The 60,948-nt window shown below is 37.8% G+C and overlaps 3 protein-coding genes across 7 annotated transcripts; 1 reads left to right on the top strand and 2 right to left on the bottom strand.

The window, feature by feature from the left end:
* Positions 1-539: 539 nt before the first annotated feature.
* LOC145055145 (uncharacterized) lies at positions 540-11,919 on the bottom strand. 4 transcript variants are annotated; one of them, XM_079003436.1, is made up of 5 exons: positions 11,686-11,919; positions 11,024-11,091; positions 2,179-2,461; positions 974-1,243; positions 540-827 (listed from the first exon to the last, which is right to left on the bottom strand). In XM_079003436.1, the coding sequence occupies exons 3-5, from the start codon at positions 2,209-2,211 to the stop codon at positions 810-812; spliced, it is 321 nt and encodes a 106-aa protein (XP_078859562.1). In that variant the 5' UTR covers positions 2,212-2,461; positions 11,024-11,091; positions 11,686-11,919; the 3' UTR covers positions 540-809. The 4 variants fall into 4 exon arrangements, 2 of the variants coding, with proteins under 2 accessions (XP_078859562.1, XP_078859563.1); XR_013685088.1 differs by lacking the exon at positions 2,179-2,461; XM_079003437.1 differs by lacking the exons at positions 11,024-11,091; positions 11,686-11,919 and having other exon boundaries at positions 2,179-3,502.
* Positions 11,920-35,719: 23,800 nt separating this feature from the next.
* On the top strand, positions 35,720-39,040 carry SPC98 (spindle pole body component 98). Of its 2 annotated transcripts, none has more exons than XM_079003435.1 (3): positions 35,720-38,177; positions 38,266-38,632; positions 38,736-39,040. In XM_079003435.1, exons 1-2 carry the CDS (start codon positions 35,833-35,835, stop codon positions 38,537-38,539), a joined length of 2,619 nt encoding a protein of 872 aa, XP_078859561.1. In that variant the 5' UTR covers positions 35,720-35,832; the 3' UTR covers positions 38,540-38,632; positions 38,736-39,040. The 2 variants fall into 2 exon arrangements, with proteins under 2 accessions (XP_078859561.1, XP_078859560.1); XM_079003434.1 differs by having other exon boundaries at positions 38,266-38,661.
* A 1,155-nt stretch (positions 39,041-40,195) lies between these two features.
* LOC145055142 (DNA-3-methyladenine glycosylase (MAG)) lies at positions 40,196-41,887 on the bottom strand. The gene is made up of 6 exons (XM_079003433.1): positions 41,489-41,887; positions 41,193-41,264; positions 40,985-41,108; positions 40,829-40,899; positions 40,599-40,656; positions 40,196-40,520 (listed from the first exon to the last, which is right to left on the bottom strand). The coding sequence occupies exons 1-6, from the start codon at positions 41,801-41,803 to the stop codon at positions 40,318-40,320; spliced, it is 843 nt and encodes a 280-aa protein (XP_078859559.1). The 5' UTR covers positions 41,804-41,887; the 3' UTR covers positions 40,196-40,317.
* Between the last annotated feature and the right edge of the window lie 19,061 nt (positions 41,888-60,948).

Here is a 60,948-nt window from a genome sequence, read left to right as displayed (position 1 = left end):
CAGACAAACCTACCGTTTCGTCAACATTGTCGATGGGGGCAGACCAGAAGAACTCGTCGCAACCATCAACATTGTCTTCGTTTACAATGGCTGTGAGTTCAGCAGTCTGATGTTCGGTTACGCCAGTGACCTTATACACCTGATTTGGAGTGGTTCTAACTTTTTGATATACGACTGCCTTCTCTGCAAGGATCGGGGACTTTTGTTGGGACAAACGAGCAAACTCCACTGAATTTTCTGAGATGAGATTCTTGTGGTTTTCGGGTTCACTCTTGACAAATTCTGAGCAATCAACTGTGTCCTCTACAGAAATTTCACTCATATTGTCGTCCTCATTAAGCTCAGATGCATTTTCAACATCAATTTTATTTTCTGAGCTCAAGTTGGCGTTTAATGAGTCAAATTTTTGTATGGTTTCGGTCCTCAGTTTCAGTTTATCATTTTCATCCAAAATGTTTTTAAGCATGTCCTTATGGTCCTTGGACTTAATGAAAGATTCGATTTTGTCCAGTCCATACATATAAGTCGGATTAACTTCCTCAGACGAAATAACACATTTATAATTATACGCTTCAACATCAATTTCATCCTCCTTAAACTCAAGGAAGGGTAAAATCATGCGATGAATCTTTTGTCCTATTTCACAATCCAAATGAAGCTGAGTGATATTAGTGTAAAGACGTTTAGCAATCAAACAAAAAACATTTCGCTGTTTTAAAAGCTTTAAATTGTCTCTTTGCAAATAAATGTTTTCATCTTTTGTTTTGATTAACTCCGACTCCTTCAGTTCGATCCACATCCTCCGTTCCTCACTCTTCGAAGACAACCTGTTTAATTGGTCAGTTAGGTTAGAATTGGTGACTCGAGTTTGAGTTAAACTACTGTCTAGATGAGAGATTCTTGAATTAACATTTTTTAATTCCTTTTCGTATGAGCATTGTGGGACTTTGAATGAAACAAAAACGGATTGTACCTTCTTGATCAGTTCATCAAGCTCATTGAACTGCACGCTGAGCGGTTTAGCTGTAAAGCACAAATTCTGTTGCTCCTTCGTGTCTTCACTCCCACCATCCGTGTTGTATCCCCTCATCTGAGATACGTCGGACACCATCAAACATTTTCCACCACTGCTCTCTTCTTTCGCCACATAAGCCTTTCCATGAGAAGGCTTCCTTACTTCATCATCTTCAGAGTCGGTTGACCAGACCTCCACGCCGCCGAACTCATCATCCGCTACCGAACCCTGCACAATTAAAGCATTCATAGAAGGGTTAGCAGTAGATTTCTTCTTCCTGATCTCATCCAGCTTTTTCTGCAACAAAGCTTCTTCATCTATTTATTATATTAATGACCTTCTTCATCTATTAACATTGATACAAAAACATAAGCATAAACTAGTTATTACAGGTCTTACATCTATTTATTATATTAATGACCTTAAACTCTTTAAATCTCTTAGCAGATATCATTATGCTTGTAACTTTGTAAGTTAGCTTGGGAGCATGGTGAGCACAATAATAGATTTAAAGAGATTTAACGATATTTATACAAAACTAATGTCGAAAGTATTCAATCTTAGTCTTATATTGACTGCATCATCGATACCTAATAACTACGTAAATATAGTATTTTAAATCATACAAACTCCGATCTTGACATTCTATATCGACAAATTCATATTTTCGAGAAAATCAACTTTTGTTTAGATTGTTTTTTGGCTAACGAACAACCAATCTTCATTTCACTTTTTATGACAAACGTTTCCATGTAGGGTTGAACGTGAAACTTTGAAAAATAATCTTTTATTTATATTTGCAGGCTCGTCAGCACGACTACTACAACTTTTGTTACAATTATTTATCCTAAATAATCTTTTATTTTTACACTTTATTTCAACATTTCAACAATAAATTTTATAATAAGTATTTCTATTATAGCTAATAACTATCATATTCATCAGTTTTAATTTTTCAATAAAATGAATAATTATAACTAAAATCACTTAAAACGTATAGCCCTAACTTACAGGTTGTTACATGTTGGAAGATGATGGTTTCTACAAATCAAACGCAACAGAAGCAAAATCAAAACTTTTATCATTATATTGTACCAAGGGTCACAAGTTCATGACTAAATGCAACAAAACTTAAATCACTGAGAGATGGTGGAATGGTATACCGAGCCCAAAAAATGTTGTTGTTCAGCAAACATAAACAAAGTTATCGAAGCCTATAAAGAGAATCTCATCAATCCAAGGGGGGTCCATGACGTGGCGATGCCGTGCATGTCGTCTAAAATGTTTTATCATGTCTACGACGTGGCCAAAGGTCTCCACGTCGTGGTGACTGGTGACTTGGTTGACCGTTGACTTTTGACCAGCTTGGCCTGGGTCAAACTTGCAGGATTTGGGTTGTTGATTGCAGATGACCCGGATTTCAATATCGCAACAGAAAGCATAACGCTAAAAATGAAATTATAATGTAACTACTGGTATGATTTTCAAAGAACAATCTTCTAATATGAAAAAATAAAATTTATAAGAATATAAACCGTTAACTAAATTAAACAAGTTCTTTTTTTTCCAAGTGTAATGGCTTTTATAGAATAAAAACAATATTTATAATGTCAAAAGTATGTCTGAATAGCTTGGAAAGAATATGTTACATTTGTTTGATTTTCAAACAATATAGTGATGTACTAAGAAAAATACTAAAAGTACATTGTCTTAATAAGTGTAAAATTTTAAATTACAATCTCTTCATAGTCTAGATTTTCAAAGTGCAATAAAAACAACTAAAACTACAATGCCTTAAAAGGTTACATTTTGATAAAGCTATAACAGAAAGTATAATGTTATGGATGGTTGGATACTGCAAGCATGACGTCTTAATGGCAAAAAAAAAGTACAATACTATTATAATTGGTTAGATTTTGAATGTATAAGGTCTTAACAAAAAAAAAACTATTATATCTTAATGCATTACTATTATTGGTATCCGAAAATAAATAACTTTAGTTTTTCAATGTAAAATGTCTTTAATAGGAAAAAATGTAAGCACGATGTCTTAATGGTCTGATTTTGAAAGTATAATTCTATAGTTGATTATATTTTCAAACTCAATTGACTTTATAAGAAAAAAAATAATCAATTTGGATTTCTTAATAGAAAATATAAAGAAAAGTTCGATGATTAATTTGGTAAACAAAAAAAAGTATGGAGAGAAAAGTTTAGCATTTCAAAATACAATGTCTAAAGAGATTAGATTTTAAAGAGCGATGTCATAACATGTTAGATATTGAAAGAATAACATTACATTTGAAAGTATCATGCTAAAATTTGGAAGATTTCAAAAGTACAATGTATTGCTATCTATAATTGTATCCACAATGAACAAGTTTAGAATTTAAAAAAAAAATGATAATAGGTTTCATGTTGAATGCATAATGCTCTAACTAAAAATCAAATGTAATTATCGAGTTTGTTTTTAAAGTACAAAGTCTTATTAAGGAAAAAACTAAAATGTCGTGATAAAAAACTTTTAGATATACAATGTCTTAATCTGTTAGATTTTGAACGTATAATATCTTAATAAAGCTATTACTGCGTAGCCAAATTATGAAAAAAAAAGGTACATTGTGTTGTAATTGGTTAGATTCCAAAAAATTCAATGATGCTTAAAAGTGGAATGACAATATCAAGAAAAAAAGAGGTATAATGTTTTAACATATTATATTTAGAAGTTAAAAAGTTATAACAAAAAATAAGTTATAGAATGTCTTGACAGAAAAAAGATACATCTGTCTTAAATGGATAAAACTTGCTATAAATAGTAACCAAATTAAAACATGTTTAGTTCTTCATATTAGAAAGTATTAAAAAGATTAAAAAAAAAAGGAACCAAATTCAAACATGTTTACTTCTTGAAGACACAGAAGTTAACATCTTAACTTATTGACTATTTTGACCTTCTAGAATCTCCTCCATTGATATTTTCCACATACCAAACACAAAATCCCTAAAACTTGACCACTTTATTTATCTAGAAACCAATTTTTGTAAAACACAATACTTCCTGATGAAAGAAAGTTAACATCTTAATTGACTGACAATTTTGACCTTCTAGAATCTGTCCCATTGACAATTTCACAAGAGTAAACACACAATCCCAAATAATATCTTATCCCTTTAATTTATTTATACATTAGTACTGATTGACTACTTTGACCTTCTAGAATCTCTCCCATTGACAGTTTCACACACTAAACACAGAATCTCTAGATTCCAACTCTTGTAATAATAAACTACACTTGGTGAAGAGAAAGAAAATATATTAAATATGTTGGATTTTGAAAATAGTTATAATGTTGTAATTGGTAAAAATTTAATTATAAATTATACAATGTTATAATAGAAAAATAAATTAATTAAATGTATTGACATAAATGAGATAAATTTTGAAGTGCTATATGTATGACTCAATAGATAATTAGATAAAATGTCTTGAAAGATTGGACTTTGAAAGTATGATGTTAAAATTGGACTCAAAGTATTTTATTTTTAAAACAAGTGTGTATTTTCAAAATGCAAAAACTAAAAGTAGATTTGATAGGGAATGTTTAATGAAATACATGAAATTATAATTCCCATAACCGGTTAGATAATAAAACTACAATGTCCAAATATGAAATATCAAAAATCTCTTATACGAATAAAATGAAAGTAAAACCTATAAGCAGTAACTAAAATATAACAAGATTACATTTTCAAAGTGAAATGCCCTAAAAAGGTATTAGAAGTACAATGTCAATATGTTAGGTAGATAATGTATATAATGTCGTAATAAAGAGTAAAAAGCTGGAATTGGTTAGATCTTCAAAATATTATGTCTTAAAAGGAAAAAAAAATGAAGATATAATGCTAGAATTGGTAGATTTTCAAACTAGAATGTGTTTATTGGAAAAAAAAATACTGAAGATACAATGTCTTAAAATATTAGATTTACAAAATGCAATGTGTTAATATGTTAGAACTTAAAATTACATTGCTATAGGAAAATTAGTTAAAAGTAGGAGGCTAAAGTACAACATTAAAAAAAATAGGTTTGATGTGAAAATCATAATGTTGTACATAATGTACAATCTCTTAATAGAAACAAATAAGTAAAAGTATAACACTATATTTGTAACAAAGTAACAAATACAAAACATATTCTAAGAGAAAAAAAGAGGTACAATGTTTTAATATGTTAGATTTGGAAGTTAAAAAGTTATAACGAAAAACAAGTTATACAATATCTTAGATAGAAAAAAAAAATATACATTGTCTTAGAATAAAAAAAAATGTTATAGATAGTTACCACAATCAAACATGTTTAGTTAAAATGTTAAATTTTGAAAAACAAAATTACTGTTAAGTCAAATAAAACCAAACAAGTTTAGATTTTGAGATTCCAAAGTCTTACTGGGAAAAAGAATAATAGAAAAATATCTTAATAGGTTGGATTTTAAAACTACTCATTAGTGTTTAGATTTTCAATGTGTATACATGAGAAAGTAAAGAAAAAAAAGTATATGATACATATTTGATAGGAAACAAGATAGAAAGAAGACAACCCTAATACCATCTTATCCCTTTATTTATACATTGTTACTGATTGACTATTTTGACCTTCTAGAATCTCTTCCTTTTGAGAGTTTCACAATATAAACACACAATCTCTAATACTACAAGACCCCTTCACTTATACATAATACACTAGACTACAAACTAACTCATGTAACAAACTACACTTCCTGAAGAGCAAAAAGTTAACATCTTAACTGGTTGACTATTTTGACCTTCTAGACTTTATCGTATTTAAAGTTTCACACACTAATTACACACCTGACCCCTTTACTTACATACCTGATCCTTTTACTTACTTTACTCTAGCCTAGTCTCTGAAAACTAACTCTTGTAACAGACTATACACTTCCTCAAGAGAAAAAAAAAGTTAACATCTTAAGTGATTGACTATTTTGACATTCTACAATCTCTCCCATTGACATCTTAAGAGAAAAAAAGTTTAACATCTTATTCTGTTGACTTTTCAAAATGACATGTCTTTATAGGAGAAAAAAAAACTAAAAGCAAAATGTCTTGCTAGGTTTCATATTGAAAAAATAATGATAATTATGAAATCAGAATACTATCATTACTTTATATTTACCAAAGATATGTGTCTATTTATTAAAAAAAATATATTAACAGGAAAGAAAGGTCAAAGTATAATGATACAAAGAGTAACCAAAATCAAACTAGTTTCGATAGGTCAGATTTTTAAAGTACTATATTAAAACTGTTTAGATCTTGAAAAGAAAATTTAAAGTATAAATTTACAAGTGGAAACCAAGATCAAGCATTTTAGATTTTCAAATTGGCCTCTGTAAGAAAAAAAATAAGAGAAAAATAGCATATAGTCTTAATAGGTTATATACATCTTAATTGATTGACTATTTTGACATTCTAGAATCTCTCCCACTGACAATAAACACAAAATCCACCACTTTATTTATACATTAGTACTGATTGACTACTTTGACCTTCTAGAATCTCTCCTTTAATTATACTAATTAGCATAGCCTTTATAAACTAACTCTTATAACAAACTACACTTTATGAAGTGAGAAAGTCAACATCTTAACTGATTTGACTGTTTTCAGCATCTTGAATATCTCCCATTCACAATTTCACACATTAAGGGTTAAGAATACACTAGCCTAGTCTCTTGTAACTGACTACAATTCCTGATTGACTATTTTGACCTTTTAGAACCATATAAGAAGTTCATATCAAGAAAAAAAATGTTAGCTACACTGTTTTTAAAGAGTAATATATTCATAAGAAAAAAAAAGTTAACAGTACAACGTTAAAATATGTAAGATTTTCATAATAAAGAGCTACAAATGTTAACCAAAATCAACCAAGTTTAGATTTTCAAAATACAAAATCTTAATACGTTGGATTTTCAAAATACGATAATAATGGTATAAATTAGTAATAGGAATGAAAATATAGAAGTATGATGTTACGAATTTTAAAGTACAATGCCTTAATAAGAAAAAAGAGAAAAATATCTTCATAGGTCAGATTTTAAAAGTACTAATTTAAAATTGTTCAGATTTTCAAAGTAAAGTGTCTATGTGTAAATTGTTTAGATTTTCAAGGTAAAACGTTGCTAGGTAGAATCTTTTACAAGTGCACTGTATTAATAAGAAAAAATGAAGTTAAAATACATTTTGAAAATATAATCTTATAAGAGTCAACCAAATCAAAACAGGTTTATATTTCAAAATACGTTTTAATAGGTTAGAGTTTCAAATTGCAATGTGTTAATAAAAAAGATATAAAAGTATAATGTCTACTTAGATTTTTCAAGTACAAGAAAAAAAAAATGGAAGTACGATTTTACAAGTGATTACAAAAATCATTTTTACATTTTCAAATTACAATGTTTTAATAAGAAAAAATAAGAGAAAAATAGTACAATGTCTCAAATGAAAGTATAGTGCTACAAATGGTAGCAAATATCCAACACATTTAGATTTTCAAAGCACAATAAGAAAAAATAAATAATAAAAGGTAAAAATAGGTTAGATTGTGAAAGTATAGTATAATGTGCTTAGAATTTCTAAGTACAAAGTCTTGATAGGTAAAAATAGTGGGAATTATTATGTAATAGTTGATAACAAAAATAAAAAATATATAGATTTTCAAGATACTAATATTTAAGGAACAATAATTTTGCAAATTCGTACTCGATCAATTACTGAAAAATATGAAGCTATAATTAAGAGTGGTAAAAATTAAAAGTATGATTCTATAAATGTCTTAATAGTAAAATTTCAAAAAAGTACAACGCCTTAATTGGTTAGATGTTAAAAGGGTAATGTTATAACTGGTTAGATATTGAAGTATGTCTTAGTAGGCAAAAAGGTACAAAGTCTAAATGGATAAAGTTGAAAGTGTGATGCTATAATTGGTAAAAGAAAATCAAACAAGTTTAGCTTTTCAAAATACAATGTCTTACTAGGTTAGATTTTTTAAATGAATAGTCATTGTTTTAAACAAAATACAATATCTTAAAAGGAAAAAAAAGGAGAGTGGCATCTATAAAGATATGATTTTTAAAGTATGATGTTATAATTGGTTAAATTATCGATGGGAAATGTCTTAATAGAAAATAAGCAAAAAGTTCAATGTCTTAATAGGAGGAGAAATGAAAATATAATGCTATAGCTAGTAACCAAATCATACAAATTTAGATTTTCCAAATACAATGTCTTAAATAGAAAAAAAAAAAAAAAAAAAAAAAAAAAAAAAAAAAAAGGTTAGCTTTTAAAAGTATGGTATAACAATTGGCTAAATCATCAAAGTGCAATGACTTAATAGGGAAAAAGTTAGAAGTTCAATGTCTTAATAGGAAAAAAATTGAGAGTATAATGTTGTAACTTTGATCCAAAATCAAACAAGTTTAGCTTTTCAAAGTACAATATCTTAAACTTGTAAAAAATGACAACATACCAACTTATAGCAAGGCTTTTTTATTATTAAACAATTTTTCAAGTATTAATATTAAGTCAACAAAATAGTATGTGTGAGATGATAATGATTGATAGAGGTAGAAAAGGATAAATAAAGATTAGTTATGCTACATACTTTACAATCTTTAAAACTTATATAAGATGGAGCAAAAAGTGTTTAGCCAAGTAAAGCTAACACAATCACCTTTACATGTTGATTTTTATATTTAGTAAGTTCACAGATTGAACCCTTCATTGTATTTCCAAATACAAGCTCTAGATGTTCTATTCATGCAACTAAAAACTAACTCTTGTAACAGACTATACACCTAATCCCTTTACTTTTACTCTAACCTAGTCTCTAAAAACTAACTCTTGTAACAGACTATACACTTCCTAGAGAGAGAAAAAAAATTAACATCTTAACTGATTGACTATTTTGACCTTCTATAATCTCTCCCATTGACATTTTCACATTATAAACACTATTTGATCCCTTTATTTATACATTATCTTAGCCTTTAGAAACCAACCCTTGTAAGAGACTACACTTCCGGAAGAGAGAATTAATATCTTACCTGATTGACTATTTTAACCTTCTATAAGCTGTGAAGTCTTAACCATATAAGAAGTTAGCCAAAATCAAATTTTAGATTTTTTGAAATACAAAGTCTTACTATGTTGAATTTTCAAAATGAGATGTCTTAATAGGAGAAAAAAAAAAACTAAAAGTAGAATGTCTTACTAGGTTTTATATTGAAAAAATAATGCTAAATATGAAATCAGAATGCTATAATTACTTTATATTTACCAAATATATTTGTCTATTTATTAAAAAAAAATAGTAACAGGAAAGAAAGGTCAATATATAATGATACAAAAGGTAACCAAAATCAAACTAGTTTCGATTTATAAAGTACAATGTCTTCTTATTAAGAAAATAAGAGAAATATGTTTCAATAGGTCAGATTTTAAAAGTACTTTATTAAAAGAAAGTATAATGTAGCAAGTTGTAACTAAAACAAACAAGTTTAATTTTCCAAAATACAAAATCTTAAAAGAAATAAAGAATAATAGAAAAATATATAAATAGGTTAGATTATAAAAGAACTAAGTCATAAGCGTTTAGATTTTCAATCTGCTTATATTAGAAAAGTTGTAAAAAATAAAAGCAAATGATACAAATTTGATGAAAATCAAGATAGAAAGAGAGCTTATATTAGAAAACTTGTTGAATGATTTATCACTTTCTAGGGGTGAGAATCTCTCTTATTCACAAACTCTTGCAACAGACTACACTTTATGAAGAGAGAGAAAGTTAACATCTTAACTGATTGAATATCTCCCTTTGACAATTTCAGACATTAAAGGCACAGCTGACCCTGTTGTCAAACAATACACTAGCCTAGTCTCTAGAAACCAATGCTTGTAACTGAGTACAATTCCAGATTGACTATTTTGACCTTTTAGAAGCTGTGAAGTCTGAACCATATAAGAAGTTCATCAACATGAGAGATTCTCACCTGAAAAAAGCGACGAATTATTGATGGGCAATGTCTTGATAGATTTTAAAAGGGTAATGTTATAACTGGTTAGATATTAAAGTACATCTTAGTAGGAAAAAAGGTACAAGTTTAGCTATAATTGGTAAAAACAAATCATACAAGTTTAGCTTTTCAAAATACAATGACTTACTAGGTTAGATTTTTTAAATGAGTAGTAAATGTCTTAATCAAAATACAATATCTTAATAGAAAAAACAATTGAGGGTGCATCTTAACAGATTAGACTTTTAAAGTATGATGTTATAATTGGTTAAATTATCGATGGGCAATGTCTTAATAGAAAATATGTAAAAAGTTGAATGTCTTAATAGGAGCATAAATGAAAATATAATGCTATATCTTGTAACCAAATCAAACAAATTTAGATTTTTCAAGTACAATGTCTTAAATAGGAAAAACAAAAAGGTTAGGTTTTAAAAGTACGATATAATAATTGGCTAAAGTATCAAAGTGCAATGTCTTAATAGAGAAAAAGTTAGAAGTTCAATGTCTTAATATGAAGAAAATTTGAAAATATAATGCTATAACTTTCATCCAAAATCAAACAAGTTAAGATTTTCAAAGTACAATATCTTAAACATGTAACAAAAAGTACATTGTCATTATAAGATAAGTTTTAAGAATACAATGCTATAATTGGTTAGATTTTTAAAGCGCAATAGGAAAAAATATAAAAACTACAATGTCCTAACATGGAGAAGTTTAAAACTACAATAGCTCACTAATAAGTCATGTCATGGGACACTAAGTTCTTATCCGTTGCTTCTAAATAACATTCAATGACAACATACCAACTTATAAGACAATATAGCAAGGCTTTTTTTTTATTATTACACACTTTTGCAAGTATATTAACTATTAAGTAATCAGTAAAGTAAAGTTAGGGAATTGTGTACTTTGGTATTGTATATGGATGTTTGGCTTTTTTCCAGATTGCTTAAGGCTTTAAGCTGCTCAAGTTGTCCTATTAAATAGCAACAAAATAGTATGTGTTAGATAATAATGATTGATACAGGTAAAAAAGAATAAATAAGAAATACATTAAATATTAACTAATGGAGTCTCCACAATCACATAAGCCACAAAAAAAGATGCGACTAAAACATCTTGATCAGAAAAAATTGGGTTTTCAAAAGAATACTGACAGAATCTGAATAAGGACCTTCTCAAACCATACAGACACACCAGAACTATCAAATGAGTAACGATAACACAAAAACACATCCTGAAACAAGCCCAAAACCTACCTGCTAAATTAAACTTTAAAAAACAAACAAGGAAGAAGAAGATGTGAAGAGCCCCAACAAATAGATCATCAAAACCACAGAAACATCTTGTGCAGGATTTAATTAAAAAACCCGTCATGGATTAGTTGAAGAAGAAAACAGGGTAAATACGAGAGATCCCGTTGAGAATAAAGAGAAAAGAAAACAATATTCAACACTGGATTTTTTCATACCCATACATTAGTTTTAGTTTTACAGATGAAATTAGTCAAATTACAACATCTTAAAACCCTAGAGAAATAAAATGGAAAACAATAAGAATGAAAACTTACAGCGATCTTCACAGTTTTCTTTGATTAGTGAGCATTTTGGGAATCCGAGGGGTTTGAGTCTGTTGAGAGCAGAATGACTGAATAAGTATGCATAATGCAAAATAACGGACCAGACCTTTCGAGTTCCAACAATTATTTTTATCTCCGGCGAAGATGGCGGCGTTTGCGTGTCGGAAGCTGGTGTTACATGGATCGATATATACAGGTACCCGGGGGTATCTGCGTATGTATAAATGCGCGAATACAGACGGGCTCTTTTTTATTTCCAACGGTTATCTATAAAAACTTACCAAAATTAAGACTTTTTAAATCTATACTAATAAATAAAACCCATTTTCTGCCACATGTCATGTCCTCATTGATTTGGACACATGACATTTTAATAGATTTTTAGAATTTATTTATTTTCATATGTAATTTTCTGATTTGTTCACATATCATAACTTATTTCGGTTATAATATTGAGAGAAATAAATGTTTCCTTAAAAAAGAATTGATATGTTTCCTTAAAAAAGAATTGATATATTTATAATGTAATAAATGTCATAATTAATGAGTGCTCTAAAATTGATATTGATATTAAATTTAATGTTTAAATATTGATATTAAATTTTTATTTTTAATAAACCCGTGTATTATACGGGTCTTACACCTAGTTACTAATTATTAAAAAAATATGTTGGGTGGTAAAAGTTGAAGGATATTTTGATTTCTCTTATTAAAAAGCAACATCTTAAATCATTTAAATAATTATTTTCGAAGAGCAACATTTTAAATTATTAATTAATTTATTTATAGAAAGAACGTAAATTTCTTAAGATGCTCACCTTTTGTTTTTATTATAAAAGCAACACTAAATAACTAATATTTATAATTAATCTTTTATATTATAATAATGTTTTAGCATCTCGACATTGCAATGTTGCAATAAAGTTGCATTTGACTTGTATCTAACATCTACAATTTATATTGCTTTTATTGAATTTGACCAATAATTGTAACAACTCAATCTTTTTTAGAAAATAAAAATGATGTTAAGATATCAAATTAAATAATTTAATTGTAGACAAATTTATATCCATGATCAGTCGATAGGTTATTATTAAATAGTTAAATATTCTGCTGTTTTAAAAAAAAAAAAAAGTTAAATAATATCATTTTAACAAATAAAAATTGATTAAATTTAAGTTATGATGACGGAAGGTGTTTAGAATATGACGATGTGAAATCAAACGAGTTAAATCGAATATATTTATTATAGATATTATTTATATTTATCAAATGGTTTATAGTCTAACGGTATTAAAAATTAACAGAAAAAGTGCCCCTCCGCCAGATTGAGTGCTCAAGTCTCGCGGTGAAAACAAAATATGTAAATTTAGGAGTAAGATGGTGGGTATATGTTAACCGTTTTAAAAAATATCATTTATATTTAAATTATTGAAATATATATGTATTATATTTTAATCCCAAATGGAAAAATTACTAACAAGTAATTCCATCATTTTAATTTATCCTCTACACAAATACACATCTCTTTTTAAGCGATGCAAACATCAAGATTATTGGGTGAGGTGTTGGTATTTATAGTGGCGATGGTTATCATGCGAGTAAAATACAATCATGAGTGTATGTAAGTTGTGTCTTTGAGTCAACAAGATAAATTAGGTGTATGCGAGTTAATTTTATGCAAAAGGAATGAGAGTGATGATGGTTGTTTGTGTAAACTATTAGCATACACTACAACATAAAGCACCCATAGGTAAAATAAGCCAACAAAAAATAAGGGTTTCCAACTAACTAGAGATGAATTTTGGTTTGTCTGTGTTCAACTTTTAATGGTTATATTAAGAGGCAACCTCTAAGTCAGACATATAAAGAGCGTTTGGTTCATTTTATTTTGTCCTCTTAATTTGTCAAATGGTCAATATTTTCCTTTAAACCATTCATATATCAAGTTGTCTCTAAACCATTCATATGCTAATTTCCACCCACTACTCTTGCCTCATAACTCTTATTGATTCCTCTGACCATCATAGTCATCTTCATCACAAAAATTATCGTCTCTAACAATAGCTACTTTCAAAATCGACACCTCCAACCATTGCTACTTTCAAAATCGATGCTTCCAACTCCCATTGCTTTCAAAATCTACGCCACTTCTTCGCAAAAAATTATGCATCTTCATCCCAACATAAATCAATATGAGTGCGTTTAGTTTAGTTGGTAAGTTTTCATAAGGATTTTTTGAACTTGCTAGATGGATCAAATAATTTGTTGTGGTTCAAGAACTTTGTAGTCTGGTCATCTATTTTGAACCCCCCCCCCCCCTCCTCTTATCAAAACCTTTGTAGCTTGAAGTTCTGATTTTTTTTCAAAACTTTTTTAATTTTTATGCTTCAAAGAGATAAAGAATCTGAAGTTTGTAATTAGAATTTTATAAGAATTTCTTAAATGCAAGGGTAAAATAGTAATGTTTTCATTCATCAACGTTACAAACAACATGTTGGTGAATTGTGTCACCAATATCATTTAAGTGTAATGAAATGAACTTGTTGATAAATGTAATCTTGATAAATATTAAACAAGTAATGGTGGTGCAGAGTGCACACTTGTTTGAGTTTATCTTGATTTAAAATACACTATTATTTAGGGGCTAAGCCCCTCCACACGGGTCCGAGGGCAGCACCAATGGCCAGTCCAAAGGTTTTTCATGCCTGGGACGAAACGGTTACAATAATGCCCCAATTTTTATGTCCGTTGAAATACAACAAACGAATACAAAATCAACAATGTAACAACTTTTTTACTTAAAAAACTCATACAAACTAAATGTTTCAAATCCCTATGTAAACATATCTTCATGCATTTCGTAAAGCCAAAAATATTAGTTATGCTCTCATAGTGGAGACTAGCTAGCTTAAAATTAAAAATCAATATTTCAAATATATGAGCCATTAAATATTTACCACTCTTGTTAAATGGTAAATATGACTTTATTTGAAATGGAACTAAAGGGACTAAAAAAACCCAAAATTTCAACTAGGCCTAAGAAAACAAACACAACATGCAACAATAAAAGAACCACAACAAAATCATCACAAATCAAAACACTAAAAAAATTATGAAATAGAATGCAAGCCAACATCTTGAGAGACTACCAACTACCAACTACCCAAAATCCAATCCTAGATGATTAAACCTAAAGCAAATTTCTAAACTATCATCAAACTTTGGGATGGAATACCCACACCAAATGCAATCCAAACCTAATAAAAACTTAAAAACAAGAGAAGCCAGTCCAACCAACCCAAAACTATAATAAACTTTTTGTCACGATCCAAAATAGCAATTAACAAATGATTAAATAGTAAATATGGTCATGTACACAGTAAAGTTATGTACATAAGCCCAAGGATTTTACAAAACTAGGACCAAATATATATATATATATATATATATATATATATATATATATATATATATAACAGATTAGACCAAAAACCCCACTTAGTATCTAATTTCCATAGATTACTAAACAATAATTACTCAAAAAAAGCTAAAACAAGATATAAACTAACAAGACAAATATTACATGCCCTTTCTTCATTAAACTCCCTTCGATTATTAATCCTAAAACGTGATAAAAACAGTTAAAAAAACGATTTTGGTCGAATACCACTAATCATACTACCAAAAAAACACACATTTATAAGACTATAAAACATTAAACAATAATTTTATAAACTAAAACCAAACAAAAGTTAAAACGGTAACAAATAAACAATGAAAGTTGAAATCTTTAAACAATAAAAACAGCACACGGTATGTATTTGAAAAACAACATCGGATAATTATCACAAAGTTCGACGTTTTATGTAATTGAAAAGCTATATTTATTATCCTTTATAGGTTTTCTTCTAAATTTAACCAAAAATTCAAAAAGCTTTTCGGTTCATTTGTTGGTTGTTTTGATGAATATGCACTACTGAGAAGTGAGAAGTAAATAAAACCAATGAACGATAACAAAATAAACATGAAGGAAGTTACGTTGGTGACTAAGAACAAGTGAAAACATCTAGGCACCGATTTTGAAGAAGAAAATGAGGTAGAAAGAGCGAGATCTGAAGATATATCGACTTTGAGAATATACAAAACATAGTTTAGAATTTAATGCAAGAAGGATGTTCAAAGCAAGTGACTTTGAATATGAGACTTCATGGAATGTTATCCATTAGAATACTCTGTAATGACTGTTGACAAGTCTTTGTGACTTTGTGCATAATCATTATAGAGGACCAGTGCATATAAGTTTACAACCTAACAGATTTCGGCAAATGGCAGGAATTTGGAATTTTTTACATTTATGATAAGAATTTGGGACTGTGAAATGAGAATCATTGGAATTATGTTCAATCGATCTATTTCACAAAGTAAAGATCATAGACAAACTTAGTATGCATACTTGGTGTATGGTATAACTAATGTTTAGACAAACATAGTGTACATACTTGGTGTATGGCATGACTAGTGTTTAGAAAACATAGTGTACATGCTTGGAGCATGGGACAACTATTGTTTTAATTCAAGTATAAAGTTGATAGTTTGAAACAATATGCAATGAATAATGTGTAATCAATTTGGTGATAAATAAAAGGTGTTTTATTTATATCCATAAGTTCTGAGACCATATTGGATTCGATTATTCTTGTGTTTCACTTTGCATGTTTTGACTTCCAAAATAACTAGGTTATTCTTTCCAAATGACTAAGTTATTCAAACCACCCACATTCGATAATACATTGGAAGTAAGTATAAAGGTAAGACTGTCATGAATGGGTCTGTAGTTTGTCTGGGACAAAGGGGCTACAGTGTTCATGAGTACTCCTGGAATAAGGGATTCGAGTACTGGATTCAACCCACGCTCGTTTGAATCACTTCATGGATTTCATCACGAGTGACCATGAGACGATAATATATTATATTCTTCAAACCTAGAGATATGAGTTGTTACTATGAGTTGATTATACATTGATTGCGCTAAAACGCATTAGTAACTCGATGTTATAAAACGTGCCTTTGTGTATGATTCAACAAGTAGTAGAACAAGCCATATGAGTTGAAGTTTATCCATTCCTTTTACCTTCGGGATAAAAGCGATATATGTGGGCCCCTCGATGATTTAGTGATGACACATGTGAGTGCTTGGCCAAGCCAGGACTGAATTGATTTGTTCAATCAGTCAGTCGTCATAAATCGGAAATCGAGAAACAACAAATGGACAGATAGAATGATTATAATCCATGTCTCAGTCCGTATGATATCTAGAATGGAGGAATATATGATCCCTTATCTAATGGACAAGTCATTGACAAAGGTCAGAGTTCATCGGCGAGGTCAGAGTTCAACAACAGCTTTTAAGAGCTACGATTGTTGATCGGTTCCTGAAGTCACACACAATAATAGTTTTAGACTTATCCAAGTGGGAGACTGTTGGATTAGTGTCTGAGTCCATAACTATATTTGGTATGTACTTGACCCGATTAGCATGGTCCATTTGGGTTGCATGACATCATGCATTTGGATAGACTAAAATGAGAGAAATAACACTTAAGGTTTATTAATATATTATAAGTTCTAATATATTAATAAGATTGTTTAATTAGTATTGATCAAGAATTAATTTGGAATTAATTAAGTGATCAAAAGGAGACTAATTAAATATGTGGGTTGATTGTGTAAATCATCCATACTTGTATAGTGGGCTAATGCTCCATGGATTATCAAGTTGGGCTAAAACCCATAGGATGCTCCATGGTGTTTTTGTACCAGTGGATCATGGAAATGAAAGGCCATGACAATTAGGGTTTACATGGTGTAACCCTAGTTGTGACACACTATATAAACATCTTATTCTTCCCAAAAATCGGCGACTATGTGTGAGTGGTGAGGGCTAACCGATCTCATGAAGTGTATCATTTCTCTCAAGTTATTCCAAGTGTATTTGATGTTGTGTGAACCATTTGAGGTGTCACACTTGGGGCATTAGGCTTTTGATCTCCATGGAATCAAGCTACAACAAAGAGGTATGTATTCTATCTAGTTTTGTTATCCTGATACATATGATTGTATGTTAGTTAGCAAAATACCTTGGAATATTCATATTTGCATGTATAATAGAGAAAACATAGATCCAAGGTATTTAGGGTTGCATGTACACTTAGGAGTGTTAGAATGCTCAAAACCCAACACGTACCCCTCATACGCCAAGCGTACGAGGCCTCGGATCCACGATCACCCCTCCGTAGTATGCTAAGTGTACCATGTGGTACGTCATGTACACACTCATAAAACGATACATAAACACTAAACAAACACACTCATCACCCTACACCACTCATACAAACACCACCACCCAACGCCACCTTCAATGACCCAAGACCTCCCTTATTCCTCCATTATCAACATCCTTAACAACTGCAAATGTAATAAAAAGAGATAAAAGAATGGGTTGCGATCGATTCATAAAGGAAGTAAAAGAGAACTATGATCGAGTTTAGAAGAAGGAGGAGGGTGTAACTTTGGGTGACCACCTTAACCCAATTGTAACATCTCAAAAATCACAACAAATTTAAAATTTTCAAAACAATCCATTTACTAAAAAGAAGTGTTTATAATACCATTGTTTCCACAACATTATTTAAAATAAGAGTCCCCCAAGATCAACAACATAAAACCAAGGATGTGTACGGTCACGTCTTCGCCTTGCCATGGTCCTCCGAAGTACCTTCAGTCTATCTAGACCGCCCTGGGTATCTTGGCCTTCAACATAAAGCAGGACCGCCTCAACTCACTATACCATCACATATCAACATATACAACATATACCATAATAATCAATAGCTAGCATATACAGGTAGTCATACAGATCTAACAGATCACTTGTAGCACCTGGTTCTTGGTACGTATTCTTGTATTTAATTCTTTTAATGATTTGCAATTTTTGCCTTGGACTCGGCGAGTCGATGGACTGATTCGCCAAGTAGAAGCGGGATGAGACGCGGAGTTTAAGCTGTGGACTCGGCAAGTCGGGTCCCGGACTCGACGAGTAGACATTGTCTGGACAAAAACCCTAATCTAGGGGTTTGCACCCTATTTAAACAACCTTATGCAGCCTCCATCACTCTTTTATGCTCCCAAACACCCCTCACTGAAACCCTAGCCGTTTTTGAAGCAACCTAAGCCTTGTTAGTGGATTTTGGTGCTTGTGATCTTAAGAAGGAAGGAGAGAAGCTTGAGGAAGCAAGTAGAGACCAAGTGAAACTGAGTTTGTGCATCTTCTTCAGCTCATTGAAGGTAAAAAGCTATAACCTTGCTCATTCATTTGTTAGATCCCTCTTTAGGGAGGTTTAGGGCTTTTATGAGCTATTTTTGGTGGCCAACCATGTTTGAAAACATGGTTGGGGGTTTAAACTTCTTAATCACATCATGAAAGGAGTCACTAGGCAGATTTGGGTTGCTTTTGCACCCATGAAAGGTCCCATGTGCCATATGAGTTTGTTTTATGTCCTTTTGAGCTCAAAGTCCCATGTAAGCACGTAAAGTTTGTAACTTTACATGCTAGATCGATTGTAGAAGCTTGGATCTATCTTTTGATCAAAGGATATACATCAGAAACCAAAGATTTAGGGTATAGACGTGACCAACTCTGTGAGTCCATTCTTGGACTCGGCGAGTCTAGGGGGTTCTATCCCATTATGTTGAGGGTCGAAAGGACCCAGTTGAGTGTGGAAAGGTTTTAAGGGGGTCTCCGGGGAGTGACCCAACGTTCTGGACTAAGCCATTGATCTGAAAGTTCATGGGACTCGGAGAGAGCATGAAGGTGCTCGGCGAGTCCAGGGTAATCTTCATAGAACTCGACGAGTTGTTCATCAACTCGGCGAGTCGAGGATAGAACGTGTTCATCGGATGAAGATTAACTCGGCGAGTTGTTCATACAACTCGGCGAGTCGGATGAAGGACCATTGAGTATCAGTTAGGAAGTGAACTTGTCAAGTCAATTCCTAACTCAACGAGTAGAGACGGGAGTAAGGACAATCAACTGGATATGGACTCGACGAGTTGGCAAGCCAACTCGGCGAGCCGGGTCAACTGGAAGTTGACTCTGACTTTGACTTGACTTTGGTTTGGAATCAGTCAGGGGTAAAATAGTCATTTTACCATGGGAATAGTATCAATGTCTGATTAAGTGTTTTATGGAAATATAGCCGGGGGATCACCGGAGCAGCTGTTAGACATTTGCGGATCGGCTTTTCAGCAGCCAACCTTTTGAGGTGACTTACCTTCCAGTAGGGGTGGGTCTAAGGCCACAATGCCGGCCCACCAAGTAGGAGTATTTTAGAAGATGATTGTCTTTGTGATAATTATCTTGGTATGGATACGTGTTTGGTTATGAGATATATATGTATGATATGTTACGTGTATGATAGGGATACTTTCCCCTGACAGTGGTCCTTAGGACCAAAGGGTAGTTCAGTACTCGGATATGCCTGATTGTATGCTTATACCTTGTTATTGTACGCTAGTAGTAGGGGGTGGAATAGACCCCAGTTACCGGTTGAAAGATACCAATGATGATTGTCGGTTGAAAGATACCGATGATGATTACCGGTTGTAAGATACCGATGATGACTACCGGTTGAAAGATACCGATGATGATTACCGGTTGAAAGATACCGATGGTATTGTATGGTATGTGGTATGATGGGGGAACTCACTAAGCTTTGTGCTTACAGTTTCAGTTTTTGGTTTCAGGTACCTCTTCGTCTAAAGGGAAGGAGCCGGCGGCGTAGCATGACATCACACACACATATGATTTTCCGCACGAAGTTTTCTGGGATTGTACTCTGATATGATATTTGTTTATGACGTGGGTTTCGAACATGATACATTGTGTTATGAAATGACGTGTTGGCACAGTATTTTCTAACGAATGCTTTTATGAAATTAATAATTAATTTGAAATTTTTGGGATTGAATTTTGGGACGTTACAAGTTGGTATCAGAGCCCTGGTTTGAGGGATTCGGACACACCCTCGGGGGTGTCTGGACTCAAACTAATGGACTAAAAGATTTGTTTTACAAGGAAAATGGTTTTCTAAAATCTAAAATGGGAAGTTTTAAGAAAGACAAAGTGTGTGATGCGTGTGACCGGCCGGGCTCAAGTAAGCTTTCCCCAAGATACCCATACTTGTTATGTTATGCTGTATGGTTTTGATTCAGAAAACTGCATGCTAGAATAGGACTAAGGATCTAGGAGGATTCCTTGTGTGCCTGATATATGATTCTAAGAATTGCTTGCTAGTTAGGCTAAGGATCTAAGAAGGATGCCTTATATGCCTGATGTATGAGCTGTATGCTAGGACTGTTTAGTCAGTTGTAGGATGGCCTGTGTAGGTTATGCCTGGTTTGGTTACTCAACACACGATTGCTGCTTGCTTGTGTTATGGGGGTTCTGTCCAACTTCGACTAACTAGTGAACGGATATGTAACAGTATCCGCAAACTAGTTAGGGGGACGCGGTAAGGACTCCTAATGCAGCTGATGGCGGGGAGTATGTCTGAGAGTGCCCTAGGGAAACCTAGGATGTGATCTATGGGAAGAGCATCGGTGAAAAGGGACTTGGTGAAGTCAAGGCAATCCTTGAGGAAAGCATGGATAGATGTGGAAGGTAGTATGGGCCCGTACTACTAAAAGCAGACGATCCGTACTCGATTCAAGGAAGGCCGAGATGGAACCTGGAAACTTGGAGAGTGTGTGAGACCTCTTGGGGGTATGTGTGATCCTGAGAATTGTGTTATTATTTTCAGAATGGTGGTCACACGTCATGGAGCAGGGGGATCAGGATCTGGTTCGGGATCGGGTTCGGGAGCGGGATCTGAGCATGTCGATGATGGGTTACGCGAGTTCATCGTGTCTGAGATTACGAGAGGTATCCTTGAGGCGGCCCCGGTCATTTTCAGGTCGATCAAGGAAGGGATTATCGAGCTGATGGAGGATCGCCTTCGGGCATTCATGAGTGATCTGGCGTCTAGCCAGGTGGGTACACGCACACTGTCCTTTAAGGACTTCAGTGGGAGTGCTGCGCCAGATTTTCATGGGGTGAAGGACCCCATTGCTGCTAGGAGATGGATCGCAGACATCGAGTCTGCTCAGCTGACGAGCTTCTGCCCGGAAGGGTCGAAGGTCCGTTGATTGGCGACACGTTGGGAGCCCCAACCATTGAGGCTATGACATGGTCAGATTTCACGACCCGATTCAGGGCTGAGTTTGCGCCAGCTGTGGAGCTTCAGCAGCTGGCCAGAGAGTTCTTGGATATGAGACAGGCTATGGAGACTATGGCAGAGATCACCGCCAAGTTCCGGGAGAGGGCCTTGTTGGTGCCCTAGTATGCGGGGGATGAGGATATGAGGAGGAACCGATACCATGGCATGCTACGGGCTGATATTCAGGAGCATGTTAGTTTCTCTGCTTGCCCTACCCTAGAGTCCATGATTTCCAGGGCTAGGGAGAGAGAGATTGATTTGGAGCACATACGGAAGAGGAAGGCCGCTGAGGGGCAGACGATGGGGGCTTCGGAGAAGAAGCCCTAGGGATCTGATGGTAGACTGAAAGGCCAGTCAGGGCGGGACCGCTGTGGGAAATGCGGTCGGTCACATGAGGGAGTTTGTCGCACTGGGTCGGGTTCAAGCTGCTATAAGTGCGGCAAGGTGGGAAATTTTAGCAGAGATTGTACTGCCCCTGCTTCTGCGATTCAGACATCAAACCTGATTTGCTTCCATTGCAATCAGAGGGGCCATAAAAAATACCAATTGTCCCAGGTTGACAGCAGCAGCAGCGCCGGCAGTGGCGCCAACGTCAGCGACAACACGGGTTATGGATGGCTGGAAGGTCAAGTCGGAGGCTCCAGTGGTTCGGAGCCGAGCATTTCAGTTGACAGACGAGGAGGCATGCGCTGCACCTGATGTGGTGACGAGTATGATTGTTTTCCTCTGATTTATTTGTATGATGTTATGATATTGATATGTGCTATATGTATATGCGTTTAGGATCGTTCCATGTGAACGGTATCCCAGTTCAGGTGTTGTTTGATTCGGGTGCTACCCGATCATTTGTCTCTCTTGCGCTTAGCAAGAAGTTTCCTGAGTCTTCGGCCATGTTGGACTGCTCTTTAAAGGTCGAGACTGCGAACGACCGATCAGTGCGAGCATCGGAGGTCTACCGAGATTGTGTTTTGAGGCTGTTCAAGGAACGTTACCTGGTAGACGTGGTTCCCATACCGTTGCGGGGGAACAAGGTTATTATAGGCATGGATTGGTTGAGCCTCAATGGGGCAGTGATAAATTGTGCACATCAGCTGGTACGGATCAGGACCCCAAGTGGGGGAGAGTTGGTAGTGCAGGGCGAGAGGCCACAACGAGGACCAGTTGTATGTTCAGCAGCGAGAGCTAGGCGCTACCTTCAGCAGGGTTGCGCAAGGTATATCGCGTATGTTATGGACACCTGGGAGGCGGGTAAGGCGACAGTGGGCGATGTACCCGCGATGCGGGAGTTTATGGATGTATTCCCCGAGGAGTTGCCTGGGATACCTCCGGAGAGGCAGGTGAAGTTTAGGATCGACCTAGTCCCTGGTGCGGCTCCGATAGCCAAGGCGTTGTATCGGTTGGCTCCTCCTAAGATGCAGGAGTTGTCTACACAACTGCAGGATCTGTTAGACAAAGGGTTCATTAGACCGAGCAGTTCACCCTGGGGAGCCCCGATTCCGTTTGTGAAGAAGAAAGACGGGTAGCATCGGATGTGTATAGACTATCGGGAGCTGAATAAGGTAACAGTGAAGAACCGTTACCTACTCCCGAGGATCGATGACCTCTTCGACTAGCTTCAGGGAGCATCTTGGTTCTCCAAGATTGATTTGCAATCAGGGTATCATCAGATGAGGGTCAGAGAGGAGGATGTACAGAAGACTGCTTTTCGGACACACTATGGTCATTACGAGTTTGTGGTGATGCTTTTCGGGCTCACCAATGCTCCTTTCGCGTTCATGGATCTCATGAATCGCGTGTGCCGGCCGATGTTGGATCGGTCCGTGATTGTTTTCATTGACGATATCTTAGTTTATTCCAAGACGCGAGAGCAGCATGAGGAGCACTTGTGTGAGGTTCTGAGTACTTGGAGGAGGGAGAGCTTATATGCTAAGTTCTCCAAGTGTGAGTTCTGGTTACGCAAGGTTCAGTTTCTGGGGCACCTTGTTAACCAGGACGGGATATCAGTGGATCCGGCCAAGGTAGAGGCCGTGATGAGATGGGAGGTCCCGAGGTCTCCATCCGAGATTCGGAGCTTCCTGGGATTGGCGGGCTACTATCGGAGATTCATTAAGGACTTCTCCAAGATAGCCGTACCCCTGACCAGGCTGACGAGGAAAGCCGTGGTTTTTCGCTGGGGGCTCGAGCAGCAGGCCGCATTCGAGACGTTGAGACAGAGATTGTGCGAGGCGCCAATCTTTGCCCTGCCAGAGGGCATGGAGGATTTTGTTGTGTACTGCGATGCATCCATCTCAAGGTTGGGCGCAGTGTTGATGCAGATAGGGCACCTTATTGCTTACGCTTCGAGGCAGCTGAATCCTCACAAGGCGAACTACCCGATGCTTGATTTGGAGCTGGGGGATGTTGTGTTCGCCCTCAATATTTGGCGTCATTACCTCTATGGGGTTCGTTGTACCATCTACACGGACCACAAGAGCCTGAGGTATCTTATGGACCAGCCGAATCTGAACATGAGGCAGCGTCGATGGCTCGACGTGGTAAAGGATTATGATTGTGAGATCCTTTACCATCCGGGGAAAGCCAATGTGGTGGCTGACGCGCTTAGCCGCAAGGCAGCGCCGATCCGAGATATCTGCCTAAGGATGACAGTGGTGACTCCGCTACTGGAGCGGATTCGGGAGGCTCGGCAGGAGGCTATGAAGGAGAAACATCGGAAGAGTGAGCGGATTATGGGGCAGGTTTCCTCCTTCGACTATGATAGCCGAGGGTTATTGACTCTTCACCGTAGGGTGTGGGTCCCTTATCATGGAGGCGTGCGCCAGGTTCTGATGGAGGAGGCGCACAAATCCCGGTTCTCCATTCATCCCGGGGCGACGAAGATGTATATGGTCTTCGTCTGGACTATTGGTGGCCCTGCATGAAGTGGGATGTGGCATGGTACGTGGAGCGGTGCTTGACCTGCAGGAAGGTCAAGGCCAAGCATCAAAGACCACACGTCAAGATGAAGCCGTTGGATATTCCTCTATGGAAGTGGGAAGACATCACGATGGATTTTATCACCAAGCTTCCCAGGACCGCTCGGGGAGTGGATTCGATCTGGGTCATCGTCGATCGATTAACCAAGAGCGCCCACCTTATCCCAATTTAAGAGAGCATCTAGGCCGAGAAATTGGATGATATCTATATCAGGGAGGTGGTGGCGCGGCACAGAGTGCTAGTTTCGGTGATTTCAGATAGGGATGTGCGGTTCACATCCAGGTTTTGGAAGAAATTCCACGACGAGTTGGGTACTCGTCTGCACTTCTGCACCGCCTTTCACCCGCAGACGGATGGCCAGAGCGAGCGGACCATCCAGACTCTGGAGGACATGCTACAGGCATGTGTTTTAGACTTCGAAGGTATCTGGGATACCTACCTTCCGTTGGCGGAGTTCTCGTATAATAATAGCTATCATGCGAGTATCGACCGTCCTCCCTTCGAGATGTTGTATGGGAGGAGGTGCAGGACACCGATATGCTGGGGCGAGGTTGGCCAGAGGGTCATGGGGAGCCCCGAAGTAGTGCTCAAGACGACAGAGAAGATTCAGCAGGTCCGGAGCAGGCTTTAGACTACTCAGAGTCGGCAGAAAAGTTATGTCGATAAGCGTCGATCAGACCTGGAGTTCCAGGTCGGGGATACGGTTCTCCTGAAAGTGTCGCCTTGGAAGGGCGTCATCCGATTCAGGAAGCAGGGCAAGTTGGGTCCCAGGTTTATTGGACCGTTTAGGGTTGTAGCCCGGGTGGGCAAGGTGGCGTACCGGCTGGATCTTCCAGCCGAATTTAGTCAGATCCATAGCACTTTCCACGTATCCCAGCTGCGGAAGTGCCTGGTGGACGAATCAGCGGTGATACCCTTGGAAGACATTCAGGTTGATGACAGCCTGAATTACATTGAGTGGCCTGTAGCAATCCTTGACCGGAAGTCGAAGGATCTGAGGAACAAGAGAGTGGAACTCGTGAATGTGCAATGGCAGCACCGGAAGGGGTCGGGGTGGACTTGGGAGCCGGTGGACGAGATGATGGAGCATTACCCCGAACTGTTTCAGGAGTGAGCAGCAAACTTCGAGGACAAAGTCTAAAATAAGTGGGGGAGATTTGTATCACTTGGTTCTTGGTACGTATTCTTGTATTTAATTCTTTTAATGATTTGCAATTTTGGCCTTGGACTCAGCGAGTCGAAGGACTGACTCGCCGAGTAGAAGCGGGATGAGACGCGGAGTTTAAGCTGTGGACTCGGCGAGTCGGGTCCCGGACTCGGCGAGTAGCCGTTGTCTGGACAAAAACCCTAATCCAGGGGTTTACACCCTATTTAAACGACTTTATGCAGCCTCCATCACTCCTTTATGCTCCCAAACACCCCTCATTGAAACCCTAGCTGTTTTTGAAGCAACCTAAGCCTTGTTGGTGGATTTTGGTGCTTGTGATCTTAAGAAGGAAGGAGAGAAGCTTGAGGAAGCAAGTAAAGATCAAGGGAACCTGAGTTTGTGCACCTTCTTCAGCTCATTGAAGGTAAAAAGTTGTAACCTTGCTCATTCATTTGTTAGATCCCTCTTTGGGGAGGTTTAGGGCTTTTATGAGCCATTTTTGGTGGCTAACCACGTTTGCAAACATGGTTGGGGGTTTAAGCTTCTGAATCACATCATGAAAGGAGTCACTAGGCAGATTTGGGTTACTTTTGCACCCATGAAAGGTCCCATGTGCCATATGAGTTTGTTTTTTGTCCTTTTGAGCTCAAAGTCCCATGCAAGCACGTAAAGTTTGTAACTTTACATGCTAGATTGATTGTAGAAGCTTGGATCTATCTTTTGATCAAATGATGTTGTCACACCCCAAAACCGGAACGGCGGAAACGTTCGGGGGTGGAGGACGTCATGTTTAGCATCACGAGATATGTATATGGTAAGCAAGTAATGAACAACCATTTCGTTTAGAAAGAAAGTGTTTACAATGTGTGTGTTCACAAAACATAGAAGTCATAAACAAATAACAAAACAAGACTTGAAGCTATAATGCTCCATCTTCTGAAGTCCCAGCACGAGCACCTGTCTAATAGTCTCCTGAGAATACAAGTTATTTGAAAGAGTTGATCATCAATTAAGCTGGTGAGCTCATAAGATTTTTGTGATGTGAGTAAGCTGTAAAATGTGGTTGAAAATGTATATGCACAAGTGATGTAAGTTGTAAGTTCTGTTTTGAAAAATTCGCCTGTTCCTCTAGAAAATCCTATATTTCCTACTTGAATGGAAGTTAAGTAAAATGACACTACAAGCCTTTCTATGCGTACTAAGTGGGTACAAGTTATATATACTCAAAGTAAATAAACAATCGATTGTGCGCATCTGCCCTAAACTCACAACCCAACGGGGAACAGAAAGTAAGGCGGATAGCACACATTCCATTGGTTGTTAGATCGTTGTCATATATAACCCTGGTGTATTCACTTGTTACTCATGGAGTTATTTGTAATGGTTCCTTTATATCTAATGAAAAGTTCTTTAAGAAAACCTATATTCCTTATAGTAAAATAATGACTACGGTGACTACTTTTATAAACGCTTTGTTTACACTGCTATATATAATCTGATATCGGGTAGAAAGTTAACTGGGTGAATCTGCCCTAAGCCCACAATCCAACGGGAACAAGAAGTAAGGCGGAAAACAGACATTTAACTATCTATTGGATATTAGTTTTATATATAAACATGGTGTATAAACTAAGGTGTTATAGAGTTACTCACCTAAAGTCTCTAAAACTGTACTGGCTTAATAAAATGGATTAAGCCCTTATCTGGGAAATCTCTAGTTTTGTATACCAAAAGTACTGACTTTGAAACGTAAGTTTTGTACTAGAAAAACTATCCGTTGACTCTGTGTCCTATTATCTGATCTATACCTGGTACCCTTATGATGACTTAATGTATACTAAGCATATATATATATATATATATATATATATATTCGGGTAGATAATAGATTGGGTGACCTCATTCCAATCCCACAATCCAACGAGAACAGGAAGTGAAGCGAAGAGCACACATCCTATTAGCTTTCAGAATCTATTAGTATATATGTATCCTATAGTGTATACATTAAGGAATCATAAAGCTAGCATTATGATCCTAACCTTTAATCGTAGCCTTCTACCAAGGCATCTTCTGTTCTGTGTTAAACCCGACTGTTCCTTTGTCAAATGTAAAAGTATATTCTCCCTAGTTTATAACTATCTTGACTAGAAAATCGATCAACTTTCAAGTGGTACTGACACTTTATGAAAGCAATGGGAAAAGTAAGTACACATATGTCGTTTATAATGACATGCGGATGTACTAATAACCTAAAAACATATTTGTTTTATTACGGTCATAATGTGAAAGCTAGAACCCCTACTAAACACTCTCAATGTAAAGAGATTAAGGGAACCAAACGCGACCCCAACAATTTCTTGCAAGCTGTGTAATTCACATTAAAGTCATATGATCATGTATACCCAATATAACTATCACTAATGCGTTAGCGATTCATTTGTATAATTAGATCTTGTTTGTGTGTTCTCATGCTATAACAACTTAACTTGTTTGTTATGTTCTGATCTGGTATTGTTTGATTCTCTTCACTGTTTGTTCCGTTATGGTTTTGTTTGATTCTCTTCACTGTTTGTTCTGTTATGGTTTTGTTTGATTCTTTGTGTGCTTCATTGTACTAGAAGTAATGAATAGCATTTTCCTAAACTATACCTATAATAGTTTACTAATGCTCTACTTGGACTGTTACTGAAAAGACTCATTTCTCTACTAATTTATGCTTTTACTTTAAAAACGGAGTTTTGTATAACTATAAAGTAACATAACTTTAAACGAGTTTTGAAATGTTTTGACAACTTATAAATAACATAAGTAACATTTTGAAAGATGTTAAACAACAAACATTTACACAATTATCATTGTGTTCAACCTGTATTCCCCCCTTAAAACAGTTAAAATAGTTAAAAGATTCATTACGGGGGTATGAACTCACCTGATGTGGGTGATTCAAACGGGTATGCGCGTAAGGATGAGAAGTTCCACGGATGAAGTCCCGAGACACAATAAGTCCTAAATGACATATAAGGACACATATTGACATGAATATAGTGTTTATAAACAACTATATGAAAGGAAACACCTTCTGGGACTAGGAAATACCTTGACCAAGTGTTGGAATCACATGTGATTCAACAAAGGAAGGTAGAATGGAACTCACATGAGTTTACTACCATGGTTTTACGGCCCAAGGGAGTTTACGTCCATAAACTCATGGCTACTCATGTTTAAGTGCAAGTTTGAAGGCTAGGGATGATTTAGGGACCTTAGCTCTACCCTAGGATGAGGAAGACCACTTTCTTTGAAGCTTTTGGGGTGTTCACGTAAAATCATGGCCATTTATGTTTATGAGGGTTGTTTAGGGTCCTAAAAGTAATAATGAAGCATCCTAACTTCAAGTCTAAGCCTTAGGAAGTGTTTGTGGCATCAAAACACCCTTAGATTGAGTTTTCGGCCCATGGACCACTTTGACATGTGTTTGCGGCCGTAATCACCTATGGGTGATGGTATTTTGATTGTTTTGAGTCCTAAACACATCAAGGTAAAGTGCTAGGCTAGTCTCTAGGCTTAAGGAAGGAATTTGGGGCATCTTTGCACCATAAAAGGGAGTTCACGGCCCAAGAGCATCCTTGGCCGTGAACTCTCTTCTAACCCTTGTCTCTTGATGTTTCTAAGGTCTAGACATGTGTAACCTAGTGTAAAACAAGTTAGAAGAAGAGTGCTTACGATAAAGGAGCTTGAACTAGTCGATTTGGCCAAGAACACTGGTGTGTTCTTCGTGTTTCTTGAGTATCTAATCAAACATGATTTTCATGGATGAAATCAATGTAAGAAGCTAGTTAATAAGATGTATTAACTAATCACGGGATAGAATACTCACTCTTTTGAAGATCTAAGGATGGAGTTTGGATGATAGTTGAGAGGATTTGGAAGAAAAACCGGCCAAGAAAGGAAGAAATGAGAGAAAATGACCCAATCCTATATATACACCCTTGAGTTTACGACCACATGAGTTTACGGGCGTAAAATCATGGTCTTGTGGCCGTGAACTCACTTAGACGGGGCTAGGGTCCGATTTGCTACACTATGGTTCTAGCGGGTACTTTCTAACACTTATTCCTTAAGTGTATTGGGCTCAAAACTCGTTAGAATGACCTGTAACCAGGCTAGAACTTTGTACTGATGATTTTTGACACTCAGTTGAGTTGACTGACTGAGCTTATAAAATAAAAAATTTCGGGTTGTTACAGATGTACGTTAGAAAGCAAAGATTTAGGGTATGGACGTGACCAACTCGGCGAGTCCATTCTTGGACTCGGTGAGTCTAGGGGGTTCTGTCCCATTCTGTTGAGGGTCGGAAGGACCCAATTGAGTATGGAAAGGTTTTAAGGGGGTCTCCGGGGAGTGACCCAACGTTCTAGACTAAGCCATTGATCTGAAAGCTCATGGGACTCGATGAGTGCATGAAGGTGCTCGGCGAGTCCAGGGCAATCTTCATAGAACTCGACGAGTTGTTCATCAACTCGGCGAGTCGAGGACAGAACGTGTTCATCGGATGAAGATTAACTCGATGAGTTGTTCATACAACTCGGCGAGTTGGATGAAGGACCATTGAGTATCAGTTAGGAAGTGAACTCGTCGATTCAATGCCTAACTCGACGAGTAGAGACGGGAGTAAGGCCAATCGACTGGATATGGACTCGGCGAGTTGGCAAGCCAACTCGGCGAGCCGGGTCAACTGGAAGTTGACTCTGACTTTGACTTGACTTTGGTTTGGAATCGGTCAGGGGTAAAATAGTCATTTTAACCTGGGAATAGTATCAATGTATGATTAAGTGTTTTATGGAAATATAGCCGGGGGATCACCGGAGCAGCTGTCAGACATTTGCGGATCAACTTTTCAGCAGCCAACCTTTTGAGGTGAGTTACCTTCCAGTAGGGGTGGGTCTAAGGCCACAATGCCGACCCACCAAGTAGGAGTATTTTAGAAGATGATTGTCTTTGTGATAATTATCTTGGTATGAATACGTGTTTGGTTATGAGATATATCTGTATGATATGTTACGTGTATGATAGGGATAGTTTTCCCCTGACAGTGGCCCTTAGGACCAAAAGGTAGTTCAGTACTCGGATATGCCTGATTGTATGCTTATACCTTGTTGTTGTATGCTAGTAGTAGGGGGGTGGAATAGACCCCAGTTACTGGTTGAAAGATACCAATGATGATTGCTGGTTGAAAGATACCGATGATGATTACCGGTTGTAAGATACCAATGATGACTATCGATTGAAAGATTCCGATGATGATTACCGGTTGAAAGATACCGATGGTATTGTATGGTATGTGGTATGATGGGGGAACTCACTAAGCTTTGTGCTTACGGTTTCAGTTTTTGGTTTCAGGTACCTCTTCGTCTAAGGGGAAGGAGCCGGCGGCGTAGCATGACATCACACACACATATGATTTTCCGCACGAAGTTTTCTGGGATTGTACTCTGATATGATATTTGTTTATGACGTGGGTTTCGAACATGATACATTGTTTTATGAAATGACGTGTTGGCACAATATTTTCTAATGAATGCTTTTATGAAATAAATAATTAAAATGAAAATTTTGGGTTTGAATTTTGGGACGTTACATCACTAAAGCATAGCAACATCCTATATATTAGGATACAGATTTAACAGATCACTACAACATAACAACATACAGTAAACCAGAATATCAATCCAATGGGCTGACATTGGTGCCTTCGAACTGTAAGTACAGTAAGGAAAAACTCACCTCACATTCTAAACGTAGTTTGAATAACTCCCAACTCCGACAACCGGCTCAACCCAAATCCTAAATGTCCAAACATTTCCCATTTCTAAATTAATAACATTTTTCCCAAAATACCCTTGGTCAAACTTGGTCAACGATAAAAAGTCAAGTCAACACCCAACTGAGTTAACCCAGCCGAGCCAACTCAGTCGAGTACGCTGGGCATACTCTTCTGTATGTGGGGCGTACTTGATGGTTTACTAGATTACATGGCTCTGATCGCGTACGCATAACGTTCCACTTAGTACACCCAATGTACGCGCATGTTCAACCCTTTCCCCATTAAGAGCTTAACACTCCAAAGTTCCATGTCTAAAGTCAGATCCAAGTCTCAAATAATGTTTTTGACCATAAAGTTTCTAACTTTATGGTCTTGCATGGCCAATAAGGTCTTAACATCAAAAACCTCAACCACCTAACCCATTAAGACCTCAAAACACATACATGGAAAGAAAGATAGGACCAAGACTACATTTTTATGCTTCTAAACACCTCAAAGTGACTGAAAGGACAACTTGAATGGATTGGGGTAGCTTATACTCAAAATACCCAAATGAGGGGACCAAAAGGACACAAATTCCATGGGTGGGGTGTTCCTGGATCTTGAAGGTCTTAATCTTCCAAGATGATGCTTATTTCTTCACCAAGCTTCAAAGGCACCACAAACACACACTTTTGAGCTAAAAGTATCACACCCAAGGGTTTAGGGTTTCAAATGATGAAATGAGGGTTGGAGGTTGGATAAGGAATGAGGAAGGAGCGATAATGATGCTTATATGTGGACAAAACCCTAAAAAAATTAGGGTTTGAAGTTTCCCCACGTACGGCATGCGTATGCGGTGTACGCCCAACATACTAGGGTCCACCTACGCTTAGCGTACACAATGTATGCTCAACGTACTAACTTCCTTGTCAAAATTACCAAAATGTCACTATGGGCCATTCTTGAAACTTTCCTCAAACCCAAGGGTCAAAATGCAATATTCTTTCATACTTAGGGCTGAAAATGAAAATACCTCATCATCGGGATGTTACACCACTGCTCCGCTGATCACTTCACAATCCCTCCTACCTCCTAACCCTCGGAAATGAAAACCCTAGCCGCCAAGAATCCTTAACTTCATCCGTAACAAAAGCTCCACCACCATCGCATCGTTTGTAAGTGCCGCCTCCAACCACTAGTCCTCCGTTATTCTAAGCTATTCCGATTCTTTGTAAGCCGTTGTTACAGATAGATGGTTCAAGAGGCTTCACATATTAGGGTTTCGCCGACACCTTTCTAGTTTCTTGGGTTTTACACGAAAATCTCACAACGAACAAATCTAGGCAACACCTTGCATCAATGCCAAAACTCGATTTATGTCACTGTTTCTTTTTTCTCCCTTCTCTGATATGTTAATACCCTATGTTTTTCTCTTCTTCGAGCTTCATCTCCATTCTCAATGCTCAATTTTTATGGCGACACTGTGTAGATTACCACCGATGGTGGTCGACGTACTGGCGAGGGAATGATGGAGTGCAAAGAGTCACCGACATTTGTGATTGATGGATGGAGAAGGATGATAGGCCACATATCAGAGATGCCGATGATATATATATATATATATATATATATATATATATATATATATATATATAGAGAGAGAGAGAGAGAGAGAGAGAGAGTATTTTTTTTCTATAATAAAAAAATTGAAAAAAGAAAATACAAATGGCAAAATCGTTATTTTATATAAAATCAAACCAAAATGGATAAAACTCGCAACAAAATGAAAAATTTAAAACCATGAATACTAGTCCAAACCTTTTTGGCTTAAAACGACAATTTCCACCTAACCACATGACCATTCTTACAATTTTGTCATATATATATATATATATATATATATATATATATAATAATAATAATAATAATAATAATAATAATAAATTATTGGGATAATATCAAATGTCCTATGAAAAAATAGAACGAAATTATGCTTTCTGTCACACTGAAAAATACAATAATATAATAAATTAAGTTAAAACACTAAAATATAATTATAAAATTATCATTTTCGAAAATCTTAAAATTTTGATTGTATTTTTCAAAGACCATTATATAAATAAAACTGCAACTTTTTATTTTTATTTTTTTTTTATCATTTTTTATTCAAATTTTGATTGTAAGTGCCGCCTCCAACCACTAGTCCTCCGTTATTCTAAGCTATTCCGATTCTTTGTAAGCCGTTGTTACAGATAGATGGTTCAAGAGGCTTCACATATTAGGGTTTCGCCGACACCTTTCTAGTTTCTTGGGTTTTACACGAAAATCTCACAACGAACAAATCTAGGCAACACCTTGCATCAATGCCAAAACTCGATTTATGTCACTGTTTCTTTTTTCTCCCTTCTCTGATATGTTAATACCCTATGTTTTTCTCTTCTTCGAGCTTCATCTCCATTCTCAATGCTCAATTTTTATGGCGACACTGTGTAGATTACCACCGATGGTGGTCGACGTACTGGCGAGGGAATGATGGAGTGCAAAGAGTCACCGACATTTGTGATTGATGGATGGAGAAGGATGATAGGCCACATATCAGAGATGCCGATGATATATATATATATATATATATATATATATATATATATATATATATATATATATATATATAGAGAGAGAGAGAGAGAGAGAGAGAGAGAGTATTTTTTTTCTATAATAAAAAAATTGAAAAAAGAAAATACAAATGGCAAAATCGTTATTTTATATAAAATCAAACCAAAATGGATAAAACTCGCAACAAAATGAAAAATTTAAAACCATGAATACTAGTCCAAACCTTTTTGGCTTAAAACGACAATTTCCACCTAACCACATGACCATTCTTACAATTTTGTCATATATATATATATATATATATATATATATATATATATATATATATATATATATATATATAATAATAATAATAATAATAATAAATTATTGGGATAATATCAAATGTCCTATGAAAAAATAGAACGAAATTATGCTTTCTGTCACACTGAAAAATACAATAATATAATAAATTAAGTTAAAACACTAAAATATAATTATAAAATTATCATTTTCGAAAATCTTAAAATTTTGATTGTATTTTTCAAAGACCATTATATAAATAAAACTGCAACTTTTTATTTTTATTTTTTTTTTATCATTTTTATCATTTTTTATTCAAATTATAATTTTGTTTTAAAACGAGCTCAATACAAGGACACTTATAATAAGGATTTCCTAAATGCTATTTATCTATCAACTTTTTTTTGTTTACCTTTTTTTCTCATTTTTTATTCAAATTATAATTTTGTTTTAAAACAAACCCAAATATTAGGATAGTTAATGAAGATTTCCTAAATGTTTTTTAATTTATTTATTTACTAGGTTATAACTTGTATAAATTACGGTCGGTATATTAAATTTTTTTATATAGATAAAAGAATAATAAATATAAAAAACTAAGATATTATCGATTATAAATAATTATGAATTAATTACTAAACAAAATAAACATAATAATATGATTTTGTATTTTTAAAATTTGAATTAGATTTGATTTGCTACAAAAAAATAATAATAAAAATCATAGAAAAATACAACGTTACATAAGATATCATTTTAATTTTTTTAGATTTCATTTATTTATTAAAAGAGGTAAATTTATTTATTTATATTTATTTTTGTGAGAAAGGAGTTTTTGAAAAAGAAAAGTGATAGGTAGATTTATGATTAAAAAAACTCTGGTGACTGAAAACGAAATTATTTCCGCGCCCACATTGAAAAAAACTAAAAAACAAAAGCCCTCGATTTCTCTCAAACCTTACAAACACCTCCCTCCCCCTCTCGCTCGCCGTTAATCGCTTTCCATGGAAGACGACCGCCGTGTCGGAGATCTTGTCCGGGAATTAGTCCACCGTCTGCATAACAATTCTTCTTCTTCACTTTCAAACTCAAAACCTAACCCTAGCAATGTCAAGTACGCCACTCGCATTTTATCCAGCCGAATGACGCCATCGATCGCCGCCGACGAAGCCGCTATGGCGTATTCTATCAAGAGCCAACTCGTTAAACAAGGTAAACTGTCTGATGCCTTATCGTTTGCAGATCTCTATTCTAAATTCGCTTCTAAAAATGGCCCTGGTAGTGTTAACAATAAGTGGGCCGTCCTTTATTTGCTCAAAGTCATTTCCGAAGATCGTAAAAGTAACCTTAAACTTCAAAGCGATTCGAGCTTTTCTGGTGGACTCCCAACGTTATTTGAGCCTGAAACTAATGGAAATCTTGCTAGGGTTACAAAGGATAGTTCTGGTTTTTCACGTTTAGGGAAAAATCTAGATGATGATGGGAACGATGCTGCGGTTTCTAATGATAATGTAAACGGTTTGCGTCATAGTAATTCAACAAAGTTCAACAATGGTGGCGTTCTATTGGTTTCAAAAGATCCTGAGAATTTGCGAGATATAGCGTATAGGGAGTTTGCTGTGATAGTGAAGGAAGAGAATGATGTTTCAGAGGAGGTTTTGGTGAGAGATGTGTTGTATGCTTGTCAAGGAATCGATGGGAAGTATGTGAAATTCAATGAAACCATTGATGGATATGCATTACTGGATTCAATTAGGGTTCCAAAGCCTACCAAAATCATGATCCGTAAGCTCTGTGAGCTTGGCTGGTTGTTCAAAAAGGTAAAAGGCTACATCTCCGAGAGTATGTACAAGTTCCAAGATGAAGATGTTGGAACAGTAGCTCAAGCATTCTGTGCAGCATTACAAGATGAGCTTTCTGAGTACTATAAACTACTCGCTGTACTCCAATCACAATCAATGAATCCAATCCCTTTAGTTTCAGACAATGCAACCTCAGGCAACTATCTTTCTCTTAGAAGACTTTCAGTCTGGTTTGCAGAGCCAATGGTGAAGATGCGCCTAATGGCTGTTCTTGTAGACAGCTGTAAAGCTCTCAAGGGTGGAGCCATGGCTGGAGCAATCCACATGCACGCCCAACATGGTGACCCTCTTCTCCATGGTTTCATGAAACGATTACTTCGCAGAGTATGTTCTCCTCTTTTCGAAATGGTAAGAAGCTGGGTCTTAGAAGGTGAGCTTGAAGACATCTTTTCTGAGTTCTTTGTTCTTGGACAATCTGTAAAAGCAGAATCTTTATGGAGAGAAGGTTATAAACTCCATCCTGCAATGCTTCCTTCTTTCATCTCTCAATCTCTCGCACGCCGTATACTAAGAACAGGTAAATCCATCAACTTTCTTAGGGTTTGTTGTGAGGATAGAACCTGGGCAGATGCAGCAACACAAGCTGCAGCTGCTACAGGGACTACAACAAGAAGAGGAGGTCTAGGATATGGTGAAACAGATGCACTAGAATCTTTAGTCACAGAAGCAGCAAAAAGAATCGATAAACACTTAATGGATGTTGTTTACAATCGTTATAGATTCAAAGAACATTGTCTTGCTATCAAACGATATCTCTTATTAGGTCAAGGTGATTTTGTTCAGTACTTAATGGACATAGTGGGGCCCGAGCTTTCCGAGCCTGCTAACACTATAAGTTCTTTCAAACTCTCCGGGCTTTTAGAAAGTGCAATTAGATCATCAAACGCACAATATGACGACCCTGATGTTTTAGATAGATTACGTGTGAAAATGATGCCACATAGTAGTGGAGATAGAGGGTGGGATGTGTTTTCTTTGGATTATGATGCGAGAATTCCTTTAAATACAGTATTTACAGGCTCTATAATGGCAAAATACCTTAGAATTTTTAATTTTTTATGGAAGCTTAGAAGGGTGGAACACGCGCTTATTGGTGCTTGGAAGACAATGAAACCGAATTTGATTACTTCTCATTTCTTCACGAAGCTACCGAAGGCTGTTAAGTTTCGGTTGATTTTGACTTCAAGAAGGTGTCAAGTTTTGTGGAATGAAATGAATCATTTTCTTACTAATTTGCAGTATTATATAATGTTTGAGGTGTTGGAGGTTTCATGGGCTAATTTTTCTGATGAAATGGAAGCAGCTAAAGATCTTGATGACCTTCTTGCAGCTCATGATAAGTATCTTCATTCGATTGTTGAGAAGTCTCTTCTTGGTGAACGTTCTAAAGATTTATACAAAACACTCTTCATGTTGTTTGATCTTATATTACGCTTCCGTAGTCATGCAGATCGACTTTATGAAGGAATTTATGAATTTCAAGCAAGGTAATAAAATAACTAACAAGTGCTTAACTCATTAAGCCCTTTAAGTGAAAAAAGTTATATTGTGTGTGTGATTTATCAATGTTTGTAGGACAATGGAGGATAAGAAGATGGAAGGTGTGAAACATTCTAGAAGCAAGAAGAACATGGATTCTGATTCATGGGAAAGTGAAGGGAGGAAAGCGATAACACAACGTGCGGGTGATTTTCTGAAAAACACAGGACAAGATATTGATGGGGTTTCAAAGGAATATTCTTCACTTTTCAAAGGGTTTCTTTCTCAATTGCCTGTGCAACAACATATTGATTTGAAGTTTCTCATGTTTCGCCTTGACTTTACTGAGTTTTATGGGTCTGCATCTTAAATCAACAATTAAAACACAATTGGTTTGAAGTTTGAAGTTCCTCATAAAACAAGGTTCCACGTGGCATATGATATTATGGGGGGCAGACATGATGTAACCTTTTTGTATATCATTTCTTTTAGGTATATTATTAAATTATTTTCATTTCAAGATAACATGATGATGCTAATAAGTTTTGACATTTTTGTGTTTTTAGATTGGATTAGTTTGTGGGGACCACAGAAGGAGAATGTGGGTGGATTCAAGGTATGTTGCTGATGATCTTTTAACTGTTGTGTAATATGGTTTTTTGTCATTTGTGTTGGGTTGACTAAGAGTGATGGGTGTTTTTTTTTTTTTTTTTTCTTTTACCAATTTTTGTCTTCAAATGTTCTGTCAATAGTTTGGTAATTGAAATGTAGTTGTCTCATTGTCATAATTTCACTTGGTTGTTTGGTTTGGCATTTTAGGGTTCAAGTGATAATCCAGAATTTCATTCAATTTTATTATGTTTTATGGTTTTGTTTTGTTCCATTTTGGTTCAAGTTTGTAAATAGTGAATCGTTTTGAATGTAAATCATGTGTTTTTGGCTTTGTATATGGTAAGGTTTCTGGTGCAATTTGTTTCTTCTTTTTCCATAGTTCAATTTCGTATTGCTTCTAAATTCTAAAAGGCAATATGGTATATATATGGTTTGATTTGATGTCCGTTTCTTTGTGTTTAGAACACGTTAATTGGTTTGATGTTGCTGTGTGCCTTTGTCATTTTTTGATTTGGTGTGAATTTCTTAAATTCTTCATGGTTTGTTGGTTTTAGATTCAAGGACATTTGTATAATAAACATCAATTTATAGTTTTTTTTTTCCCCAAAAAAGTTCGTGTAATTTAAAATGGTTAACATTTCCGAATCAAAAATAAGGGTAAAATAGCAATTTACCTAGAGGGTGTTTAGAAGTGCTTATTTAAAATGGTTCGACATTTTTTTTACTTATAAACTTATAATGGCATCACAACGGAGCTTTTTAAAAAAAAATGTTTGAGAGCTTTTGATAAGTAAATGAAGAGTAACTTATAAAAGAAGACTTGTTTTCGATGTGGAATTGCTTTAAGCTATTTTTTAAAAGTCTATCTAAACACAGTTTTAACTTATATAGTTTGGAATCAGTAATAAGTTAAAAAAACTCCTTAAATAAGCTTTAACCAAACACTTACTCAATTGGTTTAGACTTTAAATAGCTATTTTGGTTGTATTTGACAAAACTAGATGATAACCGGAAACTATTTTTTATTTGTATATTAGTGTTTGGTATAAGTAGCCAAAAGCTTTTAAAACATTGTATAAAAAGACTTATCTAATTCACAATGTTGATGTTGATTAAAAAAAATAAGGTAATTAATCAATTTGAAAAATTATAAAAAAAAAAAACTTTTGATTAAAGGCTACTTAATGTAGTTTTTGAATTTGAAGACAAAAAAGAGTCTGAAAGTTGTTGCTTTTGGCCTTTTGGGAAAAGTTACATCTGTCATAAACAAAAACCAAGACAAATGTTACATTATTCGATTCTAAATTTTTATTTAAACTTTAAAGTCTCTTTAATATTATGCCAACTCTCAGTTTGATTATGACCATAAATCTTGTTTTTATCTATTTTTATTTAAACTTTGGAGACTCTTAAGTTGGAACAAATATAAAACTTAAGTGATAAATCTTTTCAAAATAATTTGTTTACTATACATAATAACATCAACATTTAACCCAAGAAAAAACACTTTCTTTCCCCCCAAAAAAAGAGATAACTTTAAACTGTGATATCCAAGAGTTTTGTAGAAGATGAAGGTGGTCTAAGGGTGTTCTTAGGAGCACTTATCCAAGGGCTACCTGCAACTGCAAACCTCCATAACGCCTCAACATCTTCAGGCAAAGCATAATCTATCCCCACACGTGGGCCCACTACCATCTCCTCCACTTTCACTTCCGGCCCATCCAACAACTCCAGATCACCTAAAACACCAACCAACTTCTTTCACATTCCATTGCATTCAATCCACACACAAAAAAAAAATTGGTATCATTTGTTACCAGAAGCAAAGAGAGCATGTCCACTCCATTCTTTTGAAATCCCAAGCGCTTGACCCACCTTAATAAAGTCAACACATGGAATCATTTTTTGGTTAACCCATTAAGTCATTGTGTCCATACAAAGTAAAAGAAACAGCAAAATGTATAGCTGTACAGATTAAGTGCTTAACACATTAAGCTCATTTATCTGCACTTAATGAGAACAGAAAAGGCCATAATTTGAGTCTAACCTTGCCGGGCCCCGTAAGAAGAATTGGCTTTTCAGTATCCAAACCCCGACGTTGTTTGATAGTTTCCAATCCTGTTAATTCATATCATCAATTTATTAGTTTAAAAAAAAAATAAAAAATTGATACAAGTTATTATATTATACAAGAATAGATTACCAGTGACAGGAGCACAAGAACGAATCAAGACAGCTGATCCGATTCCTTCTTTGTCAGCCACAACATTGAGCATGGTATGCAGACCATAGCAGAGATAAACATAAGCATGCCCTCCTGCTCCAAACTATGCAATTTTATAAAAGAAAAGATAAGCATAGAGTGAAAGAGATCAAGAGTGGAGAGCAAAAGAATGGTTTTATGATCTTACAATAGGAGCAGTTCTTGGTGTAATGCCAACTCGACCATGACAAGCTGAATCGTTGGATCTATATGCCTCTACCTGTCAAGTGCCAAGTTCATACTTATTTGATTTGACCAATTATTACTTTCATAAACACTTGCAAATACATCGAGTATTGATTAATCATCAATCAATATGGATGCATCAAACGCTGATTAATCTAAACCCTAATTGATGTTACCAATCAGGGGACTTTGATTAATCTAAGCTCTTCTGCATATTCACAATTGATTACGAAGAATATGTAAATTTCAAGTTTCTACCTCTGTAATCTGGAGAACAACGTCATCTCTCCTCAGATACTTGCCAAGCAATCGAGGTGCAAGATCAAGGGCGTCGATTTGGTAAAATTCAGGACTCAGTATTGGGGATTTTTCCAACAAAAATGTGGGTTTTGATTCTTTTGAATGAAGACCGGGTTGGGTTAGGGCTTTTTGCTTGATTGTTCTAGGTTTTGTCTTTGATTTTGGCTTCAAATTTGGTTTGATCTTAAGAATTGAACGTTTGGGATCTTTCGTGGAGCAATCTACAGGTTTTAAGGGTTTAAGAACTCGATTGAACCGTTGGGTGATTTTCATTTTGGCATCAATTTAGGGGTTTTGATTGATTTTGCAGCGGGGTAGAGGACCACACCCGGAGTATTTATTTGATATGGTACACGTAGAGAGAATAAATGTATAAAAAAGCTCCAAAATATCAATTTATTTCAAACTTTTTTCTTTATTATGATCAGTAATTTTAATTTTATCTAAAATACAAAAGTTAGATTTTCGGCAACCTCAAGCCATCCATGCCAATCGAAAATATATATAATACAGTAGGGCTTAAAACGTTGTGGAGAAGGCTGATCTGATCTCCTTTCATGTCATTGAGGCAAGCTACACACATCGTGGTTGTATGTTGAGCCTTCAACATTGCTCCACACATGAAAAAAGGAAACGGTCAAACGGTTGGATTTAAAAAATAATTAGTTTTTTCTAATCTATAAAAAAATATAATTTCTCGTTTTTTTTTAATACTCTCTCTCTCTCTCTCTCTCTCTCTCTCTCTCTCTCTCTCTCTCTCTCTCTCTCTCTCTCTCTCTCTCTCTCTCTAGTTTCACAACTTCAAAATTCAAAAAATTTAGCAAACACCCAAACACCTTCCACCAAAACCAATCCTATACCCGCATACTAACCCTGTCGAAAATACCCGTTACCCGAATTACCTTTTCGATTTTTTCAGAGATCGGATATCGAGTTAATTTTTTCGGGTAATCCGATTTTCTTTTCGAGTCAGGCATATTGCATGTTTGTTGGGTTTCGGGTATACCCGATTTATCTTTAAAAATTAATGCCCAATAGGTAAAAACCATTTATCCCTTATGGTATGTCCGTCCCAATTCCTTTGTTCTATTTTCTCTAAGTCTTGATTATTTGCGTAAAAAAACCCTCGTCGCTCGTCAGATCGTTGTTGTCACCGGTCATCAATCGCGTCGCCGATTAGGGGTGACTATGGTGCGGTTCGGTACGGTTTTTGACCAAAACCGAACCGAAAACCGCAACTTCGGTTTTTTGTGTAACGATCGTCTTTCGAGGTATTAATTATTTAATTTTCTTAAATTATAATTGGGCCAAGTATGAATAATAGGAGTATTGGATTGGACTTATGCACTTGGACCAAAGGCTTGTGTAACGTCCCAAAATTCAAGACTAAAAATTTCATTTGATAAAGTATTACTTAAAGTAAAATCATCATTTCAAAACATAAACAGAGTATTAGTTTTCAAAACACATGTTCATTATCAGAGTAAAACATTCCCAGACTGACTAATCTATGGTGTGTGCCATGCGATCATCCCGAGCTCCATCATCCGCTACCGGAAGTACCTGAAACCAAAACTGAAAGCCGTAAGCACGAAGCTTAGTGAGTTCCCCAGATACCATATACCATACAAACCATTCATAGCCAAGAACCATACATAACCCACTTATCCATAACCAAGTAAGGTGCTATGTGCCAAACATAGTCTTGCCATTATGCCACGGGTCGCACGTGGTCTTCCTGGTCAAGCCTGGGCCGCTCCCTGGGTCTTACAGACAAGTGCCAAGGGCCACCCCCTGGTCTTACAGACAAGTGCCAAGGGCCACCCCCTGGTCTTACAGACATGTGCCAAGGGCCACCTCCTGGTCTTACAGACATGTGCCAAGGGCCACACCCTGGTCTTCTATACAAGTATCACAAAGACAACCGTACATACTACTCTACTTTGCTAAACAGCATACAGTGTGCCAGAAGCCACCTCCTGGTCTTTCATATCTATAGCATACAATGCGCCAGGAGCCACCTCCCGGTCTTTCATACATATTGCCTAGGGCTAACCCCCGGGTCTTCCTACCATACAAAGTAACATACTGTGTGCCAGGAGCCGCCCCCTGGTCTTTCATGCATATTCTAAATGGGCCGGCATTGGTGCCCTAGACCCATACAAACAGTGAGGAGACTTACCTGATACTGCTGAACTGCTGCTGCTAATCCCTTTGACCGCTACCCGACCACTGACTGAACTCCTGCTCTACTTGCTTCCCGAGCTATCAATATCAAAGCAACACTGAGTCTAACTGACCCCCGAAAGACAACCAAGTCAACTCAGGTCAAAGTCAAAGTCCTGGTCAAAGTCAACCTTCCAGGTCAACCCTACTCGTCGAGTCACCCTATTGACTCGCCGAGTTCATAAGTCCAGAGTCCTTCCACTCGCGACTCTACTCGCCGAGTCAGCTCCTGACTCGCCGAGTCTACTGATTCCCGATTCCTGTCCTGTCCAACTCATTGAGTCCTTGCTCGACTCGCTGACTCGAGACTTAACTCGAAGGGTTTGGGACCACGCGACCTGACTCGCCGAGCACACAACAATCTTCATACAACTCGCCGAGTTCATGCCTATCTTCATCTGACTCGACGAGCTGTTCATCCCACTCGTCGAGTTCCTCCTCATCTTCATGGTACTCGCCGAGTCCACTCAAAGGACTCGTCGAGTCCATTCAGATCTCCCAACACGCAGGGGGCTTTTGAGTCATGCAGGGACTCCAATCCATAGATCCATACTTCCAAAACTCCATCCCTACGTAAAGTTGCAAACTTTACGTATAACTAAAGAGATCTAGGCTCAAAACACATTAGGGCTTGGTTTAAGGACACAAGGGCTTCACCAACTACTCATCTCCTGATGCTTTATGACATAATGGACTCACCCAACCATAGATCTGAAGTGGCAACAACATATCTAAGCCCCTAATCCGATTTGGGTCTCAAACAACCATAAAAACCCCCAAATCTCATGACAAAATAGATTTAGATGCAAAGAAGGGAAAAATGGCAGCTTAATACCTCCAAGATGAACACAAACTGAAGTAGATCTCGAGCACACACCTCTCCCTTGAAGCAACCTTCTTGATCTTCAAGTTTTCTCTCCAAAAGCTCCTTCCTCCAAAGATATTTCTCTCAATAATGGAAGCTCACACGAAAAATAGGGTTTACAAGTCCTCTGGAGTGATATGGGGGCTGAGGGAGGGACATAACACCCTTTATATAGGATACAACTCCCGGAATTAGGGTTTTCCTCGCACAGACCAGACTCGCCGAGTCACCTTGGCCGACTCGCCGAGTCGGTCACTTACTCCTCGGCCCGGATCCCGCTCGGACTCGCCGAGTCCCTCCTTGGACTCGCCGAGTCGACCCCTAAACTTAGGGTTTTCTTCCCTTTCTTGGTCTTCAAAACTTTGGGTGTTACAACTTGGGCCACCCAGAAGACTTACGCTGGGCGTAGCCTGGGCGTACGCATGGCGTAATGGGTCGCGTTTAGAATCGGGGGCGCACACACGTACGCGCAACGTACCAAAGTGTACGCGCAACGTACGTGAACAGATAAGGAAAACCCTAATTTAGGGTTTAAGAGCTATATAAACCCCATTATAGCCCCCCTGGTTTCTTATCAACCTCTTCACCCACAAGGAAACTCTAACTCGTTCTTACCCCCCTTTTCATTGTGTGAAGTTGCTTTTGTGAGTGTTTTTAGTGGAAGACAGTTGTGAAGAAGGAAAGCAAAGGTTGGAGAAAAAGCTTGAGCTTAAGGATCTGGACTAAGCTCACCCTTTTGTCACAAAAGAAGGTATAAAGCACTTAACTTTCTTCCTCATATTCTAGATCTAGGGTTATGGGAGTTTTGGACCTCTTTAGGTCCAAAGGTTGGACCTTGATCTTGTGAATCCGTTTTTAAGCTTGAGGTTGCCATCCTTGAGGCTCAAAACACTTTCTTAGCAATAAAGTTTCAATCTTTGAGGCTTTCATGAAGCCATGCATGAGATCTAGCCATTTCCATGGAAATAGATTATTGTTTTTAAAGTTTGAGCTTATGTGAGTCATGTAAGCCATCAAGTAAGCAACTTTATGGTTTAAGGCATGGAATAAGACTTGGATCTAAGTTTGTAGCTTCTGAATCGAAATATTAAGCACTTAATAGAGAAAGGACTTAATAGGGTATTACGCTGAGCATAAATGGGAGTACGCCCCGCGTAACTCAGTTAGTTTGGACCTTGGGTATTTGGGCCTCGATGTGGGCTGTATTTGGACTTTGGGCCTTAGTGGGCCAGCAGGAGTCAGAGTATGGGCCAAAGGCATTTTGGGCTTAAGTAGGGCCATATGAGGAGTTGGGCTCAATTTAGAAAATTGGGCCTTTAGCGGACTTAGAAAGAAGTAAAGGGTTTAGGCCTTGGTTAGGAACCACACCATAGCAGGGGTAAAATAGTCATTTCACCCATAGAAGGATCCTCGTTTTGATCAAGTGTTTTACTGGTCATGATAGCCGAAGAGCAGCCAGGGATCCTTCACTCGGATTTTTAGCGGTTAATTCTTCGAGGTGAGTTTCCTTCCAGTAGGAACGGGTCTACGACCATAATGCCGACCCGTTTAGATGATAGTATTTCCGGACTTCGGTCCGATGTCGGGCAAGCCCGATGCAGTATGTGATTATGCTATATGTTCATGTTATGTTATGTTCAGTTTATTCCGGACTTCGGTCTGATGTCGGGCGGGGCCCAAGTTATTATGGACTTCAGTCTGATGTCGGGCGGGGCCTAAGTTATTCCGGACTCCGGTCCGATGCTGGGCAGGGCCCGATGCAGTGGGCGGGGCCCAGATTATGTCGGACTTTTGTCCGATGCCGGACGGGGCCCGATGCAGTGGGCAAGGCCCAATATGTGTTATTTGTGTTATTGTATGGTATGTGGTAGTTTGGGGGAGCTCACTAAGCTTTGTGATTACAGTTTTCAGTTTTGGTTACAGGTACTTCCACTAGCAAAGGGAAGGGCTCGGGTTGATCGCATGGCACACACCATAGTCACAGCCTGAGAATTCACTCTGATGATTTGATATGAGATTTTGATTTGAGACAGATACTATGATGTTTTATGATACATGATTATGATCTTACTTATGATTTTGTATGGTTGATGGTTTTATTAAAGTTTTAAAAACGAAATTTTTGGGTTGTATTTTTGGGATGTTTCAAGTTGGTATCAAAGCCTTGGTTTGAGGGATTCGGGCACGCTTTCGGGTGTATCTGAACTCAAACTAAGGAAATGGTATAAGGTTTTCAAAAATGAAATCATTTTTGAAAAGGATTTTTGAAAAAGAAACTTAAAAAAGAAAAGAAAAGGGTGTGGTGCATGCAATCTGCCGAGCTCAAGTAAGTACTCCCAATCTACCCATACTAGTTTATGTATGACTATCAGTTTTAGTAGAACAACATGCTAGATTAGGGCTAAGGATCTAAGAGGATGCCTTATGTGCCTGCTATATGTGTTTCAGCTTTATGAGAACTGCATTCTAGTACAAATTAGTCAGGAGGATAGCCTGAGTAGTATATGCTTGATTATGTGCGCTCGATGTCTGAATGCTGCTTGCTTTGTGCTTTTAGGAGTTCTAGTTGTCTTTCACTAACTAGTAAACAAATATGTTAAGTTACATATTGCAAGGACTAAATAATTTCAGAAGGTTAGGTCTAGCCCTATTTCGCAGCTCTTGTTTGAGTCCAACAGTTGTAGGGTAGGATCTCTCATTCGAAGAATTATCTAGTTTGAGTGATATGTAATTGTATTTGCTAGCTAGTTAGGGGAAGAAAGCAGGGAATTCTTACGCAACTGATGGCGGAGAGTGGGTTGGTGATTACCCTAGGGCAAGCCTAGGAAGAGCGTAGCAGAGATCAGTAGCAGTAGAAGGGACTTGGTGGAGTCAAGGCAGTTCTTAAGGAAAGTACAGATAGATGTAAAAGGTAGTATGGGCCCGTACTACTGAAAGCAGAGGATCCGTACTCGAATTGAGGAAGGCTGAGACAAGACCAGGAAACTTGTGGATGTGATCCATCTAGTTATATCAGTGTTTCTGACGATTGTCATTGTGTGTTTCAGAATGGTGGTTTTACGCCCTAGCCCAGCAGTCGGCAGTTCAGGTGCCGGAGAGGGATTAGGTTCAGGCTCGGGAGCCGAGCATTTGGATGAGCACACCAGAGAGTTCATCTCTTCAGAGGTCATGCGTAGCATACTTGAGCAGAATTCTGTGATATTTGGATCGGTCAAAGAGGGTATCCTAGAGCTTCTGGATGAGAAACTGGGCGCGTTCCGTACTGAGTTAGCGGCCATGATGGGATCACGTACATTGACATTCAGGGAGTTTAGAGCTTGTGGAGCTCCTGACTACCATGGGGCTTGGGACCCCATTACGAGTACGAGGTGGTTGGCGGATGTCGCCAACGCGTTCCGTACTAGTAGATGTCCCGAGGGGGACAAGGTCAGATTAGCATCCGGTCTTCTGAAGGACAGGGCTCAAGATTGGTGGGAGGAGGTCGGGAGAGCTATTGGAGATGACATTGTGTTGGATGCTATGACCTGGAGTGATTTCACGACCAGGTTCAGAGCCGAGTTCACACCTGTTATTGAGGTGCAGTTGCTAGGGAGTTTCAGGACCTCCAGCAGAAGACGGAGACTGTGGCGGAGATTACCGCCAAGTTTAGGGAGAGGGCCCTCCTCGTTCCGCAGTATGTGGCGGACGAGGAGATGAAGAAGGCCCGATATCATGAGATGTTGTGGAGTGATATCCGCCAGTTTGTGAGCCGCTATAGCTGCAAGACGCTGGAGGACATGATTGTGAGGGCTCGTGAGAGGGAGATTGATCTAGAGATATTGAGGAAGAGGAAGCCAAAGGTGGCGTCTGGCACAGCAGGTTCGGGCAAAAAGCCCAAGGTGTTCGATCACAGGTCTAGGGGATAGCAGAGACACAGTCGATGTGGAAAGTGTGGCAGGATGCACGATGGGGTGTGCAAGGCGGGGAATTCCGGCTGCTTCAAGTGCGGTCGGACTGGGCATATGAGTAGGGATTGTGCAGCTACTACCACTACAACATCTGATATGATTTTCTTCCATTGCAATCATAGGGGAAATAAGAAGTCCCAGTGTCTGAGTTTAGCACATGCAGGATAGGTGGTGGCACCCGTTCCTACCACACTGAGGACTACAGACGGTCGGCAGGGTAGTGCTGAGGCGCTGTTGGCGAAGAATAGAGCTTTCCAGTTGACAGCAGAGGAGGCGCGAGCGACTCCTGATGTGGTTGTTGGTACGTCTTTTCTCCATTTTCTCTCGATTACTCTTGATTATTACTCATGTTTATGTGTTGCTTATAGGGTCGTTCCTAGTGAACGGCATTTCAGCCATGGTATTGTTTGATTCGGGGGCTAGCCGATCGTTTGTGTCGCTTGCACTTAGCAAACGATTTAGCAGAATTCCGGGGGAGCTAGATTGTCCACTCGACATTAAGATAGCAGATGATAGGACCGTCAGGGCCGCGAGGGTATATAAGGGGTGTTCGCTGTGGTTATTTGATGAGCAGTTCTCAGTGGATTTGGTTCCTATTCTCTTGCGAGGGAATAAAGTTATAGTGGGTATGGATTGGCTGAGCCCCAACGGGGCAGTGATTGATTGTGAGTTGCAGTTGGTAAGGGTCCGTACTCCTAGTGGGGGAGAGTTAGTGATTCAGGGCGAGAGGCCACATAGCAGACCGATTCTTTGTTCAGCAGCGAGAGCGAGGCGCTACTTCCAGCAGGGATGTGCGGGGTACGTCGCCTATGTCATGGATGCCTGGGAGAAGGGTAATGCGACAGTTGATGATATACCAGTGGTGCGAGAGTATCCAAATGTATTTCCAGAGGATTTGCCTGGTATACCTCCTGAGAGACAGGTTGAGTTCAAGATTGACCTGGTTCCTGGTGCGGCTCTGATAGACAAGACACCGTATCGGTTGGCTCCTCCCAAGATGCAGGAGTTGTCTATGCAGCTGCAGGAGCTGCTAGACAAAGGATTTATCAGGCCAAGCAGTTCGCCATGGGGAGCCCGATCCTGTTCGTGAGGAAGAAGGACGGGTTGCACCGTATGTGTATAGATTACCGGGAGTTGAACAAGGTAACAGTGAAGAACCGTTACTCCCTGCCGAGGATACATGATCTGTTTGACCAGCTTCAGGGAACATCTTGGTTTTCCAAGATTGATTTACGCTCCGGATATCACCAGATGCGGGTCAGGGATGAGGATGTGCAGAAGACTGCTTTTAGGACCCTCTATGGTCATTATGAGTTCGTGGTGATGCCGTTTGGGTTCACCAATGCTCCAGCCGCGTTCATGGACCTCATGAACCGTGCGTGTAGGCCGATGCTGGATCGGTCCGTGATAGTGTTCATTGATGACATGTTGGTGTATTCCAAGACTCAGGAGCAGCATGAGGAGCACTTAAGGGAGGTGCTTGAGACCTTGAGGAGGGAGAGACTTTTCACAAAGTTCTCCAAGTGCGAGTTCTGGTTGCGCAAGGTGCAGTTCCTAGGGCACCTTGTCAACCAGAAGGGTATATTGGTAGATTCGACCAATATTAAGGTCGTGATGCAGTGGGAGGTCCCAAGGTCTCCATCTGGGATTCAAAGCTTCCTGGGTTTGGCAGGGTATTACAGGAGATTTATCCAGGATTTCTTGAAGATATCAGTTCCACTCACCCAACTGACCAAGAAGTCGGTGGTGTTTCCCCCCAGGGGCCTGAGCAGCAGGCAACATTTTAGACCCTCAGACGGCGATTGTGCGAGTCACCGATTCTTACCCTGCCAGAGGGGGTGGATGACTTTGTAGTCTACTGTGACGCTTCGATAACAGGTTTGGGAGCAGTGTTGATGTAGCGAGGGCATGTGATAGCTTATGCCTCGAGATAGTTGAAGCCTCACGAGGCTAACTATCCGAAACACAATTTAGAGCTGGGGGAAGTGGTGTTCGCCCTCAAGATTTGGCGGCATTACCTCTGTGGGGTTTGTTGTACCATCTACACGGATCACAAGAGTTTGAGGTACCTCATGGATCAGCCGAATCTGAATATGCGGCAGCGTCGGTGGTTAGACGTGGTAAAGGATTATGACTGTGGGATCCTTTACCATCCGGGCAAGGCCAACGTAGTGGCCGACGCCCTGAGCCGCAAGGCGGTAGCGGCCCCGATCAGGGATATATGCCTGAGGATGAAAGTGATTACTCCGTTACTGGAGCAGGTTAGAGAGGCACAGGTTGAGGGCCTGAAGGAGGAGAGACAGAAGTGTGAGAGGATCGTGGGCCGAGTAGCCTCCTTCGATATGACAGTCGAGGATTATTGACCCTGCATGGGAGGGTCTGGGTACCGTACCGGGGTGGAGTACGGCAAGTGTTGATGGATGAGGCCCACAAGTCTCGATTCTCCATCCACCCAGGGGCGAAGATGATGTACATAGATCTTCGACCCTATTATTGGTGGCCCTGCATGAAGCGGGACATAGCTTGGTATGTGGAGAGGTGCCTGACCTGCAGGAAGGTCAAGGCAGAGCACTAGAGACCCCACGACAAGATGCAGCCGTTAGATATTCCCGTGTGGAAATGAGAAGATATCACCATGGATTTCATTACTAAGCTTCCCAGGACCGCACGAGGGGTTGATTCGATTTGGGTCATCGTGGATCGGTTGACCAAGAGTGCGTATTTTATACCGATCCAGGAGAGCATCTTGGTCGAGAAGCTGGCTGAGATTTATGCGCGAAAGGTAGTGGCACGTCATGGAGTGCTTGTTTCGGTGGTGTTAGACCGAGATGTCCGGTTCACTTCTAGGTTTTGGAAGCGGTTTCACGACGAGATGGGTACTCGTCTTCTTTTCAGCACCGCTTTCCACCCTCAGACGGGCGGAGAGAGCGATATGACGATTCAGACTCTCGAGGACATGCTTCGGGCATGTGTCCTAGATTTCGGTGGCAGTTGGGATACATATCTTCCATTAGCGGAATTTTTGTATAACAACAGTTACCACACTAGTATTGACCGACCTCCTTTCGAGATACTTTATGGGAGGAAGTGTAGGATGCCAATCTGTTGGGGTGAGGTCGGTCAGAGAGTCATGGGAAGTATGGAGATAGTGCTCAAGACCATAGAGTTGATAACAAGTCCGTAGCAGGCTCCTGACTGCTTAGAGCCGGTAGAAGAGTTACGCCGACCGGAGGCATTCGGACTTGGAGTTCCAGGTGGGTGATATGGTCCTCCTGAAGGTGTCAACCTGGAAGGGTGTCATCAGATTCCAGAAGCGGGGCTAGCTGGGCCCCAAATTCATAGGCCCGTTCAGGGTTTTGGCCCGGGTGCACCGGGTTGCTTACCGTTTGGACCTTCCAGCAGAGCTCAGTCAGATCCACAACACGTTCCATGTATCTTAGTTGCAGAAGTGTTTGGTGGACGAGTCCGCAGTTGTACCATTGGAGGATATTCAGGTTGATAGCAACCTGAATTACATCGAGAGACCCGTTGCGATCTTGGATCGGAAGACGAATACTTTGAGGAGCAAGGTTGTTCAGCTAGTAAAGGTGCAGTGGCAACACCGAAAGGGTTCAGAGTGGACGTGGGAGTCCGAGGAGGAGATGAGAGAGCATTATGCGGAGTTTTTTCAGATTCAGTAGCAGCAGACTTCGTGGAAGAAGTCCGATTCAAGTGGGGGTGATTTGTAATGATCGTATTTCGAGGTATTAATTATTTAATCTTCTTAAATTATAATTGGGCCAAGTGTGGATAATAAGAGTATTGGATTGGACTTATGCACTTGGACCAAAGGCTTGGGCCGCCCAGAAGACTTACGCTGGGCGTAATGGGTCGCGTTTAGAATCGGGGGTGCGCACACATACGTGCAGCGTACGTGAACAGATAAGGAAAACCCTAATTTAGGGTTTAAGAGCTATATAAAACCCATTATAGCCTCCCCCTTGTTTCTTATCAACCTCTTCACCCACAAGGAAATTCTAACTCGTTCTTACCCCCCTTTTCATTGTGTGAAGTTGCTTTTGTGAGTGTTTTTAGTGGAAGAAAGTTGTGAAGAAGGAAAGGAAAGGTTGGAGAAGAAGCTTGAGCTCAAGGATCTGGACTAAGCTCACCTTTTTGTCACAAAAGAAGGTATAAAGCACTTGACTTTCTTCCTCATATTCTAGATCTAGGGTTATGGGAGTTTTGGACCTCTTTAGGTCCAACGGTTGGACCTTGACCTTGTGAATCTGTTTTTGAGCTTGAGGTTACCATCGTTGAGGCTCAAAACACTTTCTTAGAAATAAAGTTTCAATATTTAAGGCTTTCATGAAGCCATGCATGAGATCTAGCCATTTCCATGGAAATAGATTATTGTTTTTAAAGTTTGAGCTTATGTGAGTCATGTAAGCCATCATGTAAGCAACTTTATGGTTTAAGGCATGGAATAAGACTTGGATCTAAGTTTGTAGCTTCTGACTCGAAATATTAAGCACTTAATAGAGAAAGGACTTAACATGGTATTACGCTGAGCGTAAATGAGAGTAGACCCAACGTACTCGCCATCGAATAGTTACGCTAAGCGTACTTCGGAGTACGCCTCGCGTAACTCAGTCAGTTTGGACCTTGGGTATTCGGGCCTCGGTGTGGGCTGTATTTTCTGGGAGCAGACGCCTAAAGTTTTTAGAGGGATCTACCGCTTCGGAACCATAAAGTGGATTTTCTGGGAGCAGACGAATCATGTTTTCTGAAGGATCTAGTGTTTCATAAAATGGATTTTCTTGGAGCAGACGAATCAGTTATTTGGTTGGATCCTCCTCCCTTTCATAACAAAATGCATAAATTTTGAATAGCAGAGGTATGGGTCGGGGTGGTGGAACATGGTAACAGGTATAGAAGAAAGGATGCTCAAGTGCCTCCATAGCTGTCAGCCTCACGGATGGATTCCATGAAAGAAGGCAAGAAGCATGGCAATCAGATCGAGTGCTTCCAGATTTGCTGATGGTAACAACGAAGAAAGTTGGAGACCAGGAAGCTGTGGGAACTGATAGTTGCTATTTACGATGCTGAATGTGGTTTCTGTTGGACTGCAGATCACACTGCATATTTTATACATTTGATCTCCGTCATGTTAAGAAGATCAAAGATAAATTTCTTCCTTTCAATTGGAAAACAATAAAATTATCTTTCTCTTAGGATTCGAAAAGAAAATTCTATTTCTCATTTTGCTCTTGGTTGATCAACACAACTCAAAAAAACCAACTTATGGTTTAATATCCTTATATACCCTCCGTTAATTGGTGTAACATCCGTAAAAATTCATAGTAATTTAAACTTTTTCAACCAACCAAAAATCATAATTGTTTACATTGTAGTTTTCAAAACAGTTTAAACATGAGAGTTTTTCCCAAAATTACAAAACACAACGTGAGGAGGTGCGCGCTAATGTCTTTTCCTTCCCACGATCATCTGAGATACCTGGAATATAATCCAAAACTGTAAGCCCAAAACTTAGTGAGTTACCCCAAAATACCAACAAAAGAAGTAAAACATACACAATAATAACATACTATGGGTCCAATCAACCATCATGTTGGAATACCCCAGGTCCCTCAACCACCAGGTTGGAATGCCAACACACAATGGGTCCAATCAACCATCGGCAGGAATACCCCAGGCCCTCAACCATCGGGTTGGAATGCCAACATAATGTGGGTCTAATCATCCTCAGGATGGAATACCCTAGTCCCTCAACCATCGGATTGGAATGCCCCGACCTGTTGGCTTACGCACAAAGCAATGAAGCCCCAACTACCAACCAAACATGTGCATATAATACATATAACCATACTATTAACCAGGTAGCAAACAAATAAACAGATCTTACAGATCACTAAGCATATGAGCATATTATCTACTGGGATATTGATCTAACCGATCACCATAGCATAACATGCACAACATGATATCAATCCAAGGGCCGACATTGGTGCCTTTGACCGACAAGTACAGTGAGGAGAACCTACCTCACCCAGCTGAATCAATCTGAAAGTGTCCGACTGCTAGCTCACTAAAATCCCTGCACTAAACAACAAAATAGACATCCAATTAATAACTGGATTACAATCCTTGACTAACAAACCACACGTAGGGTAAATGGCCACTTTTACCATTTCCCTAGATGGGCTAAGATCCAGGCCCGAATCTTGATCCAAAAAGGCCTAACAAAAAGTAATCAGTCAAGGCCCATAATCAGCCCAATTTTCCAAATTTGGCCTTACTTCGGGGTCTAATACTTATCTAGGCCCAAAATACACCTAATCAGATGGACTAATAAGGGCCCAAGCATCCAAGCCCAAAAAGGTGGCCCAAAACGTTGAGCCCAACTCAACAACCCAACAGACTCAATATGCAAGGCGTACTCAACTGTATGCTCAGTGTACACTTCCTTGACCAGAAACGTGCCCTTGACCACCTACGCCCAACGTACGCCTTGGTACACCCAACGTATGCGGTGGCCGTACAAAACGCGATTATGGACTTATTACATTCAGTACAACGTCCAAAAGGACCAAGATAACATTTTTATGACTTATTGCACCTCATTTCTTCAGAAAGGATGGATCATTTAGTCTTAGAGTAGCATATACTCATTAACACCAAGAAAAGGGACCAAAAAACACATAGATTTCCACCATGGCAAGATCTAAAAGAAAACAAGGAAAAATTGAAGATTTATATCTTCTGGAGCTTCTCAAGAGGGTAGAAATCCCAGATCTACAAGTTGCTACTTTACCAAAGCTTCTCCAAGAGTCATCTTGTTCCTTTAACACACCAAGAACACACCACAAATCACACACTTGAGCTCAAAAAGGCACACCCAAAGATTAGGGTTTGCAAAAACGTTCCAAAGGAGTGGAGGCTGAAAGGTGGAAAGGAAATGTGCCAACATGATGCTTAAATACCCTCCAAACCCTAAAATATAGGGTTTCCTTCTGACGTGAGTACGCCCTGCGTACTAGGGCTCGCCCAAGTATGCTCAGTGTACACACATGTACGTTTAGCGTACTCTTCCAACTCAATTTACCAAAATGCCACTAGGGCTTCAATGCATAATTCTTGGACATAGGGACCAAATTGACTTATAATTGAAACCATGGGATGAATTTGAAAATACCTGAAAACCGAGGTGTACAATTCACCCCCACTTGAACTAAACTTCGTCCTTGAAGTTTTCTACAGAGAACAACTACGGATAATGCTCCCGCATCATATCTATACCAAAGGTACTTCCTTGCTACGCAAAAACTTTACTTTCATCTCCAAAGTAGCAACGGGCCTCTCGATATAATTCAGGCTCTCATCATTCTGAATATCATCCAAGGACACCACTGTATCCTTATCCAAAATGCACTTTTACAGCTGCGAAACATGGAAAGTGTTGTGGATCTGACTAATCTGCTCAGGAAGATCCAATTTATACACCACCTTGCGGATGGGTTATGAGCACTACATCATTCCTATGGTGTACATTCAAACCCTAAAGCTTTGGATCTAGTTTTTCTAATGAACATCCAATAATCATCCAAAGCCATAAACCCTAGATCTAGCATACAATAATCAATAATATCATAATATAGGGTTTGGATCTTACCTTTGATTGTTATGTAGCAATAACAATCTATTCCTTCTTGTAATTGGCTTCTGAAAGCTTAGTATCACAAGTGTCACACCTCTAATGGCTCACAAACACCAAGAGCAAGAGGATGACTTAGGAGAGGAGAAGGAGGCACCAAAAACGTCCAAGAAACTCCAAGGAATGCTTAGCCACGTTTTTGGGTACCCTAGGGGTCTTTATATAGGAAGCTATTAGGGTTTTGAACTAGGAAACCCTAATCTGACTGCTTAGGCCCTAAGCAGCCCATGGACTCCCTCCTTAGAGGCCTTGAACGAATTCTCATGGGTTTCCCCATAGATTTCGTCCACTCCAACTTCTATGGAGTCCATTAGCCCAATATCCAACTATCACACAATTGACAGTTCTAGCCCCCTTTATTTAATTAATGTCTTTTAGCCACAAAATTTATTCTTATTAATTCTTGACTAATATCAATTAAACAATATGATTTCTCTTTTAGTATATTATTCATATAATATATTAATAAATCATAATTAATCTCTTTCTCCACAAATCATCCTATCAAGTTGCTTTGGTGAAGGCAACTCAAAAGGACCATGCTCACAATCGGGTCCACTACATACCAAAATAGTTATGGAATTAGACACTAATCCAACAGTCTCCCACTTGGATAAGTCTAACAACTATTCTGCGTATGACTTCAAACCTGATTAGCAATCGTAGCTTTTAAAAGCCGCTATCAACTCTTATCTTATCATAAGCGTGTCCTTTAGATAAGGGATCGTATATTCCTCCAATCTAGATATCGTATGAACTGAGACATGGATTTAAATCATACTCTCTGTTCATATGTTGTTTCCCGGTTTCCGATTTATGACGGCCGGCAAAAGACTATAATTGAACACATCAACTTAGTCCCAGCTTATCCAAGCGCTTAGGTGTCATCACTAAATCATCAAGGGGCCCACAAATATCGCTTTTATCCCATTTTGGGTAAAAGGAATGGATAAACTTCGACTCAATGCTCGTTTGTACTCACTCACCGAATCACACACAACAATACGTTTTATGACACCAAGTTACTAGTGCGTTTACATATTATCAATGTGTAATCGACTCGCAAGATACAACTCACATCTTGGTTTCAAGAATATAAGATATTATCGTCTCACCAATCACTCGTGATAAAATCCATGAAGCGATCCAAGTGAGCGTGGGTTTAATCCAATGCTCAAATCATATTCATAAGCACTCATGAACGTTGCAACAAACATTCGCTATGTCTAATACACTTTAGGCAATCTACAAACCAATTCATGACAATCTTATTTCATACCTACTCCCATAGTATGAGTGACTGTGGATCGTTTGAATAATCTTATTATTCAGGAAGTCAAAACATGCAAAGTGAAACACAAGAATAATCGAACCCAATATGGCCCCAAACTTTTGAGTATAAATAAAACTCCTTTTATTTAATCACCATATTGATTACACATTATTCATTATATAATGTTTCGGGTAATCAACTTATTTTTGAATTATAACAAGTGTCCCATGCTCTTAGCATGCACACTATGTTTACCTATGGTCCTTACTTTGTGAAGTAGTATAATTGAATAACCTTTTCAATCACACTCATTTCACAATTCCAAATCCTTACCACAAGTGTGAGAATACCAAATTCTTGCCACTTATAGAATATGTTAGATTTTAACATTTTATGCAATGATTCTTTCGTAATGTCATAGCGCCAAAGTCACAAAGACTTTGCCAATGAAATTACAAAGTCATCTATTGGAGATTGTTGCAATACAATTCCATAGACATGAAGTATCACATTCAAAGTATATTCCTTTGAACATCCTTCTTGCATAAAGTTTCTAATCTACATAGAGATTCTTAAAGTCCAACTCCCAATATGGAAATAATTCCATATTTACCATATGACAACTCATTATTAATAGAATCATATCTAATAATAATAATGTCAGTATGGTCCTTCCATTACTATACTTCCAACTGCTCATAAGCGACCAATACTTAGCGAACCTTAAATTGTCCTCTTGACAGTTGATTAATCACCTTTAGTCATATCTGGTTCCAATCCTTTTTCCCTCTTAATGCCCTAGGCATTTGGAAAATTTTAGAACACACAAATATTATAGCATATGCAATCGATCCTATTCCCAAAGCATATGAGATACGATTCATAATGTCTTACATAAAGACGTGATACTTGACCAGTCTTTTGCTACAATATCTCTATTTTCCATGTTCTCACAATTCGAACTATGAAGAGGGATGCCGTAATCATAATCGAATTTGAGAACACAATCTTAATTTTATATGACTAAATTAGATAAAAAATCAATCCAAGCTTTTAGAACTGAAATGAAGTATAGAATTCTCCCCCTTAATTATAGCAAAACAACTTTTCAACCCTTGAAACTTTGCGAATTGAACCTTTTGTTTTCTATAATTAATATTGCAATCTCGCAATACTTACCATAATTATCATGCTCCCACTCACATGATGATTATATCTTTTCCAAGCATAACACTTATGCTCCCATTAGCTTTGACACGTATTCAGAAATTAGTTGGACTTCTAGAAACCAATACTTATTGACTTTATTTACAAAAGTTCAGATTTCTGAAACCGAGACGCTTCGAAAAGCCTTTATCTAAGCTTCTCGAACTCATACACCTTTCCTTAGATAACATATATGTGTGTTTAAACAATTTTAGAACTTATAACAAAATGTCTAAAATGCTCAGACCCATTTGCCATTTCCCATAATTCGAACTATGAAGAGGGATGCCGTAATCATAATTGAATTTGAGAAATGCAAATTACATAATGCTATCTTCAAAATCTCTCTTAGTGAAAGTGTTTCCTCACAATCATTTTCATGAAGAAGAGAAACCTTATGGCACTCATATTTTTTGGTGTATATGTTCCTATCCAAGTGAATTTGTCATAACCATAATCATAAGACAATAATTGTGACAAATCCAAACTCTTATGGATCGAACTTGTCCATTCTTAACTTCTTGCCATCAAGGGTCCTACCATTGCTTCCAAGTTCTTGAGCAGCTCACCTCTACCTTTCAATGTACTTTCCATTGGTTAAGGTGCCTTGCCCCTATGTAACCTATTGAGAACTCATAGAACTCACATGCATAGTTGACCAAACTGGACTGGCACATAAACAAGAATACGTCAACACGATAGGTTAGAAACCTCAAGTCGTGTGCTAGTAATTAACAACAGGTTTACCCTCGATTAGTTCTTGAAACTTTTCAAGATCTTTAGACTCCCACTGACCTCTTGACATATTAGATTCTCTTATCAAGAAACATTTATTGACAAAACAAATATTCAAGAGTTAGTGTGTGTCTATATCGAGACAAAACCAACACGCAATTTGGTACTAGTTGGTCTTTGTCTTATTCAAGACATCACAACTTACCAAAATGTGCAAGTGTAAGAACATTTCTACTTAAGATTATGTCACTCAAGTCACAATCTTGGAGTATGACTCTAAGACTTGATTTTGGAACGAAGTGCGATACATCTTATTGACTTAACCACTACAACAATTCTTGATTCCTCTTCTTAGCCAAACTAGTGCACATAGGTGTCCTTAGAGGATGAATTGTAATATGGTTCCTATGATTACCAAGACGATCATAAAACATGATACAAAAGTACTCTCCCTTCTTCTTAGATTGGAGAAAATTTTTATCTTTCTGCCTTCATTGATTCTACTTATTCGTTCTGCCATTCATTGAAACTTTTCAATGATTCAGAATCACACTTAATCTTGTAAGTATAACCACATTTACTAGACTTTTAGAAAATCATGACGAATAATGTTATTGTTATTTATGGTGGAGTTGACCAGTGCACAACATTGTGAACTCGATCTCCTAGTCCTTCACTTGACTCTTTGTCAAGGAATTAGCCTTAAAATTTCTAACTACCAAGATTTCCATACATCACATGATTCAAATCATATGATTCCAAGGTTTTGTCCAATTGAAACTTGGGCAATGAGAATCTTTCCTTAATTAGAAAATTACGACATTACCATAAATAACATAACTAAGAATCACATCCATTTAATATTGCTTATAATAGAAACACACATACATCAATTTTCACAATTGCCATTGCAAGGAAATATAAATAAGACAAAATCAAAATTTATTTTATTGCGGAAAAATATATCCTTACAATGAAAATGAAAACTATGCCATTGCATATTCCTAAGCAATTTATCATAACTCTAAGCAGCAACTCAAAAATCCGATCATCGAATCCATGCGATCGTTCCATTTCTTCGCGATCAGACTCAGCTCGCTCCTTCCTTTAAGCTTCCTTTCTTTTCTTCGATCCTTCAAAACATCAAAATGTAATCTTATCACATCATGTATTAAGAATCTCTAAATAGGAACTTCATGGAGTTAGATGGTGGATTTTACCTGAAGCAGAGTTATACATCTTGACTCTCCCATCTCTTAGATCTCTCAGGTAGTTAGGGTAGTTTCGTAAACAATTCCCTTCTTTTGGCAGTAGAAACGTATGGACTCTTCTGGAATGGTACACAGGACTATCTCAGAATCAGGCTTTCTCTTACGTAGAGAAAATTTTTCTGGACTTCCAATGTTGCCATTGCCCGTAGAAGGTTGGGATATTGATCCATCATGTCGTGATCCA

This window comes from Lactuca serriola, chromosome 5 (assembly GCF_051521515.1).
Source record: "Lactuca serriola cultivar US96UC23 chromosome 5, Lser_US96UC23_V15, whole genome shotgun sequence".
In the NCBI taxonomy this organism is placed as follows: Eukaryota; Viridiplantae; Streptophyta; class Magnoliopsida; order Asterales; family Asteraceae; genus Lactuca; species Lactuca serriola.
Note: the sequence above shows the minus strand (reverse complement) of the source record. Positions and strands in the feature narration are given on the sequence as shown.

Bases quoted from the DNA above. Each gene is read 5' to 3' on its own strand.
- LOC145055142 (XM_079003433.1), bottom strand. From the start codon at position 41,803: ATGAAAATCACCCAACGGTTCAATCGAGTTCTTAAACCCTTAAAACCT. The intron at 40,900-40,984 runs GTAATCTATTCT...ATGAATTAACAG, and splicing joins TTCTTGTGCTCCTGTCACTG to GATTGGAAACTATCAAACAA. The intron at 40,657-40,828 runs GTTAGACTCAAA...GACTTTATTAAG, and splicing joins TTCTTACGGGGCCCGGCAAG to GTGGGTCAAGCGCTTGGGAT.
- SPC98 (XM_079003435.1), top strand. From the start codon at position 35,833: ATGGAAGACGACCGCCGTGTCGGAGATCTTGTCCGGGAATTAGTCCAC. The intron at 38,178-38,265 runs GTAATAAAATAA...CAATGTTTGTAG, and splicing joins ATTTATGAATTTCAAGCAAG to GACAATGGAGGATAAGAAGA.
- LOC145055145 (XM_079003436.1), bottom strand. From the start codon at position 2,211: ATGTTTGCTGAACAACAACATTTTTTGGGCTCG. The intron at 1,244-2,178 runs GTATACCATTCC...TTAATTGTGCAG, and splicing joins AACAACATTTTTTGGGCTCG to GGTTCGGTAGCGGATGATGA.